This window comes from Glycine max, chromosome 15, assembly GCF_000004515.6.
Source record: "Glycine max cultivar Williams 82 chromosome 15, Glycine_max_v4.0, whole genome shotgun sequence".
Classification (NCBI taxonomy): Eukaryota; Viridiplantae; Streptophyta; class Magnoliopsida; order Fabales; family Fabaceae; genus Glycine; species Glycine max.
In genome coordinates this window covers 13,822,041-13,894,129 of record NC_038251.2, presented here as the reverse complement: position 1 = coordinate 13,894,129, position 72,089 = coordinate 13,822,041, and the positions used below count along the sequence as shown (strand labels likewise).

At 34.5% G+C, this 72,089-nt stretch overlaps 5 protein-coding genes and 1 pseudogene across 7 annotated transcripts; all 6 read left to right on the top strand.

Moving 5' to 3' along the window:
• Positions 1-11,588: 11,588 nt before the first annotated feature.
• Positions 11,589-11,966, top strand: LOC102666261 (glycine-rich cell wall structural protein 1.0-like). Its single transcript, XM_006598318.1, has one exon. It carries the CDS (start codon positions 11,589-11,591, stop codon positions 11,964-11,966), a length of 378 nt encoding a protein of 125 aa, XP_006598381.1.
• Positions 11,967-16,552: 4,586 nt separating this feature from the next.
• Positions 16,553-19,336, top strand: LOC100803889 (pentatricopeptide repeat-containing protein At2g18940, chloroplastic). Its single transcript, XM_003546363.5, has one exon. It carries the CDS (start codon positions 16,764-16,766, stop codon positions 19,251-19,253), a length of 2,490 nt encoding a protein of 829 aa, XP_003546411.1. The 5' UTR covers positions 16,553-16,763; the 3' UTR covers positions 19,254-19,336.
• Positions 19,337-41,383: 22,047 nt separating this feature from the next.
• On the top strand, positions 41,384-49,957 carry ZTL (adagio protein 1). Of its 2 annotated transcripts, XR_418381.4 has the most exons (3): positions 41,425-41,985; positions 47,056-48,732; positions 49,644-49,957. XR_418381.4 is itself a non-coding variant. In XM_003546361.5 (2 exons), exons 1-2 carry the CDS (start codon positions 41,756-41,758, stop codon positions 48,659-48,661), a joined length of 1,836 nt encoding a protein of 611 aa, XP_003546409.1. In that variant the 5' UTR covers positions 41,384-41,755; the 3' UTR covers positions 48,662-49,270. The 2 variants fall into 2 exon arrangements, 1 of the variants encoding a protein (XP_003546409.1); XM_003546361.5 differs by lacking the exon at positions 49,644-49,957 and having other exon boundaries at positions 41,384-41,985; positions 47,056-49,270.
• A 1,097-nt stretch (positions 49,958-51,054) lies between these two features.
• On the top strand, positions 51,055-53,153 carry LOC100777504 (rust resistance kinase Lr10-like; annotated as a pseudogene).
• Positions 53,154-62,710: 9,557 nt separating this feature from the next.
• Positions 62,711-64,410, top strand: LOC100803355 (G-type lectin S-receptor-like serine/threonine-protein kinase At1g34300). 2 transcript variants are annotated; one of them, XM_041010062.1, is made up of 2 exons: positions 62,711-63,045; positions 63,171-64,410. In XM_041010062.1, exons 1-2 carry the CDS (start codon positions 63,003-63,005, stop codon positions 64,358-64,360), a joined length of 1,233 nt encoding a protein of 410 aa, XP_040865996.1. In that variant the 5' UTR covers positions 62,711-63,002; the 3' UTR covers positions 64,361-64,410. The 2 variants fall into 2 exon arrangements, with proteins under 2 accessions (XP_040865996.1, XP_014623338.1); XM_014767852.2 differs by having other exon boundaries at positions 62,712-63,045; positions 63,159-64,410.
• Positions 64,146-67,592, top strand: LOC100776445 (LEAF RUST 10 DISEASE-RESISTANCE LOCUS RECEPTOR-LIKE PROTEIN KINASE-like 2.2). The gene is made up of 2 exons (XM_014767642.3): positions 64,146-64,282; positions 66,161-67,592. The coding sequence occupies exon 2, from the start codon at positions 66,178-66,180 to the stop codon at positions 67,363-67,365; it is 1,188 nt and encodes a 395-aa protein (XP_014623128.2). The 5' UTR covers positions 64,146-64,282; positions 66,161-66,177; the 3' UTR covers positions 67,366-67,592.
• Positions 67,593-72,089: the final 4,497 nt, after the last annotated feature.

The window sequence follows — 72,089 nt, the reverse complement described above, 5'->3', positions numbered from 1 at the left end:
TTGTTATTTGTTTTACTTTTTTTCATATTTTTTATTATGTTTATAATATTAATATATCATATTTTATTCATTTGTTTCAGTAAATCTAGTTGCAACAAATTTCGTTGTAGCGTATCTGATTGCAACAAAACTTATTACAAGAAATCAAGTTGTAGAAAATAGTTGTGATTCAAACTATTATAGTAAATCTCATTGAAAAATATTTTGTTTTAATTTGTATTAGTTTATTTTAGAATATTGCGTTGATGGTATTGAATGAATCAATTTTTTTACTTTCATAAATTTGATAATATTGTGTTAATTATATTGAATATTTGGATGAATCATGATATAAAAGAGTAATGCTAAGAAAAAAGATCAAATTTAAATGAGTAATCTGTTGACCCAAATCGAACCAAACCGTTCATAAATGAGTTGGATTTCCAAAAAAATTATGAAAATCGAACCGAAACAAACTGATTAAATTTGATTGGAATGAATCCTAAATTTGACCAAAACTGACTCGAACCAACTTACAAACATCCATACCCTAAATATACATGTTAGTTACAAATTATAAAAATAAAAGATAAAGTAAACAAAAATAATAATGATTCATTTTACTAATTAAAGTAATACACATATAGTCAAGTCAATGGAATACAACAATAAAATTGAACAAGAATTATAATTAATAAGAATTACTCCAATAAAATAATAACGATTCCACGTTTAGTAAGAATTAAGGTAACATGAATTGAACAATAACATAAAATAATAATTTTAATGTAATAATTCTTGGATTAAGGTAACATGTACACTCTAATTATACTAATTAATGCAATAATATAATTTTAACGTAAAAATAAGAATTAAGGTAACATGAATTGAACAATAAAATAATAATGATTCATTTTACTAATTAAGGTAATACACATATACCAATTCAATAATTACTGTACACTTTAATTATAATTTTAATGTTATAATTCATGTAATTCGCTAGTATTGAACAAGAATTATTCCAACATTTTTTTTAATAAAAGTAATAGAATAGGGAGACATCCTAGTACCATTTGGCAGAACATCGATAACATGTTGGGTGGGACTCAGCAAAAACACACCAAGAAGATTATTGTACAGACTCAATCGGTAAATAATTTTTTTTCCTGTGGCAATTATTCAACTAGTCTTTGGACGTGAGGATATCTCCATAAGGCTAAGTATCTCTGCCACTCTGGCATTGCAAACATAACATAAGGCTAGCTAAGATCCAAAGAACCAATAAGAATGGCATAAAAATGAAAGCTGTTTGGAATTATTGGCTTTAAAAAGAAAAGCACTTCAAATATGAAATTTTAGTGATTGTGTGTACCCACTTATTTCTGGATACTTTGGATGAAATAGGACTTCGAATTTCTGGGGAATGTTAAAAGAACATGTGCACTTTACCATGTCATTGTCATTTGGATATTCCACTACTAATTCTTAAGATACATAAAATCAATTGAAATAAATAAATATACTGACAAATAAAACCAAAATAGCTTTGCATAAAATACGATCAAATTTGATTGTGATACTTAGGTAAGTAGTGGATCAAAGAAATTCTCAATTTTTCTTGGTATATCGGATAGATATTCGGTATCTTATTTTGGCGCCCTTTTATAAGGCTAAAATGATCCTAATCAAAGGCAACCATGGAACTAGGTTGCATAATCTAGTTTAAGAGAGAGATTACCTAGATGGTAATATGTTCATGAAGACTCAAGGTTAGAAAAGGTTTGTATAAATCAAATAACACAATGGTACAGTTTTGTTATATTATCTCCCCTGCATAATGAAATCATGTTTTTATTGTTCAATTGGGGTTGAAATCAATTAACACAACACAGAAACATGAATTCATTGTATTACCTCCGTTACACAACATAATCATGTTTCTGTCGTGAAATTAGGTGGTGAAAAAAAAAATAGAAGTACAATTTCGTTGCACACTGAAAATGTACTTGTGTTGTGTATTTCTTTTTCACTCCTCAATTGCACAATGAAACATATCCTCAATTGCACAATGAAACATGATTCTATTGTGCAGTTTTTTAGGGATAGTTTAGGATATGATTAAAGTGCACCCACATGAGTAGTGCCATTAGAAAAATGGGTAGTGCTAATATCAACTCCCGCACAATTAATTTGTTAAGAAACCCTCCACTGTTCTGGGCTTTAAGGGAGAAAACCAATAGAAGCCTATGTCTGACTTTGCAAATCCAATCACACATAATTCCCTCTAAAAGGGAACAAATTCCAATGAAAAATCTAGTGCAATTTTCTCCTCACCACCCCATGGTCTATAATATTATACTTAAAATGTTTTTTTATTAATACATTAATAACTTAATTTTAGAACGTACATAATATAATGAATATATCTTCTGTGAAAATATATATAACTGTATGTGATTTATTTTGTTAATTTAATTTAATTAATAATGTAATTTTCATTTTGTAATTACTATAATAAAAAAATATAATATCATGTAAAGAAATTTTCATAACTTAAATTTCAATATTTGAAGTTATTAATTCAATACTTCAAATATCCATTTGAGATTATTTTTCTAGTTTAATTAGTTTTTATCGTTAATTTGTAGTTTAAGTTTTTGTAATATCAAATAAGTAATTCAAATATTAAAAGACAAAATTAAATTTTTTATTATTTAAAATACTTATTTGATGTTACAAATTTTTGAAAGATGGAACTAGTATCAAGTAAATCTCTAAGAAATATATATTAAAATTATAGAGTAAAATATGTTTTTGATTTTTCTAAACTTATCCAAGTAGAAATGCGTCGTCACTCTATGCTACCCGTTCTAAAACATTGACTCAAATTAATTATGCAAACTTATGACAACTTTAAATTTAAATATTTATTTAACCTCTTAAAATAAAGAAAGAGAGAGTAAAAAATTATATTAAAGACTAAAACTAAATCATGAAAAAAATTGGCCGGATAGGAATTTTGGTTTGTTGTTTGATTTAATTTTGTGTGTGAAAAAAATGGGAGTTGAGGTCCAAGAGACCAAACATACCAAAAATACATAAGACAGGAAATTGCTTCGTGCATCTCTGGATTTGTTTCTTGCACCATAATCTGGAATGTAATTTGCATTTCGGATTAGTCATTTCGAAATGTAAAAATTTTCATTCCAAATTACATTCCAGAAAGATTAACCCATAATGTAAAATTACATTTTAAATTAGACTTTTTGAAGGGTTAAAAAGGTGTAGGAAGCAAATCTCGAGTTGAGGGAAGCAATTGCCTAGAAGATACGAATGATAAAGTCAGCCCAAAAAGGCATAAACAGGAAAAGGGAGACTACATTCAATATCCGATGGGCTTTGCTATTCCAACATGCATCTTGCTCTTCTCATCCCATGTTGTGTTTGGTTTTCTTGAATTTTCAAAATATCCTTGACAGAATCACAATTATGTTGATCAAATAATACAACAAAGTTACATTTTCGTTGTACAAGAGGGATGCAAACAAATTACACAACAAAATTGTATTTCTATTATGTATTTTACTCAATAGAATCACAATTTCACTAAGTATTGAATTTACACATTTTAATACAATGGAAATGTGATTTTGTTAAGCAAAATATATAGTGGAATCATGTTATGTTCTGTATTATTTAAAAAGAAACACACAACAAAAATATGATTTTATTTTGTAATTTTAATTACTTTTTTTTAATTCAATTATATTCTTTTATCTAGGGAGCTTGTAATGAATAATTGACACTTCAACAGAGGACATAATGATTCACTAACAGGTGAATAGTGCACGTATATGAATCAATATAGTTTGGATCGTTGATTTAGTTGATGCAATTTTTTTTTATATAAAGATTTTAATGATGAAGAGACTCATGAATAGTTCTCACGTTTGAGTTGGTTGATAAATGTTTTGTATGCTTATATGTTTTGACATTTATCTTACATTTTATGACTTAAAACTTTGTTTTAATCACTTTTATGCTAATATAACTATTAATTAAGAGTAAGTTTATTGTTTTGGCTTTTAAGTAATTTTATTAATATTTTATGTTTTATTGTAGGAAAATAAGAGGAATTGAAGATTATGGAGTTCAAATGACTTGCTCAGCATGTCAATACTCACTTAGGCAAATTATTTTCACAATGAGGATTTGGGCTTAGCACGTTATCATTTGCAACAGTTTTATTTTGCATGTAGGCTTAGTGCGAGATGTTAATGCTAAGCGCGCATGTCATTATGCAAAAAAAAAAAAAAATAGGGCAACACGTTTGACCCTATTTAAGCTCCAAGAATGTGAATTGAAGGCATATTTGGTTGGGGTGAGTCATCTAGGGTTTACGATGAAGGTTAGGAAGCTTTCTTTTGCTCTTCATGGCTTCCCTACCATTTCTCATCATCTCTTGCATCAATTTTCTTCTTTTCTTCTTGTAGATATGTAGTAAGTTTAGTCTTTTTGGGGTTGATGTAAGTGAACTCATCTTTGTGTATACATTTTGGTTATTAATCTATGTTTATTGTTCATTATTAAGTGCTCTCTTCTATGCATAAATGTTTTTTTTTTTTGGCTTGATCACCCTTTACTTGATGTTGTGGTGTAAATTGTCATTGGGAAATACTTTTGAACCTAGAAATGGAGAGGAACACTTAATTGGTTTTGGGTGTAGGGATGAAGTAAAGCTTGCTATAGTCATCCTTTAAACTCTTTTTCTTAAAGCAAGTCATTTGGTTAGACTAGTCAAGGGATTGATAGTTTGATCAAAAGGCTTAGATTCTTTCCATCCAAGGGATTAGAATTTGAATCATTTTTAAAAAATATCAAAAACAAATTTTGTTTATTTACGTTATTGTTATTTACATTTCCGCAATTCTATTAAAACATTGTTTCGATAGTCGTAGTTAGTGAATAGTGCTATTTTGTTCAGTATTACGCGAGTCCATGTAGATACAATACTTGGACTTTCATTTCATATTATTTTCACGACTTGGTATGCTTGCCAAGAAGCTAACATTGGTACAATCTAGATCATTCATTTAGTTAGTGCAATTTAGCTTGTTTCTTTTTTTTGTGCACAAGATGAAACTTATAATAATTGAATGAAGCGTGAATAATATATGCATTGGTATAACAAATATGTGTTATGAGACACCACCTTGTCTTCATATTCACAAATTTTCTAAGAATATGGAAGGATTTCTTGTTATTATGTATTACGATGGCGATATAATATTAACTTATGAAGGGTTTTTGTGACAATATAATGTCCTCATGGTCCAAATTTTCTTAAAGAGAAGACATGACAATTGTTGCTTTAATGAAAAAAAAAAGAGTTCTTGATGTTGATTTGAATTACATTTTATCAAAATGTTGTTTAGAGTTTTAGGAGTCACATAGTGATAAAACAATGGTTGGATGTTTATCAAACTCAAGGGAAGATTGAGGGTTTGTCAGAAATGATATCGAGAATACTTGTATAATTCAAAAGTTGCAAGGTAGAATACTTATTTTGTAATCAGATTTTGACTAGTGGAATCCTTCAAGGATTTGAAAAATAATTAGAGGTAGTTAAAGAGTTTAACTGAACCAACAAAAATTAAGTATTTACACTCTTTTCTTAAGCTTTAACTTGTTTTATCTAGAATTCCCTTCAAACACACCTTGGACGCCAGGGTTGGACATTTAACAAGGCAACTAAGGTCATGGCCTAGAGCCCCCAAATTTATAAGGCCCCCAACTTTTTTTACTAGTAGTATTATTAATATAAGTTATTTTTTAAAAGCCCACAATCCATTTTTTAGTTTTTGCAAATGAAAAGTCACTCAAGAGTGACTCAGTAAATTTCTCAGCAGAGCATATAATCCCTATTGGCTATTTATACGGTTCCAACATTAATGCAATTTAATTTTTTTTTTACAAAAAAACGTCATTTTTGGATCAACCTCTATGTTTCCTCTCTAGTCTCTCTCATTCTCATTCTCTCTATTCTCAATTTTCTATTACTACATTCAAGCAATTATTTGACTTTTCAACTTTCATATAATCATATTCTAATTTGTGAATTGGTATACCCCACACCAAGTGACCAACTCCAATACTCCATCTCCAAGTGACAGGAAGAGGATACTCACAAACGTTGCTAGCATCTCAAATTCTCAACAAGTTTGATCGTTTCACTCATTTGCTTTGCATTTTAATTTATAAAGCAATTGATTAAATTGAATGAATGTTTACAAACTACAATTGTTACATCTTATTTATTTTTATTGTTTATCGTTGTAGGTGCAAGCAAAGTGATTGTCATTATGGTTTGGATTTTAGATATTAGTAGATGTGACGGTGCATAGTCATAGCTTAAAGAAAATTTCGTTCACAGATTTAATTTTTCACTTTGCAGGTTTTATTGTTTCATTATTATCTTCTTTTAATTTTAAAATAATTTTACTTGTTATTTTTATTTTATTCTATTAGTAAAATATGTCAAATAGAAAGTATGCATCTAGTTTTGAAAAATTGAAAAAAAAGAAGAAAAGAATTGAAAAATTGATTCAATCTCAACAAGGTGCTCTTCATAAATTTGTTACTATTCATAAAAAGGATGTTACAACTAGTTTAACACATACAAATATGCAAAAAAAAATATCCTCTAGAAATTCCAAATAATATTGATATGGTAGAGCAAAATACTGATAATGAAAACATTCAAGAGGTAGAAAATCTTAATAATATGAATAATCCCAATCCTAGTCAAGAACAAGAGGATAATGAAAATTTACAAGAAGATAGTTTAGAAACAAATAAGGAGATCAATAGTACATCAAATGAAGTTTCTAAAAATATTTATGATCCAAGACAATGGAAAAATATTGATAAAAACTTTAGAGATTTAATTGTTGACAATGGTCCAATTAGATATAATGATATGTAGTATCCAAAAGATGAAAATAATAGACATTTTCCTTCATTTTACTACCAAAAAGTTATGACAAATGGAGAAAAATATGATCAAAGATGACTAGTGTATTCAAAGGATTTAGATAAAGTGTATTGTTTTTGCTATAAGTTGTTTTGCTCAAAAAGTAATGCTTGTATTGCTAATCAATTAGTTAGTTAAGGTACTAAAGATTGGAAAAATATTGGTTCCAAGCATAAGAGTCACGAAACTATTTATGAACATGTAACTAATATGGATAAATGGATCGAATTAAAAACAAGATTGAGAAAGAAAAATACAATTGATAAGGAGATCCAAGAACAAATTAACAAGGGGAAGGAACATTGAGAGAAGGTTTTGGTAAGGATTATAACTATAATTAAATATCTTTCTATAAACAATTTAGCTTTTCATAGGATAAATGAAAAAATATACCAAAAAGGCAATAAAAACTTTTTGAGTTTGATTGAGTTGTTAGCAAAATTTGATCTAGCTATGCAAGAGCATGTTAAACGTATAAAAAATGGTGACCTTCATAATCATTACTTGAGTAAGACTATATAGAATGAACTTATACAATTGTTAGCTTCTCAAATAAAAAATATTATACTAAAAAAGTTAAAGATGCAAAATATTTTTCTATCATTCTTGATTGTACTCCAGATGTAAGCCATCAGGAGCAAATGACTCTTATTTTGAGGTGTGTTGATACTTTCAGTTCTCCCATCAAAATAGAAGAATACTTTTTTAGATTTTTTACAAGTCAATGTCACAACAAGAAAATATCTTTTTGAGGAACTTACTCTGGTATTAAAAAAAATATGACCTTGATATTAATGATATAAATGGGCAAGGGTATGATAACGGGTCTAATATGAAAGGTAAAAACCAAGGAGTACAAAAGAGATTGCTGGACATAAACCCTAGAGCATATTATGTTCCTTGCGGTTGTCATAATTTGAATTTAGTTCTAGGTGATATGACCAATTCATGTACAAGAGCTATTTCTTTTTTTGGAGTTTTGCAATGCATTTATTCTTTGTTTGCTTCTTCTACCAAACGGTGGAAAATCTTACAAGAAAATGTATCTAAGTTTTAGTTAAATCACTATCTCAAACTAGATGGGAATGTAGAATTGAAAGTGTCAAAGTCTCACGCACCAAAAATAAGAGACACACTTGTTCAATTATCGAAAACTAGTGAAGATCCTAACATAAAGAGTGAAGCCATATATGTTTCGCAACTTATAAGATGGAGAATTTTGAATTTTTATTGGGAATGAATATTTGGTATGATATACTTTTTGTAGTAAGATCATGCAATCTAAATATATGCATATAGATATTGCTATAGATTACTTAAGAGGCCTTATAACTTATTTGAAAAATTATAGGGAAAATGGTTTTACATTTGCATTAGAATCCACCAAAGAAATTACTATTGAAATGGATATAGAGTCAAGTTCAATGAAAAACGTAAGATTCATAGGAAAAACATTTTGATGGCATTGTTAGTGATGAGATAACTCATTTTGCTGAAGATTCTTTTCGCGTTGATTATTTTTTGTATATATTACATAAGTCTATTTCTTCTACTGAGAGTCGATTTGAACAATTTTTAGAATATGAAAACATGTTTGGATTTTTATTTGATTCAAATAAATTTAAAACTTTGAGTGAAGATGAATTGAAAAAATATTCCATCAATCTTGAAAAGATTTTGAGTTTTGAGGACCATTCTGATATTTATGGTCTTAATTTATTTTCAGAATTAAAATTGTTCAAAGAAATTCTAACAAATGAAATTAACACACCATTAAAAATATTGAACTATATAAAAAAGTTAGGTTCTTTTCCAAATACATAATTCTAATTTACATAATTTTAAATATTATTATCTTTGTTTTCGCAAATATGATTCTAATTTATATATCATATATGTTTATGCTAATTTGAATTGATTAATAGTACACACTAAATAGAAATTATACTTTTTTTTATTTTTTATGGGTAATATTATTTATTCAATACATTGCTAATAGGATATTATTAACATTACTTGTAATTGTTGCAACAACTGAAAGAAACTTTTAAAAATTAAAATTGATTAAATCATATTTGAGATCAATCATGTTATAAGATAGATTGAATGAATTAACTATGTTATCTATTGAAAGTCAGATGTTAGAGTTACTTGATTATAAAACTTTAATAAATAATCTTACAACTCAAAAAGCTAGAAAATAACAAAAATTATTAATTTATATTAACATTATAGCATAGACCTCTGTCTTTCTTCAACAAAAAAAAAAGCCCCTATCTTAATTTTTGCCTAAGGCATTGAAATTCTTAAATACGACCCTGTTGGAGGCACAAGTTTTTAGTAAAACTATTAAGAAAACTATTTTTAATTGTGTTGGATGATCTTTTAGCATACTTGTTTTTCAAGTGATTTGTTACATTTACTTTCAAAAATATTTTCATATTTGAGAAAAAAAGATTTAAGTTTATTTGAGAAAAAAAGATTTAAGTTTCCACTAACGCATTATTTAATTCCCTTTAGTGTGTTTCATTTATTTCAAAACGTAAATAATCATTAACTTTAACTTTAAAATAACATAATAAAAGAAATATTTTTTTATCATTATTATAAAAGAAATATAACCTAACATAAAAATGACTAGAGGCTTTTTCTTTTATTAATGATCATTTATTAAAGGAATAAAATAGAAAACTTAAATAGATATTGGACATTTTTAATGCTCATCAATAAATATGCAAGATGAAATCATTAATTTCACCTATTTAAGTATATTTAAAATTAAAAATTAAATTGATATATTTAATCCTTTAAGTTCATTTTTATTTCCATTTTTCCTTTATTTAATTAATTTTTATTTGTTTCTTTTTTTTCAATTATGATTTTTTTGCTACACAAACTAGCTAATAACTTGAAGAGAGAGAAAAGTCAAATTAAAAAAAAAACAAATGGATAAAATATGGCACGTAAAATATTAAAAGAATAATCATTGGTTTGAATATTTAAAATTATTAAAAGAAGTGAAAATGAAACAATTTCATATTTTTAATATTTTTTTACTTTTATATTTTTTATTATAAACATTCATTAATTATGACTACGTAGAATTACCACAAGTATTACTACATTAAATTAATACAGTGTAAATCACCCTTAACTTTGTTTTAATAGCAGTGAAGTAACTAAAAACCCCCCAATGCCAATATCAATAGAACTCACAAGAGCCATATAGTAAGGCAAAAAAAGGCAATCATTACTTGAAAAGCATTAAACGTATCCAAAGAACCAAAATTAATTCTCAAATAAAATGTAGAAAATGGTCCTGCCAGAAAAACATAAGAGTGTGTTTGGATAGGGTAATTTAATTAGGTAATGTATTTTTTTATAAAAAATTAAATTCTTTTTTATTAAAAGTAACTGTTTGAATATTTTAATAAAAGTAATTCAAAATTTTAAGATTTTAAAATGAATTTTAGTTAGTTGAAATAATAGAATTTCAAATTTTATTTTCAAGAGAGTGAATTTCAAATTCTATCTCTCAACACTATCAACACAAACACCATAGTTTCATCATCATCACTCCCTAACCCTCTCAGAATGCCGAAATACATCTCTCTCTGCTGCAAAACCCACCGCAACAGCCACGGCTTCCTGACCTCCAAAAATGACATCGCAAATCCGACAAACGGCTTCCTCAACAACCCAACCCTCACCTCCGGCTTCCTTCTCCGGTTCGCCGACGCAATCCTCCCCAATCCTCCCGAACTCAGTGAGCTTGAAATCGAAGCTTTTCGCCACCTCCGACATCGCAAGGGAAAGACACATGGCCGAGAACCACGACGACGATGCGTACAAGGCTTGCTCGCACGATGGATTTGACTGGAACTTCTCCGATCTGGTCCTGAAGATCTTCGCGAATATGTGGAACTTGTTGAAGCTTTTCTTGAACGACTTCGCGTCGGCGTGATAGGTGGTATTGTCGGCGCAGAAGGTGGGACCGAGCTGCAGAGTGCTGTAGAAGAGCCTGTCGCGGCGGTCGGATCCAAACACAGAATTTTAAAAATAAAGGAATTTAAATTGGAGCATTTGAAATTCTTAGAATTTAAAATTCCTTAGAATTTTTAATTGCCTTATCCAAACACACTCCGAGAGAAATGAAACAAAAATTACCACTTGACACTGCATTGGCTACTTTCGTTCTTAAAAAAAAATCACTCACGTAAAGAAGCTTTCTTTCATTTTGATTGGTTCCTATTGTTTACCTTTGTCAGATGTATTTTATTGAGCATGAAGCAGTTTGGGCATTCCCTACGAACAATAGATTTTTAGGTTATGTTTTGGGTGATTTTTAGGTTTAAGTATCAAAAATTTTAAAAATAACAAATAGTTTTTAGTTTGTTTTAAATAATTTTAAAACTAGTTTTTAAAATATGATTAGTTTCAAAATAAACTCATTATAAAAGTTTCTTAATGTATTAAAATTAGTTTAAAAGTGATTTTATATGAGGTGATGACAACGGTGATGGTGGTTTCAATAGCAAGGACAATAAAAATACTAGTGATGGTTGCAATGACAATGGCGATAGAGGTGGTGGTGGTGGTAGTAGTAGTGGTAATGTTAGTGGTGTTGATGATGATGGTGGTGGTTTTAGTAGCAATGTTGGTGGTGGCAGTAACAGGTAGTGGTAGTGGTAAGGTGGTAATATTAGTGGTGGCAACTAGTGGTGGTGGTCGCGGCAACGTTGGTGGTGGCAATGACAAAGATGGTATTGGTGGTGTTGATGGTAGTAGTAATGTCGGTGGTGATGGTGGTGGCGATGACGGAGGTGGTATTGGTGGTGGTGGCAGTGATAGTGGCATTGACGATAGTGATGGTGGTGATGGTGATAGTGATAGTGACGTTGGTGGTAGTGGTGGTGGTAGCGGCCATGGCAACAAAAAATGTCATTATTAAATGTGGGAAATGTGTATTTGTTTTAAAAACTAAACCAAATTCATAATTTTTTTTGAAAATGGGTGTAAAAGTATTTCAAAAATGATGTAAAACACATTTCAACTTTATTTTTGCCAAACACGTCTTGTTTTGAAAATTGTATTTGTAAACCAAAAACCAAAAACTTACAACCATGCAACCACCCTGGTAACTGCGAAAATTGAGTTTAATTGATAGTCAGTTTTGGCTAAGAATGATTATAATTTCTTTATTTTACTGTTATTTTTAATGAAATAATAAGGAATTTAATATCATGTGAATTTTTTACTAACAGGACTCAAAAGAAGTAAATTACAAGATTTATAAAGGAAAATTGATGCAAAAACTTGAAAAAAAAGTTGAAAAAGGAATAGCTCGCTTAGGGCACAAGTCAAACTCAGCACACCTCCTCGCTTAGCGATCAAGCTCAAGCTTAGCGCAAAGAAGGCCCACGAAAAGGCCCAAAGGCATGCTTAGCGTGAAATCCCGTGCTAAGCGCGTGACCGCCTCGCTAAGCCCAAACATTGTGGCGCTTAGTTCGTGATCACCCCGCTAAGACCAGAAGGGGCGCGCTTAGTGCGAGGTCGCATGGATTATAAATTACCTTGGGCCTATGAAAAGAGTAGGGAGCAAAGGAGAAAGACACATCGAGACTCAGAGCTCTCCAATGAATGCATCCTAAGCTTGATTATCTCTAATAAGGGAAACTCTCTCTCTTTAGTCATTCTCCCCTCTTCCTTTATCCATCCCTTTTCTTCTTCCATCAATATTAGTCCCTAAAGTGTAAAGCCTCTCATGGCAATGAGAGACTCAACCTCCATTGTAGGGAGCCTAGCAGTCAAATGTCCTTATAATGTAATCTTTCCTTACTACCTATTTAATGCAATGTCAATTTTTATTATTTTTTTCCGTGTTTTATTGTTATTGTATGGTCTGATCATATATGCATTTGTTTAGGGATTAGGCATTGAGAAGTGTTTAATTTCTATAAAATTGGGAAAGAGAACCTAAACAAATAATTGCTAGGTATAGGGTGATATTGTTTAGCCTATGCATACATCTCTAAAATTTATGCAATTTATTGTTTTATCTCTGCAAAAGGATTTGGGAGAGAAAATAGATAAATTAGGCTCTTTATTGTGAGGGATCAGGGTTGAGTATCATAGTAGATGTTGATGGAAATTGAAATAGTATTAAATAGAGAAACACATTAACATTGCATCAAGTGTAGTTAAGCATGTTAGGCCCAACATATTTTAAATTTTGAATTTACCTTTAAGCATTCAAATGCATTATCATCATCTTTATCTTCTATCTTTATCATCTTTTACTTTGAATATTTATCTTATCTTTTGTCTCTCTTTATCTTCTATTTTAAATTCTTTATCTCTTGCTTATAAATTGAGTTTGCATTCATCTAAGTACAAACAAAGTTCATATAGACTCAACACTCGGACTTCTGAGTAATTTACTACTTGAGACAAATTAGTGTACTTGCCAATGAGTTAACACACCCTAAACGGACCCTAATGTTCTTGATGTTGTCAATTTTAGTAGGGTTTTCTTTGCTACTTTTTTATGCGGAGGGTTATATTTTTTGTTCATTTTAGGTTTGTAAGTTGTTAAGACAAATTTATAATAAGGTAAAATGACCACATTGACTACTTTCTTTCTTTAAATTTTTATTTCACTTACATAAAAGAAGTTTTCTTTCACTTCTATTGTTTCCTATTTTTAAGAAAATCTTTTTGCAAGTGAAAGAAAATTTAAAAGAAACAAGGTAGTCAATGTAGTATGAAGTGATCATTTTATCATATCATTGACTTGTCTCAACAACTTACATACCCAAAATGAAAAAAAAAATTATATATAACCCTTTGTATAAAAAATGGCAAAGAAACCCACCAAAAAATCAAGAACATTAGTTTTTAGGACTTTGGTTTTTAGGTAGTGTCCAAAATGCTTAATGCCTAATAAAATACACCTGACATTAACAACATAATTATAATACATAAAGTGATCAATGTAAATCCAATATAGGCATAGAAATTGAATACAATTATACAATAATCCTAATCCTAATCTCTTGAAAACTCAATTGCCTTGATTTGTTTCTATTAGTTTTGTATTTGGATAAAAAAAAAAAGTAAACACCTTTTATGCCATTGATATATAAAGTAAATCTAAAATTATAAGCAATAATAGAAAACACCAACTTTAAAGACTGAGTCATAGAGAAAGAAACTAAGAAAAGGAAACAATTGATAACCATTTACACCAATGAATATCTTAAATTGCAAGAGAAAAATGTTGACAAGTACAAAAATATAAAATGAAAGTATTGGAATCTCTTTGCTTATTTTGCGAGGATCACCAAATTGTAACTATTTCCAACATAAAGAATAAAATTTGTTCCAAACAATGAAGAAGTGTAGAATACTCGTAAATTTATTATGTATTTCCCTAACATGGATTTTCACATCTCAATTTTATTTAGTGTTATTAAACTTGAATCGACTTATATGGATCTGGTTCTCATCAGGACTTACTTGTCTGTCAACAAGAATTTTTTCCCATCAAAATGTTGCACAACAAAGATTCTCATGGTGAAGTAGCAATGAAAAGAGAAAAGAGGGAGAAAAAGAAAGAAATCAACAAATCACATGAAAAAAAGGGAAGACATGAAGGAAGGGGGAAGAAAGAAAGAACAAATTCTAAGTCCTTTAGACTTGTTCAACTAATGTTTTGCCTTGAGTGTCTTTGAAAGACAAGAATTAATCAAGAAGCATGGAGAAGAGTGCCCAAACTTCAAAAGCAAGAAACCAGAATCAGAAGGACAATCTTGCATTCTATATCAAAGTGTAGATATCAAATGTTACATATAACTAGAAGCATGATTTTTTAGGTAACTTGAGTTAAGGGATAGATATTAAAAGCTATATGTGACTTAAGGATCATCAGAAGATGCAATGTAAAAGAGAGCAACATAGGCATATGTGTCTACACAATTCAAAAGCACGAACAAGAATCTATAATAAAGACATCATGCAATAGTGTATTAAGACACTATCATCCGAAGTGACAAATTCTTCTGAAGACATGAAACATCTTGAAGAAGAAAGAGGTAGTCACATACTACAAGTCCTATACAAGCAAGACAATCAAGAATAAGAAAAGAAAGTCCCAAGAAATCTGAATTGTTCAAAGAAGAAAGAAGACTTACCTAAAAAAACTCATTTTTTTTGAAGTAGCAAATCTCCTTATGTTGGAGAAATGAGAAGTCATCCGTCACTAACAACAAGTACCAACATTCAAAATTTTGAATTTAAATTGTGTGCAAGTTGTCTCAACTAAAGAAGAAAGAGGAACCAATTGTATTGATAGAGACAACTCAGCATGTCTCCTTGACCTCTAAGCCTATTAAAAAATAAAATAAACACATACAATATATGTATTAGAGTAAAATATGTGCTAATCAAACAAGATATATCATAACAAGCAAAATGTCATAAGAGCAAAAGATATTTTATGAAAGCAAATGGTTTCTAAAATGTTTATCTTAGCAAAAACATATCAATTATATATCGATCAAGAGGTTTAACTGAGATAGAAATATGCATGAAAATTAAAATGTATTAAGAAAACTAATATGTAATGAAACATTTTAATCCCATAATGCTCTCCGTCTTGTCATGAGACAAAAAAAGATAGAGTGCCATCATTGTTAGTAAAAACAAGAGACATTAGACTGAGAAGAAAAATTGGAAGAAAAAAAAGCTAAGGACGACTTGTTTGGGTGATCATTAGTTATAAGTTTCAAAATTACAACTGTTTTTTGTTTTAGTTATTTTTTTAAATTTTGGTATCAAAATAAAATTTATTTAAATTTTTTTTATTCTATTAAAATTAGTTGAAAACTAATTCAAGAAAATAGGTGGTGACACAAACAATGTCAACAATAATGATAACAATGATAATGGGGTGGGAGGAGGTGGAGGAGAATTTAGACAAGGTGACTAAAGTTATAAGTACATCAAATAAAAATGTAAACTATAAAAATAAATAAATAATCTAAATAAAGTCTCAAATTATTACACAAATATCTTAAAGATAATTTTTTATTTAAAGAGTAATATTTATTGAATAAAAACAAATGCATAATAAAAATGAAAGTTAGTCTAAATTAAAAACCACAAGTAGTAAAAAATAATTTCAATTTTTTAAGAATAAAACATTAGAACAGCTAGGATTCCTTTGAAGATAATATATATATATATATATATATATATATATATATATATATATATATATATATATAGAGGTTGATTCACGCGTTCAACAGTAGTATATTTATTATTCAATTGGATTTTGAAATGTGAAAGAAAATCAAATTCAATAAAATAATAAAATTCTTCCTTTTTATTTTTTCAAATATTTCTTTTGATTTTTGTTCAGATTATTTTATCAATTTAACTATCAAATACATTTTCTGATCAATCCTCAAGATTCAAGAATAGTGTTCCTCATACGAGTGTTTTAAGACGAGGTTACAAGTTACAATATTTTCAATAGGAGTCACTCACTACTTTCACTGCGGGTCAATGGGTCATCCTCTCTATCTGTTTTGTCTCCACACATTCCATTCCCTTTCCCTTTTTGGTTCACTCAATCAACCAACCCACCCTTCAATCCAATTGCTTTCAATCTCATCCTTATGTTCAAACCCTGAACCCATCATAAAACTCTCTTCTTCTGTTGCCATTGTACTTGCTTGTTGCAATGGAGGGTACCCTTTTCCCCAATAGGCCAGTTTTGCCTGCTCCTTCACACAAACCAACACAACAACCTTTGAAATTCAAGCCAACTTTTTTGCCTCCACAGTCTCCACCACCACCACCTCCTTCTTTTCAGTTAGATTCCCTTCTCCAACACCTTCAGCATCTCTCTTCAGTTCCCATCACCACTCACACTCTCACACTTGTGCCTCCTTCTCATGATAACACCAAAGATTTTAATAATTCAGTTCATTCAAAGCACCCCACTTTAGGTTCTGGCTCCATAATTGATGAGGACAAGTTTGATGATGCAAAGTTTGGATTTTTATCAGACAAGGGTAAGTTGCTGTTCAGTTCAATTGTTGGGTCACCTTTGCATGAATTGAATGACTTTTTCAACTCTGTTAAGTTTGAGTTGCTTGAGGCTGATTTTCCCAGCTTGTTGAAGGCTTTGGACCTTTCTGGGAACTGGGAAAGGGCACTCTTGCTGTTTGAATGGGGTTGGTTGCATTTTGGGAGTGATCAGAATTTGAGGTTGGACAACCAGGTTGTTGAATTGATGGTTAGGATATTGGGGAGGGAGTCACAGCATTCAATTGCATCCAAGTTGTTTGATTTAATTCCTGTGGAAAAATACTCGCTTGATGTCCGGGCTTACACCACCATTCTTCATTCCTATGCTCGCACTGGCAAGTACAAACGGGCTATTGACTTGTTTGGGAAGATGAAGGAGATTGGTCTTGATCCAACTTTGGTCACTTACAATGTTATGCTTGATGTTTACGGCAAGATGGGTCGTTCTTGGGATAGAATCTTGGAGTTGTTGGATGAGATGAGGAGTAAAGGGCTTGAGTTAGATGAGTTTACCTGCAGCACTGTGATTTCTGCTTGTGGGAGAGAGGGTATGCTGGATGAAGCGAGGAAGTTTTTGGCTGAATTGAAATTTAATGGCTATAAACCGGGAACTGTTACGTATAATTCTATGTTGCAGGTTTTTGGAAAGGCAGGAATTTACACTGAGGCCTTGAGCATATTGAAAGAAATGGAGGATAATAATTGCCCTCCTGATTCTGTTACTTACAATGAGCTTGCGGCAACATATGTAAGAGCTGGTTTTCTGGACGAAGGGATGGCTGTCATAGATACAATGACAAGCAAAGGGGTAATGCCAAATGCTATTACCTATACCACTGTAATAGATGCCTATGGTAAGGCGGGAAGGGAGGATGATGCATTAAGGTTGTTCAGCCTGATGAAGGACTTGGGTTGTGCTCCCAATGTGTACACATATAACTCTGTTCTTGCCATGCTAGGCAAGAAATCAAGAACAGAAGATGTTATTAAGGTTCTCTGTGAGATGAAATTGAATGGATGTGCTCCTAATCGTGCTACATGGAACACCATGCTTGCTGTATGTAGCGAGGAGGGTAAGCACAATTATGTTAACAAGGTCTTGAGGGAAATGAAAAACTGTGGATTTGAGCCTGATAAAGACACATTCAATACATTGATTAGTGCATATGCTCGTTGCGGATCTGAAGTTGATTCTGCAAAAATGTATGGGGAAATGGTTAAATCAGGCTTTACTCCATGTGTAACAACTTATAATGCTCTTCTAAATGCCCTGGCTCGGCGAGGTGATTGGAAAGCGGCAGAATCTGTCATTCAGGACATGCGAACCAAGGGCTTTAAGCCTAATGAAAATTCATACTCACTGTTGCTCCATTGTTATTCCAAGGCTGGGAATGTCAAGGGGATAGAGAAGGTCGAGAAAGAAATTTATGATGGTCATGTCTTTCCTAGCTGGATACTTTTGAGAACCCTTGTCCTTACAAACCACAAGTGCAGACACCTTAGGGGAATGGAAAGGGCATTTGATCAACTGCAAAAGTATGGATACAAACCTGATTTGGTTGTCATCAACTCCATGCTTTCGATGTTTGCCCGAAACAAGATGTTTTCGAAGGCCCGTGAAATGCTGCATTTCATTCATGAATGTGGATTGCAGCCAAATCTTTTCACCTACAATTGCTTGATGGATTTGTATGTCCGAGAGGGCGAGTGTTGGAAAGCAGAAGAAGTGCTCAAGGGAATTCAAAACTCTGGTCCAGAGCCAGATGTTGTGTCTTACAATACTGTTATCAAGGGATTTTGCAGAAAAGGGCTCATGCAGGAGGCTATTGGAGTTCTCTCAGAAATGACCACTAAGGGGATTCAACCAACTATAGTTACATACAATACTTTCTTGTCAGGCTATGCAGGGATGGAGTTGTTTGATGAAGCAAATGAAGTCATTAGATTTATGATTGAGCACAATTGCAGGCCAAGTGAACTAACTTACAAGATTCTAGTTGATGGTTACTGTAAAGCTGGGAAGTATGAAGAAGCCATGGACTTTGTGTCTAAGATTAAGGAGCTTGATATCTCCTTTGATGATCAATCTGTGAAAAGACTTGGTTCTTGTATTAGGGAGAGAGTGGGGTCTACTTTGTGAACTATCAACTATCCTTTTTGGTTTCCTTTTTTTCCAATTTTTTTATATAATATCTATAAATGCAATTCCATCAGTTATTTCAATTCTTTAGCATGGATCAAATCTAGTCCTTTGGAAACTCCATTTGTACTATAGTTCTGTAAGTTAATAGCTGCACCAATCCATAAAAAGTTAGAAATATATTGAATCAACCTACTGGTGAATATGTTCTCTTGCTTGATTAAATACCTGAAAGTTATAAATTTTGGCGCAAGTTTTCTGAATCTGTTATATGCGTGCTGTTTTGAATTTTTTTTCCCTAAGACAATCTCTACGATGATAAGGGCCGCTTAGAGTCCCTTTTCACTTTTTGGTTTCAAAAGCTGTTTTTTTATTATAATTTTCTGTTATTGAGCAATTAATTAATTTCTCATAAAATGTATTAAGTTTTGAAAATTGTTATTGAAGTAAGTGTTTTAAAAATCAAGAAACAAAAACAACTGGAAGATATTTTTCGTCTTCTTTTTTGTCATCTTGTTTGACTTCTTCAATTCCTGAATGTGCTTTTCTATATCTTCATTTAATCCTTAAATAAATGTGCTTTATTCTTTTTTCATCTCATTAATTACTGATATTAAATGTTTTTTTTGACAGCATACTGATATGAACAACCCTATAAAATAAATGTTATATTAATAATAAAAGTAAACAGCTTTTGTAAAATTAGGGATTAAAATGATTAACTTTTACATTATCAAGGGCCATGTGGGTGAAGAAAATAAAATTAAAGTGGAAGTCCGAAATTCTGGAAGTCGGATTTTTTTATTGGATTAAATGGAATTTTGATTCTTTTTTTTTTTGTTGTTAAATTGCACATTCTGAGAAAAATATGAGACTAATTATTTAAAATAAAAGAACTAAAATTATAGATTTTAAAAAATAAAAGACTAAAATTGCATTTATGTTTTTTTTTCCTTTTAAGTACAAATTGAATCATGTAGTTCAATTAATGACCCACCTATTCAACCATTGATTCATTGATACGGTCTCCTGATGGAATCGTCCATTTGGCTTTAAAACCATGCCTTACATGTTAATTTCTCAAATTAAAATTATCCACGATACTATTGGTGAAGAATGGGTGTGAATGACCTTATCAAATTAAGTATACTCTATGATACAATACAATATTAATGAAAAAAATGAAAGAAACATATAAAATAGTATTTCAAAGAATAATGAAGATACAATATCAATACCTAAATTATTCGGACTTTATTTATCTTTCAGATAAACTTCAAATTAATCAGAATTAAGACAAAATAAATAAATAAATATCTCAATTTTCAAAAATTGTCCAATACATTGGAATTTTTCAGTATCTTTAGTATGTGTATTTTAATTATAGTTTTAAATTCATGTATGCCATTCTTAGAATAATGGAGTTTTTTTTTTTTTGCAAAATAAACTTTTACATGTAGAGTTTTTTTTTTACTTCTATAGTATTTAATAGCTTTGTAAGTCTCTTGAGACAAATTTAAATTTAGAAGTTTTCATTTCCTTAGATTGTAATATCATATCATTTTCTCTAAATTGTTATAATAAAAAAATAGAATCATTACTAACAAAGTTTTGATACATGTAAATGTACTTCTGTAAGTACAATTTAAATTTAAAAGTTTTCATTGCCTTGGATTGTAATATAATCTCTTTTCCTTTACATTGTTATAATAAAAGAATTGAACCGAAACCCTGCTAGCAAAGGAATGCATCCAACAGTGTTCTGTTTCATTGGTCCTCTCTCATGCCAGAATTTGCTCATAAAAATCCACTTTGTTCTCCCGGAAATCAAATCATCACTGAAAAAGCTTGATCTACTTATAGATACTTGGATTATTTGAATATCTTAAGAGAAGTTTGATTCTTTGTCGTGAATATGAAAGAAAAAAAATCATATTAAAAGAATTTATACTCGCATGACCGAACACCCTAGGCCATATGATAAATTGACTAAACATTCATCGGTCATGCCTAAACATAACATATTTAATGATCAAAGCAACGTATCTTGAAGGTGAGGAGTAACTCCTAACAGAAGGTGCAAGATTCAAAGCAATTGATGAGATTATTTCAAAATTCAAAAGATAAAGATGAATATCTAATCATCAAACCCAATACCCATCAATCATAAAACATTGCATTAAAACATTGGCTTCTTGATCCAAAGATAACTCTCTTCATACTCTATAGGACTCAAGGCTTCGGGAGCATGTGTAGCCATATAGATAGATATCCCTTGATTATATTGTAAATTAACACCCGAGACTTAATATCTTATCATGCTCAAATACCCCTCGAACATGGCCAAACACCCCTTAGGTCATAGTCTCACCTTTTGACTATGGTCAACACCTTGTGTCCCTAGTCGGATACCCCCTCAAACATGGTTGAGCACCCCCTAAGTCATAGTTACACCTCTTAACTATGGATGACACCCCTCAACCATGGTCGCACATCCCCTGATCGTAGTCGGACACCCCTTGGCCTCGACCAGACACTTCTTAAGCATAATTGATATCCTCAAGTCATAAGCCAGACATTCCTTGGCCATGGCCAAGTACCCCTTTCACTATGATCAAACATTCCTTGCTCTTAGTTGATCCCCTTTATCCATAGCCAAATACCCCCTGTGACCATAGCCAAATACCACTTAGATATATGATGAGATACAAATCAACTATGCAAAAAATTAAGGGAGGAAGTTTAGGTAAAAGTAATAATCATCAAGACCTTATTAACATGTAACTATGAATTAGCATTCCCACTAACATGAGATGTAAGACTAATGATCCTAGGTCCATAAACGTATCCTCTCTCTGGAAAAGAAAGCATAACCTAGGTTCCTTCCGTCCTTGGGTGTTGCCCAGTGGCTTGGCCACCAACGGAGTGGGTTTTTGCTCTCTACAAACGTTGGGGTTCCTTCTTTGATCTTAGGGAGTTTTAACTGCCTCGGTCTCTAAAGTTTTCCTTGTTTTTTCCAATCGCGTGCTCTATCACTTTTTCTCATCTTGGGCTATGAAATAGTTGCCAGTTTGAACTGCTCTTGATGGGGAAGAACAAGGGTCGTCAATCGCACTCAGCTGCAAAGCAAATTATGGTGAAGGGTACTACCTCAAGTTCAGGTAAATCCCAAACATCTGCTACTTCTGGTCTGGCTGGTTGCTTGGATGTTGTCCAAGCAAATCAGAATGCTTATACTGCTTCACAGGATAACCTTGTAGGCAAGGTGCTCGTAAAAAAGACAGGGACAAGTTCTGCAAAAACTGATGATGTCGCACACCAAGTGTTTGATAATTTGTCGGAATGCAGTGTTGAATCTGAATCTTCCCCAGAGGTTTCTTGCACCTTAGGGGACAATGATTCAACCACTGATGATGATTCATCTCACTCCTGTGGCTCTAAGTCATCACCACAGTTAGACGACAATAAGGCTCCCACTCCTTGGGTTAATCTATTCAAAGATAACAGAAGTCCTTCCAAAGGTTTTGGAATGAAGTTCTCCCCTCCACCCTCTGATGATGAAGTGTTGTTGGAAGAAACATATTTGCAACCCCTGGAAGAGGCTTGGGGACATAGCCTTATTGGCTATGTGGCTGGTCGATTCCCAGGAAAGAAAGCTCTGCTGGATTGTTGCCAAAAATGGGGAGTCAAGTTTTCATACTCAGCTCATGAAAGTGGTTGGCTGGTGTTTAAATTTGAGTCTGAGGATGATCTGAACCAAGTCCTCTCTGCAGGCCCTTATTTCATATTTCAAAGACCCCTTCTGCTGAAGGTTATGCCAACATTCTTTGACTTTGGCAATGAGGAGCTCAGCAAGATCCCTGTCTGGGTTAAACTCAAAAATCTACCTCTGGAGCTTTGGAATCCTCAAGCCTTAGGGAAAATCCTGTCCAAGATTGGTTCGCCCATTCGATCTGACCATCTTACTGCTTCTAAGGGGTCTATTTCTTTTGCTAGAGCTTTAGTTGAGGTTGATGCTTCTTTGGAGCTCATCGATGAAGTGCGATTTAGACTTCCTACAAGGAAGACTTTTGTGCAAAAGATTGAGTATGAAAATAGACCTTCTTTTTGCACTCACTGCAAGATGATTGGGCACCGCCTCACTAATTGTAAAGCTGTCACTGCAAACAAGCATGTTCTCATCACAGCCTGCCCCACCTTGGATCAGTCACAAGTGGGTGATTCAGCAATGCCCCCACATACCAATACAGCAGGCCCCTCTGATAATCCAAAGAATATCCAGACTAATATGTCTGTCCCTCATCACAGAAAACATGTTCTGGTTGCAAATCATGTTCCTGTCCTTCAGAATTCTTCTGACCTCAAAGAAATAGGGAACACTGAGTTGGATGATCCTATAGAAGAGGGGTTTGTTCAGGTGAAAACAAAACACCAAAAAAAAGGTAAAAAAGTGTCACTCATAAAGACAACCCGTATTGAGGATATGCAAGTTGATGTCCAAAGAGGAAGAAATCATAAAGCTATAACTAGGGTCGAGGAGGCTTCCTCCCATCCGAATCCATGATCATTGCCTCTTGGAACATCAGAGGCTTTAATTTGCCTCTGAAGCATCATGCGATGCAAAACTTCCTTCGCTGCAAGGAAATTAACGTCATGGTTGTGTTGGAAACAAAGTTGAATGAGGCTTCAGTTGAGGAAATCATAAGAAGAAAGTTTAGTGACTGGCACTTCACCCATAACTTCGCTTCTCATAATGCTGGCAGAATTCTTATCCTCTGGAAGCAGGATAAGATTCATCTTTCTGTTTTGGAGTCAAATGCCCAATTGATTCATTGTGCTATTGATTGTAAAACCACTGCCAAGCGCCTTCAGGTTTCATTCATTTATGGTCTTCACTCCATTATGGCAAGAAGATCTCTTTGGATAAATCTGAATAGTATCAATGCTAATATGAATTGCCCCTGGCTCCTCATTGGTGACTTCAACTCCATTCTGTCTCCCACCGACCGTTTCAATGGAGCTGAGCCCAATGCTTATGAGTTGCAAGATTTTGTTGATTGCTATTCTGACCTGGGGTTGGGGAGCATCAACACTCATGGCCCCTTGTACACGTGGACCAATGGCAGGGTGTGGAGCAAACTGGACAGAGCTTTATGTAACCAGACCTGGTTCAATTCCTTTGAAAATTCTTGAAATTCTGATACTGTGGACAGATGTCGTACCGGATGTCACGACATCACGCTTCAGAACATGCAGATTATATTTGGGAGTATGAACAGATTAAACAAGTAAATAACACAAGAGAATTGTTAACCCAGTTCGGTGCAACCTCACCTACATCTGGGGGCTACCAAGCCAGGGAGGAAATCCACTAAAATAGTGTTAGTTCAAGGTCTAACAGTCACTGTTTACAACCTTCTCACCTAACCACTACCCGTGCGACCTCTACCTAAGAGCCACTCTTAGATATGAGAACCCCTCTCACTCCCTCTCAATCACACTCCCGTGTTTACAATCAAATCAAAAACACACCAGAGATTGCTCTCTGAACAAAAGAGATCAACTCTACACACTAGAGATCAACTCTACACACAAGAGATCAACTCTACACACTTAGGTCCAACACTTGATGTTAGGGTACCATCAAGGTGGCTCACAAAACACTTAAGTCCCAAAACTCACAAAATAACTCTTCAATCCCGGACTTGGTACAAAACCCGTGCAGCCTTCATGTTTATATAGCAGTGTGCGTATCTGGGCTGCAACTACTTGTGCTGGATGAGATCTATCATTTTCCTGAAAATCTGCACTTAAAGATCTAAAAGATCAAGTTTGATCTTTTAGTTTTTATCTTTAATCTTTAATCCCTGAACGAACTATTCAAGTTTGTAATTCGAACTTTAATTATCTTTTAATTCGTTCCTAAAGATAGATCGCCAAATCTGTTGCTAACTGCACATTAATCTGTTAAAGATATAACAGATTTATGTGTCCAGTATTTTCGGGCCGGATGTCAGGACATCGTGTCCGACATCATGGATCCTGCAGCTTCAATTCTTCATTTGACATTTTATCTTGCCTTGTGCATTGTGCAGCAACTCCAGTATTTTCGGGCAGGATGTCCTGGACATTGTATCCGACATCGTGGATCCTGCAGCTTCAATTCTTCATTTGACATTTTATCTTGCCTTGTGCATTGTGCAGCCCGATCTTATTCCTTGACATAACGTTGGACATCATGTGCAGCAACTCCAGCTTTCCTTCATTGTCTAAGTGCTTATGTTTTAACAAAATCTTAGCCAATCTTTTAAACACTCAGTAGAGCTAAGCACTAACAATCTCCCCCTTTGGCAAATTTTGTCTAAAACATACTTAGACACTTCCTGAGCAGGTACGAGCAGTTATGCAAGTGGGATCAGCAACTTTCATTATCAAAGTAATCAAGCACAGCGGTATCTGTAGTGGTAACAGCAAAATTCTGCAAGTTGCAAGTCGTTTCCAGGATGTCAAGACATCTCATGTGACATCAGCTTTCTGCTCCCCCTGTCTCCATGCTCTTACTGCAGTATCTTCTATCAGCTACTAGTCTTTTCCAGGATGTCAAGACATCTCATGTGACATCAGCTTTCTGCTCCCCCTGTCTCCATGCTCTTACTGCAGTATCTTCTATCAGCTACTAGTAGCTTACATCAGTCATCATCAGCAGCAGCAGTCTCCCCCTCAAAATCATGAATCATGCATACATCGTATCATACAACTCCCCCTCAAAATCATGAATCATGCATACACCACCGTATCCTACTACTCAAAATCATACATCATGACTACTATTGCATACATAGAGTCCTATTACTCAGAATCATAAATCATGCATAATACTATTAATACTATTACTCCCCCTTTTTAGACAGAATTTGACAAAAGTAGAATGCATGCAAATATTACAGACCAATAGCAATCAATTGTTCAAAGGGACATGCCCCTATAGCTAGTAATAGTAAAAAGCAAAAATAAAGGTCTGATGGTCATGGGGTGGCTTCAGAATCATCATCATCTGATTCAGTATCCTCTGCTGCATCTTCCTCTTCCTCAGCTGCTTCTTCTTTTTCCTCAGCTGCTTCTTCTTCTTCCTCAGCAGCTTCACCATCATCAATGCCACTGTCTGAGAGTCTTTTGATCAGGCGTTCCAACTCCATTTTCTTCTCTGTGGTGGCTTTGATGGTTGCTTCCAGCACCTTGCATGTGTCCTTGAGTTCAGCAATCAAAGCATCCTTGGACACAGCACCTGAAGCAGCAGCTTTCCCTGATGTCGAGACAATGTCTGGGACATGTGTCCCCTCAAACAGTTTGTAATGCAGGGACAGAGCCGATTCTCTCTTCATCACAGAGTCAATGTTGTTTAAAATATTGGGATGTTGACTCAACATAATGCCACACAATACAGTTGGGAAGGCAATGGGTAATTTGACAGCAAAAGATTCTGAATGCTTAACAGTTTGATCAAAAATATAGTTTCCAAAATTAAATTTGGACTTGGTTCTAACAGCATACAGAAATTTACCCAAACCTGTGGCAACAGTGGAAGTATGATTGGTGGGTACCCAGTTTGCAGCGCCAATCCTGTGCAGGATTGCATACTTCACACTTAGCTTCCCTGCAGAAAGCTTCCCTTTCTTCGGCCAGTGCTGGACTTGTTTGGCAGTGATTTCCTTGGCAATTTGATGCTCAGAAACATCAATATCCACCACTCCTTCAGTTGGTCTGCCCAGGTATTTGTTTATTACAGCAGGGGAGAATCTAACACACTTTCCTCTGACAAACACTTTCTGATACTCATCACTCTTTCTGTTTGTTATGTCAGAGGGAATGTTGACAATGAATTCCCTGACTAAACTTTCATAGCAATCTCCCAACTTGGTGACAGTTTTCAGCAGTCCAGCAGCCTTGATGAGGTCCATGATCTCCTTGCAATCCAAGGCATCTCTTCCCAGTTCTCTTTCCAAGGCAAGTCTGCGTTGATACACAAATTTCCACCTTTCAACATTGCCAATGGAGTGGAATGAGATGTTGTCCAATGGTGCATCAGGGACATTTCCAGGCACCTTTTTCCCTGATGTCTTGGCCCTCTTGATGTCGGGAACATCTAGTTCGACATCATCATCAGAATCAGATGAGGAAATTTCTTTCCTCTTCTTGGAAGGGATTGCAACTTTGCTCCGTCTGGATGTGGTAGGAGTGATTGGAGTGCTCTTCTTCTGTGCCATAGTTTTGATTCGTCCAGACCTCTTGATGGGGGTTTTTCCCTTTCGGCTTTGTAGTCTTTCTGCAATGCCAGGTGCCAACTTGTTGGCAATGGGTTCCTCATCAGATTCTACTTCTTCTAGGTCAATGAGGTCACCTGGAGCAGGTTCTGGTGCCCGTGGTGCAGGGGTCTCCTCTGTGGCTTGATCATCTTCCTCTGTTGATCTCTCTTTGCTGGAGGAAGAGAGGACTTAAACATTTGGGGTGGAAGATGTTGGAACATCTTCATCAGCATCAGGGACAGAAGCATTTTTCAAAATGCTACTCACAATACTGCGGATCTTCTTATCCATCTCCGGGTCTACTTCCCTAGGACTTGTTGCAGGGCTAGGGTTTTCAGAAATCTTCACTCCCTGTTGTCTTTTGGGGACCAGTTTTTCAGGAACAGGGGCTGAACCAGGAATCATTTGTATGGGCTGGATATTGAATTCAGGTCGTTCCTGGTTTGATGGTGCTTTGGTGGATGATGGAGATGATGGTACAGAGGGTGAACCAGGAGCTGAAGTTTCTTTTGGTGAGGTAGCCATGGAAATGCAGAGCCTTTGGAATGATTTCGTAAATTTCTGAGAGCTGTTGGGGAATGCTGAAAACGAGATTACCACGAAAATATAAGTTTGAATGAGGAATGTAGAGGGACGTGTGAAGCAACGGTCGAATTTGTTTTGGCTCAGTAGTGAACGTGCTATTAATGTTAAGTGAGACGTTTGAGCACGTTCAGATAGCAGTAGCTGCTATAATTCCTCTAGCAGACAAATGCCCAGCTTGCCCCTCAGTTTTTCAAACTGTTTTGCATCCAATGCCTTTGTGAAAATATCTGCTATTTGTTCCTCAGTGTCAACATGCTCCAGTGTGATAACTTTATCATCAACAAGCTCTCTAATATAGTGATGTCTAATGTCAATGTGCTTGGTTCTGCTGTGTTGAACAGGATTTTTAGAAATATTAATAGCACTCAAGTTGTCACAGTACAATGTCATGACATCTTGTTCGACATTGTACTCCTTGAGCATCTGCTTCATCCAAACTAGTTGTGAACAGCTGCTTCCTGCTGCAATATACTCTGCTTCTGCAGTAGATAGGGACACACAGTTCTGCTTCTTGCTGAACCATGAAATAAGATTGTTGCCCAGATAGAAGCATCCACCAGAAGTGCTTTTTCTGTCATCTGCACTTCCAGCCCAATCAGCATTACAGTACCCAACCAGCATTGAATCTGAACAATGACAGTACATAATCCCATAGTCACTGGTGCCATTTACATATTTCAGAATTCTCTTTACTTGATTCAAGTGACTTATCTTGGGATTGGCTTGATATCTTGCACAAACACCTACTGCATAGGTGATGTCAGGTCTGCTAGCTGTTAAATATAGTAAGCTCCCAATCATGCTTCTGTACAGACTTTGATCAACACTGGTGCCAGCTTCATCTTTTGACAGCTTCAAGTGAGTAGGTGCAGGTGTTCTTTTATGGCTGGCATTCTCCATCCCAAACTTCTTGACAATGTTCTTTGCATACTTGCTTTGTGAGAGGAATATGGAGTCTTCCATCTGCTTCACTTGGAGTCCCAGAAAATAAGTCAGCTCTCCAACAAGACTCATCTCAAATTCAGATTGCATCTGTTGGAAAAAATGTCGAAGCATCTCATTCGACATCCCTCCAAACACAATGTCATCAACATATATCTGTGCTATCATCAAGTTATCAGCATCTTGTTTGACAAAGAGAGTCTTGTCAATTCCTCCCTTCCTATACCCTTGATCTTGTAGTGACCCCTCTGTTTGGATCTCCTATAATCAGCTCCTTGGGGTGCATCTTCTGGATTCTAATGGAAGGTCTCTTGTCAGGTTGGTTGATGTTTGATTCATCTGTAGCAGAATCAGAGTTTTCTGCATTTTCTGCACTTTTAGCTGTATCTGCTACATTGTCTCCCGATGTTCTGACATCTTCTTCGACATCCTTCTTTCTTGCTGGAGTTAGATCATCAACAACCACATTGATGGATTCCATCACAGTTCTGGTTCTGGAATTGAATACTCTATATGCTCTGCTGTTTGTAGAGTATCCCAGGAATATTCCTGCATCACTCTTGGGATCCATCTTTCTCCTTTGCTCTCTATCTGCCAAAATGTAACATGGACTTCCAAAGATGTGGAAGTGCTTGACAGTTGGCTTCCTCCCTTTCCAGATTTCATACAGTGTGGTTGGAGTCCCTCTTCTCAGTGTGACTCTGTTGTGGATGTAGCATGCTGTGTTCATGGCTTTAGCCCAGAGATTATAGGGAAGTTCTTTGGCATGAAGCATGACCCTAGCAGCCTCTTGCAAAGTCCTGTTTTTCCTCTCAACTATGCCATTCTGTTGTGGTGTAATGGCTGCAGAGAACTCATGAGTGATGCCTTCAGATGTGCAGAATTCAGTAAACCTGCTGTTTTCAAACTCTCTGCCATGGTCACTCCTGATTCTCTTGATGACACAGTCTTTTTCTCTTTGAAGCCTTAGACTCAACTCCTTGAATACTTCAAAGGTGTCTGATTTTTCTCTGATAAAGTTGACCCAGGTAAATCTGGAGAAATCATCCACAACAACATAGGCATACCTCTTTCCTCCAAGGCTTTCAACTTGCATAGGCCCCATCAAGTCCATGTGAAGTAGTTCCAGCACCCTGGAAGTGGTCTGATGTTGAAGCTTCTGGTGGGACATCTTGACTTGCTTTCCAATCTGACATTCACCACAGATTCTGCCTTCTTCTATTTTCAGATTGGGAATGCCTCTAACAGCACCTTTGTCAATGATTTTCTTCAAGCCTCTTAAGTGCAGATGTCCAAATCTTTGATGCCATATTCTGACTTCATCTTCTTTGGAGGATAGACATGTGGAGGAGTAACTGGTTTCTTGAGGTGTCCATAGGTAACAGTTGTCCTTTGATCTGCTGCCCTTCATTAGAACTTCACTCTTCTCATTTGTCACCAAGCATTCTGACTTTGTGAAGTTTACATTGAATCCTTCATCACACAGCTGACTGATGCTGATCAGGTTTGCAGTCAGTCCCTTCACCAGTAGTACTTTGTTCAGACTAGGAAGTCCATCATGAACTAGCTTTCCCATTCCAATGATCTTTCCTTTAGAGCCATCTCCAAATGTCACATAGCTAGTGGAGCAGGGCTCAATGTTCACCAGGAATTCTTTAACTCCTGTCATGTGTCTGGAACAGCCGCTATCTAGGTACCAATCTTCCTTAGCTGATGCTCTAAGTGAAGTATGAACAACAAGACTGACAATCTTGTGTTTTGGAACCCACATCATCTTCTTTCTGCTGTTGCTACTTTGAGTTCCATGATGTGGATGGCCATGTAGATGATAGCAAAAGGGCTTTATGTGACCATACTTGCCACAGTAGTGACACCTCCACTTCTTTCTTTTCCTTCTTTTACTCTTTTTCTGCTGCGTTCCATGATGTCGAGACCGATGTTGTGACATCGTGGCTCCAGTGCTGTTTTTGGCAGGAACAAATTCTGTCATGGTTATTCTGCCAGCAGATTTAAACCCAAGTCCTCTCTGGTTTCCAACATTCTTTCCAAGCTGTAGCACCTCATCAAGCGTATCTGAGCCTTTATTCAGCATCTTTATTGATTTTGTCATGTTTTCCAGTTTAGAGTTCAGAAAACCAACTTCTCCTTTAAGCTCAGAGATCTCCTCTTCATGTGCCTCCTTCTCAGCCTCCAGATCTGCAATGACCTTCTTCAGTTGTGCTTCTTGCTGAAGGATCTTCTCACTTTTGATGCATAGTTTTCTATAGGATATAGCAAGCTCATCAAAAGTGATTTCACTATCTGTATCACTTGAATCTTCAGCAGACTCAAATCTCCCAGTGAGTGCATTTACATCTCTGTCAGAATCACTTTCTTGTTCACTCTCTGTATCATCAGACCGACATACAGAAAGTCCTTTCCTCTGCTTCTTGAGATGAGTGGGACATTCAGCTATGATGTGTCCATAGCCTTCACACCCATGGCATTGAATTCCTTTGCTGTGACTGGGCTTTTCATCTGACCTTTTCTGGTATTTACTACCTTTCCTGATGTCGAAAGGGATGTTCTGGACATGTGGTTTCTGCCTCCTGTCCATTCTGTTCAGCACTTTGTTGAACTGCTTTCCAAGGAGCACAACTGCCTTAGTCAGACCTTCATCAGTATCCAGGTCATACTCATCTTCTTCTCCTTCATCATTGGACACGAAAGCCAGATTCTTGCTCTTCTTTTCAGCCCTATCCGAGAGTCCTAGCTCAAAGGTTTGAAGGGAACCAATGAGTTCATCTACTCTCATGTTGCAAATGTCTTGGGCCTCCTCTATTGCAGTGACTTTCATGTCAAATTTCTTAGGCAAGGATCTGAGGATCTTTCTCACCAGCTTTTCATCTGTCATTCTCTCTCCCAAGGCAGTGCAAGCATTGGCAATTTCAAGAATGTTCATGTGGAAGTCATGAATACATTCTTCCTCCTTCATCTTCAGATTTTCGAATTTTGTAGCCAAGAGTTGCAATCTGGACATCTTCACTTTGGAGGTTCCTTCATGAGTGGTTTTCAGGATCTCCCATGCATCTTTGGCCACTGTGCATGTGTTGATCAGTCTGAAGATATTCTTGTCAACTCCATTGAATAGAGCATTCAAGGCTTTGGAGTTTCCAAGTGCCAATTCGTCTTCTTCTTTTGTCCAGTCTTCTTCTGGCTTCAATTCATCAGTGGGCTTTCCTTCTGTGTCCAGCATCTTGGGATGTTCCCAGCCTTTGATGACAGCTTTCCAGGTTCTGCTATCCAGTGATTTGAGGAAGGCCACCATCCTTGCTTTCCAGTATTCATAGTTGGTTCCATCCAGAATTGGTGGTCTGTTCACTGGTCCTCCTTCTTTCTCCATGTTCATCAGAATTTATCTCCCTAGATCTCACTCAGTGAATTCGAGTGCCTGCTCTGATACCAATTGAAATTCTGATACTGTGGACAGATGTCGTACCGGATGTCACGACATCACGCTTCAGAACATGCAGATTATATTTGGGAGTATGAACAGATTAAACAAGTAAATAACACAAGAGAATTGTTAACCCAGTTCGGTGCAACCTCACCTACATCTGGGGGCTACCAAGCCAGGGAGGAAATCCACTAAAATAGTGTTAGTTCAAGGTCTAACAGCCACTGTTTACAACCTTCTCACCTAACCACTACCCGTGCGACCTTTACCTAAGAGCCACTCTTAGATATGAGAACCCCTCTCACTCCCTCTCAATCACACTCCTGTGTTTACAAATAAATCAAAGACACACCAGAGATTGCTCTCTGAACAAAAGAGATCAACTCTACACACTAGAGATCAACTCTACACACAAGAGATCAACTCTACACACTTAGGTCCAACACTTGATGTTAGGGTACCATCAAGGTGGCTCACAAAACACTTAAGTCCCAAAACTCACAAAATAACTCTTCAATCCCGGACTTGGTACAAAACCCGTGCAGCCTTCATGTTTATATAGCAGTGTGCGTATCTGGGCTGCAACTACTTGTGCTGGATGAGATCTATCATTTTCCTGAAAATCTGCACTTAAAGATCTAAAAGATCAAGTTTGATCTTTTAGTTTTTATCTTTAATCTTTAATCCCTGAACGAACTATTCAAGTTTGTAATTCGAACTTTAATTATCTTTTAATTCGTTCCTAAAGATAGATCGCCAAATCTGTTGCTAACTGCACATTAATCTGTTAAAGATATAACAGATTTATGTGTCCAGTATTTTCGGGCCGGATGTCAGGACATCGTGTCCGACATCGTGGATCCTGCAGCTTCAATTCTTCATTTGACATTTTATCTTGCCTTGTGCATTGTGCAGCAACTCCAGTATTTTCGGGCAGGATGTCCTGGACATTGTATCCGACATCGTGGATCCTGCAGCTTCAATTCTTCATTTGACATTTTATCTTGCCTTGTGCATTGTGCAGCCCGATCTTATTCCTTGACATAACGTTGGACATCATGTGCAGCAACTCCAGCTTTCCTTCATTGTCTAAGTGCTTATGTTTTAACAAAATCTTAGCCAATCTTTTAAACACTCAGTAGAGCTAAGCACTAACAATTCTGTTTGTGAATTTATGGAGTTTATTTCTATCTCAGACCATACTCCTCTAGTTGTCACCACTGAGTTGGTAGTGCCTAGAGGTAATTCTCCATTTAAATTCAACAATGCTATTGTGGATCATCCAAATTTCTTAAGAATTGTTGCAGATGTCTGGAAGCAAAATATTCATGGCTGTAGCATGTTCAAGGTCTGTAAGAAATTGAAAGCTCTTAAAGCTCCCTTGAAGAATCTTTTTAAGCAGGAGTTCAGCAACATCTCCAACCGAGTAGAGCTAGCTGAGGCTGAATATAACAGTGTGCTTAATTCTCTAAAGCAAAATCCTCAGGATCCTTCCCTTCTTGCTCTGGCAAACTGCACTAGAGGGCAGACCATTATGCTTAGAAAAGCGGAGTCTATGAAATTTGCTCAGCTCATCAAAAACAAATATCTCCTGCAGGCTGATAAATGCTCCAAATTCTTTCATGCTTTAATTAAGCGCAACAGACACAGTCGATTTATTGCTGCCATAAGGCTAGAGGATGGACATAACACTTCCTCCCAAGATGAAATTGCCCTTGCTTTTGTGAATCACTTTAGGAATTTGTTTAGTGCTCATGAGCTGACCCAAACTCCATCCATTTTGATCTGCAATAGGGGTCCTAAGGTTCCCACCGATTGCTTTGCGGCCTTACTTTGTCCTACTTCTAAGCAAGAGGTTTGGAACGTTATTTCTGTGATGGATAATAACAAAGCTCCTGGGCCAGATGGTTTCAATGTTTTATTCTTCAAGAAGGCTTGGAATATCATTGGTGATGATATCTTTGCAGCGGTTAATGAATTCTTTACAACTGGAAAAATTCTAAAGCAACTCAACCATGCTATTATTGCGCTTATTCCTAAGCATGATCAGGCCTCCCAGGTTAACCATTTTAGACCCATATCTTGTTGTAATTTGTTATACAAGATTGTATCTAAAATTCTGGCCAACCGCATAGCCCCAGTGCTTGAGACTATTATTGGGGAAACTCAAACTGCTTTCATTAAGAACAGAAAGAGGATGGACAACATCTTCCTAGTTCAAGAGATTTTGCGCAAATATGCCCGGAAAAGATCCTCTCCGAGATGCCTCCTGAAAATTGACTTGCATAAAGCTTATGATTCCATTTCCTGGGAATTCTTGGATTGGATGCTTAAGTCCATTGGCTTCCCAACCCAGTTCTGTACTTGGATCATGGAATGTGTTTCTTCCACTTCCTTTAGTGTGGCAGTCAATGGATCCATTTATGGTCACTTCAAAGGGCAGCGGGGTCTTAGACAAGGGGATCCTCTCTCCCCTTATCTGTTTGTGCTCTGTTTGGAGTACTTTTCCAGAGATATGAGCAGCCTCAAGGATGATGCCAATTTTAAATTTCATCCCAACTGTGCAAGTATTCAACTATCTCATTTGGCTTTTGTAGATGATATTATGCTTATATCTAGAGGAGATATCCCTTCTGTGTCAACTATGTTTGCCAAGCTTCAGCACTTCTGTAGGGTTTCAGGACTTTCCATCAGCTCTGATAAATCTTCCATATACTCAGCCGGTATTAGGCCTCATGAGCTTTCTCATATTCAGCAGCTTACTGGATTTAGCTTGGGTGACTTCCCTTTCAGATACTTGGATGTTCCCCTTTTATCATCTAGATTAAATGTATGTCATTATGCTCCCTTGCTTTCCAAGATTACTGGTCTGATTCAGGGATGGAATAAAGTCTTTATCTTATGCAGGTAAGTTAGAGTTGATCAGAGCGGTTATTCAAGGAATTGTGAATTTCTGGATGGGGATTTTTCCTTTGCCGTAATCTGTTCTGGACCGGATCAACGCTTCGTGTCGTAATTTTCTGTGGGGCAAAGCGGATATTGGCAAAAACAAGCCCTTGGTTGCTTGGTCAGTAGTTTGTTCTCCGAAAAAAGAAGGGGGTTTAGGCCTTTTTAATCTCAAGGACTGGAACCTTGCGCTTCTTTCCTGTATCCTGTGGGACTTTCATTGTAAGAAAGATTCTCTATGGGTTTGGTGGGTTCACTATTACTATTTCAAAGGGAGCGATGTGTGGAATTACAATACTTCTTCATCAGATTCAGTTTTGATAAAGAAAATCATTCAAATAAGGGACTTTATTATCTCTAAAGAGCTAAGTACAGAAGAGGCCAAAAAGAGGATTCAATCTTGGAGCACCAATGAACAATTGCTTGTTGGCAAAGTCTATGAATACATTAGAGGTGTCAAGCCTACTGTTAGTTGGTGTTCTGTTATATGGAACCCAACAATCCCCCCTAAAATGTCTTTCATTTTGTGGCTTGCTAAAAGGAATCGGCTGCTTACTCTTGACAAAGTTGCTTTTTTGAACAAGGGTTCCCTCTGCCCTTTATGTTCAAATGAGCCTGAGTCAAATGCTCATTTGTTCTTTTCTTGCAAGAAATCTCTCCAAGTTTGGGCTCACATTCGTGATTTGGCTCCTTTCCGCAGACGTTTCACTTCTTTACAACGCATTACTGACTCTTTAATTAGGGGCAGATCCACATCAGGTGTTCAAGGAAAATTACGTTGTCTGACTATAACAATTACAGTCTACTGCATTTGGCTGTCTAGGAACAAGCTGATTTTTGAAGATTATCAATTTTCTGTAATAGAGGTTATTAGCAAGATTAAGTTTCTTATGTATAGACAAGCGCACCTGTTGCATTTGTTTTAGCATCTTGATATAGGTCTTCTTGTATTAAGGAGACTTTTGATTTTCTTTAATTGCGGGGTATGCCCCATTTATTATTGTATCATTTTGGATTTAATATAATTTACATTTTTTTTCCCAATGATCCTAAGTCCATAAATATGTGTGCATAAATGGTGAGATTCTTGAAGTAACATACTCTTTATTCTCATTTATTACTCTTATTGACTATATTTGGGAAGATCATTGATTTTACCATCAAAGTGTCTTTATAAGTATAGAAATTGTTTCCATTTTAGTTATATTTTTATCTCAAAAGAAATTATATTTTGGCTGCTAATTGAAAAATATCTTTATCACACATGAAAATATAACACCCACAACAAAAGCACATGAAAATATAATTACTCACACCAAATTATTAATTTTTTTTATTTTTCTATTCAAAATTTATATTCCCATCATTCAATAATTAAATTAAATATGAAAAATGTTAACCAATGCTCTTAAGATAATAGTTCAAAAACCTGGTTCGATCAGACTCGGTGGCATCACCAGTCCGGTTTGATTATTGGACTAGCCATGCATTTGGCTCGGGATGACCCGATCAGACCAAACTAGACCCGATTAGTTTGGGATAAATCTGATAACTTGGGACGGTTTTTAAAATCTGTTTTGTGTAAAAAAAAATAAAAAATACTCCAAAAGGCTCCAAAAAAACCCGAGACCTGTGTAATTGTGTTATTGAATTATTATTTGTGAACTTGCGTTATCAACTTTAATACTTCAATTCTTATTTTGGATTTTGGAGTATGAATAATTTTTTCCGAATCAAATAATATTAGTTATATACTTTATATAATATATACATATATAATTTTGATTTTTTTAATATATACCGGGTCAAACCGAACCAACCCATTGGTTGGACCATTGACCCACTACTTCAACTGGATTACTGACCGGACCAAACTTCATAATTTTGCTTAAGACACTAATTAAGGAACTTAAAGTAGAAATATTTTTATTGGAAGACGAAAATTGAGTTGTCCATGATTTTTTTTACGTTCTCTTATAATTTTCTCACTAAATATTTTCTATTTTTAATTCCTTAAGGCTAAAATATGTTTTTTCCCCAAAATTATCAAAATGTTCAGAATTCGTCCCTACAAAATTTTTGATATATTTTTCGTCATTGAAAAATTGAAATGTATCAATTTTTGACCCAAAGTTAGGTTCGGTTATATCCAAACCTATGTTGTTGGTGACTATGCAAATAAGCTTGTCCATTAGCCAATTGGACATTAACACATGTCAATGCTCCAACCCTTTCTCTCTCTTGACCATGGATGAGTCTGGTAGAGAAGGGCACAGGTTCAATGGTGGATTTTGACCTCCTCGACAAGATTCTATTGATGATACCAATAAACCCATACTAGTGTCTTCTCGAAAGATAACCTCCATGATCATCACCTTTTATGTCTCTTCTCTCGCCTCCACAAGAAGCTTTTCGAAAAGGACAACCTCTCCAAAGATCTAGATCTGAATCGATTACCTAAGCAAGACCTTCTTCGTAGATTAGTGAATATCTGAGAGCATTCCTCCACCTCCTTCCATGGTTGTGAAGAAGACCTCGAAGATCACCTCTCCTCCCTTGTTGGCTTTGTTTTTGTGGTTCATATTTTATGGATTCTTTAAGTTTTTGAACCTATTAATTGGAAGAGAATTTTGAGTTTTTGTATGTTTCGGTGTTGAATCTTATTGTTTAGCTCACAAATTTGATGGTTTTGTGTCATAATCATGTGACTTTGTTTGATTTTGGTTGTTTAGCCGTACTCGTGGGACATCGTCATCAAAAGGAGGAGAAAGAACATTTGTTGATTGTCTTAATAAAATTTTTTTATATTAGTTATAAATATAATCTACGTGAAAAATATTATTCTACATTAATTATATTTATCACTGATGTAAAAAGTTAAAAGATTTGAGATATAGCTTTAAATTATCTGAACCTATATTCAAGCAATAAAAAAACATCATATTTCAATTTTATGAGAATAAAAAATATACTAAATTTTTTATAAAAATAAAATTTAAATATTTTAATATTTATAGAGATAAAAAATATATTTTAGTTATTACTGGTCAACATGACCCATTAGATATGCTTTCATTTAATTATTAAATTAAATACGCATGAGATATTTCCTGCCTAGACTAAAAATATCTACTAACATGTGACACGTGACGATTCTCACATGCTGGGGAGCTGGGTACTGAATTTTGAGATTCCTAAAAATAGCACAAACAATAAATTCCTTATTCTCAGCGACTTTTTGTTGTGGGGATTACACTGGCCAAACAACAAAAGTAATGTCATGGTACGAGCCATGGATCTAATTTGGTCTAGTTTTTTTTGAAAAATAGTACTTGGGTTTAAATTTTTAAAATTTACAATCTGTCAATTGGATCAATTAACCAGACTCTTTTAAATTCGATTGTTTAATCTAAAAAAAAATTTATTATATGCAAATAATCTCATCAAACTTAAATATAATTATCAGCTGACCGAGTAATATTCAAATAAGGATAAAAGAGAGAAAATTGTTGTTTTAATATCAGTTCGACATATTCCTATTCGTTTAAAGAAAAAACTCAGATTTTTTTTTTCTAAATAAAGAAAAATATTTAGATATTTATCAAAAGAGAAAAAGGAAGATTCAGATTCGTAAAATACAAACAGCGAAGGCAACCATTACATTCCAAAAACCAATTATTATTATTTGATGGAACCAATTGCTTTTTAGTTGAATGCATAATAATTTTTAGTTGAACCGATAAAAAAAATTGCGCTATATGTGTAGAGATTAAATTAAAAAGGCACAACAGTATAAAAATTAAGTTAATTTTATTTTTAGTTGAACCGATTAAAAGTGATCAAATATATTTTAAATTCACTTAAACATATCTAGTTTTTAGTTTTAGTTCCTCTAATATTTGTAAGTACAATTTTTATGTATTTCAGTAGTATATAATTTTTCACACTATCAATTAATGAAAATTAACATTATTATAATTTGAGTATTTATTTTAAAGTTAATAACTTTATTGTATACTAGTTCGAAAGAAGCACTCCACTTTTAGACTGAAAGTTATCTATATATATAATTGAGTGTAACATGTTTTAAAAGATGTGTAAGTGTAATTAGAAGTTAAAATAAAATGTTGTAGTGATTTATAATAGTTGAGGATAAATACATCTAAAAGAAAGATGACACCAAATAAGATTATTTCCTTTATAATAATTAGTTGAAAAAGAGACACTTCATGCCTCTATGTTTATTTTTAAAAAATAAAAATAAAAAATAATTAAAAAATGCAGTGATAATAATATTTTTTAGGGAAAATGACACCAGTTATATTTTAAAGATTTATGAAGAAAATAAAAACTATTATATATATTAAAAGGTAAGTTAAGAATAAGAAATGTGTAAAAAAAATAATTATTTTTATTAATAGTAATATATATATATATATATATATATATATATATATATATATATATATATATATAATAACTAATGATTTTTTATCATTTTTTCAAAATAAAAAAAAGATAATAGAAGTTAATGGATGATTTGTAAAGATAATCATAGGGATAAAATAATAAGTTATAAATATAATTATAATGATAAAATAAACATAAAAATATATACACCATAACAATATAAAATATCACTACACAACTTATTTACTCAATTTTCATTCCACAAATGTTCAAACTTTTATTTTTTTTTCCTTTCTTGCTAATAATATTTTTGTAGCTCTATTGAAAGTTGTCACATGTTCATGTTATGTTTTTAGTTTTATGTCACATGTTAAAATACTTACTAAGTTTTTTTAAGAGTTGTCACCTGTTACAAAAATATTACATCACAACACCAAAATAAACTAAGTATAACGTAAGCATTTTTGTAAAACAGATTCCTACACCAAAAATATTGTCACATCACGTGCAACACCTAGTTACTCACACTAGCTAGATGGCAAAAATAGAAAAAAGATAAATGAGAAATATCTCCTAATTTTTTTTAATTTAAAAGATCTTTGATGACAAATTAATTGCAGAAGATGAAATTATTTTAAAAAAACAGTTTTTAAAACAAAACAGAAAAGAAGAAAATCAAATATACCCTTATATATGTCATAACACAAATGAAAAATATCTCTTAAAAACCACAAATAAAAAATATTTTACAACAATCAAAATCACTATATTTACATATATATTTTTTGAGAAATTTAGGAATACACCCTCTAATAGATCCGAATTTCCTAGGTCCCAAAAAACATGCATTCATATAATCAAACAATGGGAATTATATTATGAAGATCAAACGATTCATATATCATTTAAGTAAATTCAACTTAAGAAAAAGTCTTTAAAATTCTATTTGCTTGATCTTTGTTATACATCCAGATTCATGAATGCGTGATTGTGTGACAACAACTTAACCAAAGTGTTAATTTTTTGTATGCTAATTCTCATATATTTTTTTTTTATCATAATTCATATTGTATTTTTAACTTTGTTATATGAATCAAACAAATAAGTTTCTTTCTCTAAAAGAAATACACCTTTACTTCTATAATGTATAAAATTACAATCATATTATAACTAAAATAATTTTATTGGAGTAAAATAAAACCAATAGAAATTATAATTTTTTTTATCTAAATATTTAATGTAATTACATGCTTGTAGTTAAACTTGAGAATACATATTCAACATCATTATACTAATTGATTTGTTGGTCCATGCACTCTATAAGTACATGTAGAGATTACAAATATATTTATAATTTTAAAATTTAAATTAAGAAAGAAAAGTTTTGAAGTTTTTTCTTTTTCAAAAGTAGTTTTGAACTCTCTTAACCAAATACAAAAATATCTATAAATTTTTGTTTGCTCTGACTTTCTCATTTTACCATAAGTGGCATGATAAGAAACTGAAAATTTGGCACCAAAAAAAGGGTGGTTTGGTTGGGGCAGTGAGTACCCACAGTGCCCACACATGTAAAAGAAAACACACACCGTCATCTACTTTCTTTTTCTGGAACAACCTCAACTTACCCCTTTCTTAGCTAAATTCCTCTCCACTCGTTTTATGCCCTCTTCTCAATCTCATCATCATCATCATATTCATTTTCCTTCAATAACTCTCCCAACAAAAAAGCTAACTAATCCTCACACCACTTTCTTCTTCTTCTTCTTCACTTCTCACACTCATTCATTCTTATTATTACTATCCACACCCTTTCGTTCGTTTTGTTTGGTTCTCATGGGTTGAACTTGACCCCCTTGCCACTGCGACGCCGTTTCCGTTAAATGGAGTGGGACAGCAATTCCGATCTCAGCGATGACGACGCCGTTTCGTATGTCCTAAACGACGACGATGATGACGCCGTTGGACCCCTCCCCTTCCCCGTCCTCCAAACGGCACCGTGCGGCTTCGTCGTCACCGACGCGCTCGACCCCGACCACCCCATCATATACGTCAACGCCGTCTTCGAGATGGTCACCGGATACCGCGCCGAGGAAGTGCTCGGTCGCAACTGGTTAGTGCCCTCTATCGAGAAATTTCGTTTTTTTTAGGTTTAGGTTTTTGTGAGCATTTTTGTTTTGCTTTGAAATACTAGGAAAAATTGGAATTTGTAATGCTTGTGGTACCGAATTCCAGTGGTGGCTCGAATTTGGAATGGAACTGTTGCGTTGTGCGTGTTTGGGGTTTATGAAGGGATTTGGATTTTTGACTTTTGCGTGATTCGTGTAATCGTGATAGCTTTTTGGGAATTTTGTTGTCTGTGTTGAGAGGTGCATTTCTCGGTTCTATGGCGGAGAACTCGTTCGGGTGTGAAGGGATTGGGGAAATTAACTTAATACTGCACGTGATGTCGTGATGAGATGCTAAACGTGCTTTTTTTTTTGAGTAATGCTATATCTTCTTACAAATATCTCTGATATGTTATGAAGAAATTATTAAATGAAAAAGAGATATATTTAGTGTATTGGCAACTTTAAAGTCATTCGATATTTTCTTTATTTAGTAAGTAGGAGAATTAGTAAGATGATTTTGAATTATTATTTTTTTCTCTGTTTTTATGACTTGCACTAAATCCTGAAACTCCACTGTTTTGTGAATGATTTTGGGTGCTTTAAGAAAAGATTGTGAAAATGGTCATTTCCAGATAGGTGTCCTGAGTTAGGGCTTTAACTTTGTTTTAAGTGCTGAACTTCTTATTATTATTTTGGTCCTTTGATTGAAGGGGTTTGGGAATCCAATTCTGTAGGCTATGCATGGTGTAATGAACTTGTCTGCTTGGTTGGTGTGTGTGGAAATGAAATGGGATTTTTATTAGGGCCAAGACTATTTAATGTCTTCCGATGAGATATTCCTTTTGCGCACCTTTATTTTCTTATGGATTTTGTGAAACAGTTTGATACGGTTCTTTGGTAGGGTTTGTTATATTGCTCTAGTAGGTGGTGATATGACAAAAGGTAAGTAGTTTGAATTGTACAAAACCTAAATAGCAGGGGGCAGATGATATAGGATTTAGGAGGGTAAGAGAAATAATCAGAAAGAAAGAAGAGCGAATAAGAGCAGAACAGAGAGAGAAGAGAGAAACAGATAGATCAAAGAATTGGGTAGTGCACTTCTATTATTATCATTCCAATCTGTGTTGAATATACAACAATCATCTTTTATTTATAGGCAGCTGCCCAACAGCTATAAAAAATCATAATTAACTAACTAACTAACCAACTTACATTCTTTTCCTATTTATATTTACATTTACATAACAATACCCCTCCCCTAAAAGAGGATCCTTGCCCTTGAGGTTCTTGAACTTCAAACTGAATGGTACGAGGAAGATAATTTCTGTTCAATCCCCAAAGTTTTCAAGAACTTCTAAATATTACTCACAAAATCAGGATCCCCATTACTAATTATCTCCACTGGTGCTCGATATAGTTTGTAAATTTGATACTTGAAGTGCTGAGCCAAGTGTTACTGCTGTATATGGATGTGAAAGGACCACAAAATAGGACTTTGATAGAACAACAATTTATAAAAGTAATAAAAATATAATATAGAACACTGAAATCACACACAATACAGCAGATTATCTTCTGTCCAAGAGACAAAGTCTCCTTCAGAGATTATCTTCTGTCCACAAACTACAAATAACTTCACACTGCCTAATTACACATCATACTATCAAATATATACCTCCTAATTCATAACTATCAGCTGTTATTTTCTACACATAACTACCTTTCTGCAATTTCTAATACATAACTGTTTTTTAAAGCAGTTACGAGTTTCTAATACAGAACTGATTTCTAGAACAGTTATTTTCTACACATAATTGTCATAACTGCCCCTAACTTCAGTTTCCATCATTTCTGCCTGCTGAAACATCAGCCTTGTCCCCAAGGTTGAAAGTTGGAAACTGGTTTCTTCCACATTATCCTTACCCACTTCAATACGAATTACTACTTCATCTTTGTTTAGGACTTTATTATCTCCCAAAATTACCAATCTTAATTGTTTCACTGCTCATTGATGTAAGGGATGGAACTTTTCTCCACACCAAAAGCATGAACCATTGCTTTTCCTTTCTATCAATTCTTGGTATGTTAAATGGCACAGACCTCTTCTTTTCACCCCCAAAATTATGCCCATCTCCATCCTTATTTTGCCCAGAAGATGCTGATCTTGAAAGAAGATTTCTGTTATGTGAACTTCATAGACCAAAATCTCGATTGTTTCCTCCATCCCTATTGTTTCTTCCTTTAGATGAGGCAGTTACGGAACTTGAACAGAGACAGATCCCAATCCTATTCCTCCTATTCAATGGCCTCTATGTAGTCCTGAAACTGCTTCCACCATTATTCCACCCACAAGTGCAGGCAGATCTGAAATTTCTGCCTCCTTATGGTTTGCATACTGCTTGCTTGAATTCTTGTTTTTGGTTGAAATGTTTGCACCTGATGCTTAATTTCAGGTTGCATCCCACTCAAAAAATAACCCCAAATAATATTCTTCTGGTGAACAATTAACTTGTGATGAGAGAAATTCAAACGCTTCTATAAATTCTTCAACCAACCCCTCTTGTCTCAACTCAGCCAGTTTTGTAGAGTTGAGTTAGGCTCCAAACCCACATTCTAAGGGACAATAGTCTCCTACAGAGATTATCCTCTGTCCACAAACTACACATATGACATAACTATAGAAAGGGACTCAGACTAAGACACCTAATTTCCCCTACCAACTACTGACTTAGATCTTTGCTACAATTGGAACTAAGGGACTCAGATTGGAGGATCTTGAACGTTTTTGTGAACAATTCTGGGCATTGCCATGGGCATTACAGAATGCTCGTGTTTATTGAACTTAGAAATGAGTGTAGTTTACTGAGAGGAACAAAGTTCAGTGTTCTGTGATTCAGTTTGGTTTTCATTTTTATAGAAATTCTTGTGTGATTAGATGACGAAATTAGAAAAAGGAATTGAGATTGAGATTGAGATGAGAGTGAATTTGAATGGGGAGATTAGATTTTTGTGATCTTTTTAGATTGGTTGTTTTCTGGGTTGAGAAATGAGTTTTGAGGGTTTGGAGTAGAAGACTTTTTATGTCCCCAGTTGCTGATTTATAGTATGCTGTGTCCTCAGTTGGTGATTTATAAGGTTGGGGGTTGAAGGCATTTTATGTCCCCAGTTGGTGATTTATAGTATTTTTGTTCTCCCATTGCGTCAAGTTCGATCCGTGTCAACGAGAAGCTGATATATATAGCTTCTAAGTTTATTTTGCTATTTGATGTGCTTTTACCCACTGATTTGAGTATTCGATGCAGTAGCAAGCATGCATTTAGTTAAAAAGTTGGGAGAAGGGTTTAAGAAAAGGTTATTTTTGAGCATAGTATGTAGTTGGGATAGTGACTTCTAAATCACATGGCATTTTTTTCCTAAACGAACTGTAATTAAATGGAGTTTTGTGGATTTTATGCAATGGCAAAACAATATAATTGATGTGCTAGTGGTGTTGATGATTTCATACAAATCTTACCATGTAAAGGGAATACTAGAAAAGGTTTTAGCATTCACTCCCCTGCTTGAACATCAATGATTGTTGATGATGTCACTTCTCCTGCAGGAGGTTTTTTGTAAAGAAATACTGTACTGTTACTAGTGACCAAGACTTAAGTGCATGCATAGTACATGTGTATTTGTGCAAAAAGATTTGATAAATTAAAGGAGTTTAATATATTGCTCCCGGCTGCAAGAGGTGTTTCTGAGAATTTTGTCGCATAGCATTTATTGATGATGGTAGAATTAGATAGTGTTGTTGATTGTTGTTATTAGAACTTGTTGATTTAAATTATTCAGGTATCCATCCCATGTACAATTGCTAATCTCAGTCATGATGAATAACTGAATAAGTAAGCCTGTTTCTTCTTGAATGGTCTGTAATTGGTGGTTCCTAATTTTGGAATGTATATAAAGTGTTTTTCATTTGATACTCTCAGAAACTGGACAACCATGTTGCAATTTAAAGTTTAAACCTCTTAGGTTTATCTTTAATTTTTCAATTTCGCCTGTCTTCTGTATAGGAGGATTCTTACCCCCTCTCCAGTCTCTGGTTTTCACTCATTTTTCTCTTATAAAATTAATGCTTTTTTTTTTTTTTTTATATAAAAAAGTTGTCAAAACTGGATGCCTTCATGGCTTTGGTTTCCCAGCTTTCAATGTCTAGTGCTTATATTGTTAATATGTAAAATATGTTATTAATGATTAGATCAAATGCATTTGGAAGTTAAATTCTTTGAAACAATATTCCTCATTATTAATTTAAATAAGATATTTTATAGTTTTGCTAAAATTTTTGATAGTTGTATGCAGTTTATATCTTTATAAATTGCTTCTTTTCCTATCTAGTACACTGTTTATCTACATTAGAAGAAGTTGTTTCGGCTTGACAGATTATAGAATCTTAGGACACTGGGTTTGGGCCTAAGCCTAACCACTCAGCTGAACAGGGTAGTTTGATAAGAGCTGCTGATGTGGCAGTTAGTTAGGATATGCGAGTGGTTATTGGGAAAGGGGGAATAGGTGTAATCATCATTCAGTATCTTTTCTGTTAGAAATCTAATGGGTTGGTCAGAGAGAGAATTATCTCTTCTCTGAGGAGCTTTGCTCTGGGATTACAGGGGGTCTTGTAATATTTTTTACCTTTTTCTATCAATAATATGTTTTGATTTCTCTTGAACTCAAGTTCTAATAGAATAAGGTTTTTTGAGATAAATGGAAGATTTGTCTTGTATGCTGAGTGTTGTAAATGTCCTATTGCTGTTCAAATTTTTTTTAGTAACATTTGTGAGAATAAATTGTATAATCATATTATTGTCACTTCAAGCGAGAATTCTTCTTGTCTTTAATATTTTGGACATTTGATGATGTAACCTGTACACTAACTAGGGAGAAAAAGAAGGAAATAAGGCACAAGAGCATTCTATATAAGCGAACAAGCAATTCATGCGAGCCCTTTATGACATGTCTTACTTGCTTAAGTCTCAACCTTTTCGAATTCAATGTGGTATGTTCTAATCATTTAAAATATTTTGCAGCCGTTTCTTGCAGTGTCGAGGTCCATTTGCTAAGAGAAGGCATCCATTGGTGGACTCGACTGTTGTTTCAGAGATTAGAAGGTGCCTTGACGAAGGGGTTGAATTCCAAGGTGAGTTGCTGAACTTTAGGAAAGATGGATCTCCACTTATGAACAGATTGCGGCTGACGCCTATATATGGAGATGGTGAGATAACTCATGTCATTGGAATCCAGTTCTTCACAGAGGCAAACATTGATCTTGGTCCCCTTCCGGGTTCTACAATTAAGGAATCTACTAAATCATCGGATCGGTTTCATTCTGTGCTTTCCTCGTTGAATCCTCTTCCAGTGGGCGATCGTAATGTTACTCGTGGAGTTTGTGGGATATTGCAATTAAGTGATGAGGTATTGTCTCTCAAGATACTTGCTCGCTTAACTCCAAGAGATATTGCATCAGTTGCTTCTGTTTGTAGGCGATTGTATGAGCTAACAGAAAATGAAGACCTTTGGAGAATGGTGTGCCAAAATGCATGGGGCAGTGAGACTACACGTGTTTTAGAGACTGTGCCTGGTGCAAGGAGACTTGGATGGGGACGGCTGGCAAGAGAACTGACCACTCTTGAAGCAGCAGCATGGAGGAAACTGACTGTTGGAGGTGCTGTTGAACCTTCACGCTGTAATTTTAGTGCTTGTGCAGTTGGTAATAGAGTTGTCCTATTTGGTGGTGAAGGGGTTAACATGCAACCTATGAACGATACCTTCGTATTGGATCTCAATTCTAGTAATCCTGAGTGGCAACATGTCCAGGTGAGTTCTCCTCCCCCTGGTCGGTGGGGCCACACACTTTCTTGTGTTAATGGTTCTCGTTTGGTTGTATTTGGAGGCTGTGGAACGCAGGGCTTGCTCAATGATGTGTTTGTTCTGGACCTGGATGCAAAGCCTCCAACTTGGCGTGAAATTTCTGGATTGGCTCCTCCACTTCCGAGATCTTGGCATAGCTCCTGTACTCTTGATGGTACCAAGTTGATAGTTTCTGGTGGCTGTGCTGATTCTGGGGTACTTTTGAGTGATACTTTCCTCCTTGATCTGTCAATGGAGAAACCTGTCTGGAGAGAGATACCAGTGGCATGGACTCCACCTTCGCGTCTGGGTCACACACTATCCGTTTATGGTGGTAGGAAAATACTGATGTTTGGGGGTTTGGCCAAGAGTGGGCCCCTGCGTTTTCGCTCCAGTGATGTATTCACGATGGATTTAAGTGAGGAGGAGCCATGCTGGAGATGTGTAACGGGGAGTGGAATGCCTGGTGCTGGAAATCCTGGAGGCATAGCTCCTCCTCCTAGACTTGATCATGTGGCTGTCAGCCTTCCAGGTGGGAGAATTCTGATATTTGGTGGGTCTGTTGCGGGCCTTCATTCTGCTTCCCAGCTTTACATACTAGATCCAACTGATGAGAAGCCTACATGGAGAATCCTAAATGTACCAGGGTGCCCTCCAAGATTTGCTTGGGGACATAGTACATGTGTTGTTGGAGGGACAAGAGCTATTGTGCTGGGTGGTCAAACTGGGGAGGAATGGATGCTAAGTGAGCTCCATGAACTTTCCTTGGCAAGTTCTGTCATCTAGACCCAGTTAATAAACGGGCATGCTGTTGCAAAGGAATGCTAAAATCAGGAAATCATTTTAAGGAGGAAAAGGTTTGTGTTGGTCACTGATAACTCTTGATGAGTATTGCTCTGGTCAGAACATTTGTGTATTAAGTCATTTCTACAATGCATTTTATTTTATGGTTGATTCTGGCTCGAGAACTTTTCAATGAGTGACACAATACCATGTTTGGCTTTTTTGAGGTTTTGTGAGACTTTGCCCTTCAGTATGCACAATGAATTATTCTTCCTGAGTAGACTATTAGTGTCTGATAACAAGTAGGTAATATATTAGGATAGTAGCTCACTTGATTTCCCTGTCTGTTGCTTTGTTCAAATTATGTATTTTGAACCATGACGAAGGATAGAAAAAAAATGCTGTTTATAGTAACGTAATTAGGTCTGTTGTATGTAATGGAGGTATCTACTTCTGTTTTATGCTTTTGAACGAGTCCGCTGACGTGGTCATAATTGGTTGTACTGGTTTGTGCCACTGCAAACAGGTGTATAAGCTAGGGAACCTTGCAGTTTGTACATATTTTTGTTAATGTCGTGATAATATGGAGTATGGGAACATTTGTATGGTTTATTATTATTTTTCTTGACATATGTTCAGATGTTCTAGCATTTGTGTTCGATGGTATTGCTGTGACTATACTTGTTTGGCCATGATAAATCATTATCTGAGACTGTAACATGGAAGATATTAGAGTTAAAATAAGTACTGATTTGTTTGGTTCAGATTTTGGCATAATTAAATTAAAAAAATGGTTAAATAGTAAGTTCAGAAAATAATGATTTTGTTTCAATGATAAAATGTAGAATGATTTTTGAAATATAATTATTATGTTATGCATTTAAATTCTATGGATCTTGTGTTTAGAATTAATTTTGCCCTAGAAATTTAATTATTTTTACTTATAATTAATGTTTTTCACTCTAATATGCTGGGTTTTTAACAGTATACGTGAATGCTTGAAGGACCGGGTGGTGATACTAGAGCATGTTTAGAGAGGGTGATTCTCTGATTGGTTAGTTAAGCATGATTCAAGAGATAATGTTGCATAAAGCATATGGAAATGTTAACATACTGTCAGATATGATGGACAATGTAATATAGGCGCGAGTAAAAAGATGTCTTCTGGCTAGTTGGTCTTTTCCTATTTAGGATGTCTAGAAACGCACACCAAAGTGCTTAATGTAATTATAGGCTTGATCAAACAGTTTCCAACTGAAGTATTGTTTCACTAAACATCAATAAATGGTTATTTTGAAATTTAAATCCAGTCAGACCACGCCATCTATGGAAACAAAGTGAATAATTAGGACTGAGTTACGAGTTATAAGGTTGATTCAGTGTTGAGAAATGGTGAAGGAAGAAAGGAGGGGAAAGGAGTTGTGGGTTCAAATGTTTTCAATTGATATTTTTAACAAAATTAACAAATTGACGTTTGTCGATTAAAAAACTGAATTAGGTTTGAGTTACACCTCGCCAATAGTAATTGAATTTGGATTGAGTATCACCCTCTTTTCTTTTTGTTTTAATATTGTATTTTAAAAATTGTTTAACTGTCCCTTTTTGTTTCATACCATACTAGTTGCATCTGGTAAAAAAAAGTTGGATCCCCCAGAGCCCCTAAACTCATTGATGCCATCCTCTTTTTGTTCCCCCTCTACTTTGAGGTCAGGAGATGCGACCACCAATGCTATCATAAGATATTCAAATGATAAAACAGTAACTTGAGAAGAGCCAGCAATACACTCCATAGGAATTTTCTTTTATGGGTTAAAATATATTGAAAATTACAAAATTAGGAGAGAGCGTGATTAAATACTATGTAGGATACATTGAATTTTATAATTTTTACTAAATTTCAACCAATGACAAATGATGTGTTCAAAAGAATGTGATCCTAATATTTTTTACATTAATTTTGTTCTATTTCATTCACTTCACCCTTCATTAGAAATAACAAAGTCATTTATTGATGGAGAAAGTGACTGTTTTTTTTTTTTTTTTTTTTTATCTATAGGAAACGGAAATAGGTAAGGAGTTTATGTTAAGAGTAATACTCTCCCGTCCCATTATAATTGTGGTGTAAGAGAAAAAAATTCATCCTAAAATAATTATCATTTTGTTTTTTAATACAACATTAATTACCTTTTTTCATTATTATCCCTTATAATATTAATGGTTGACAATAAAATTTATAAATAAATTAATGATGATATAAGATTAATTTTATAAAATTATTATTCTTTGATCTATTAATTATTTTGTCTTGGTCTGTATAAAATATTGTAGAGAGTAATAGTTAGTTAAAAATAAGCTCTATATGTAGAACACTTTGGTACGGTTGATTGTATCTTTTATCATATTAATGAAATACAATGAGATACTTTATTGGTACTGTTCTCCTTTTCTTTGAGATCAATTACTGGTTACTCGTATCTCTTCTCCTGAATTTTCTGCTAGTTTATAACTCACACATTACTTAATTAATTGAGCTAAACCTTGGTAAAAAAATGACTTTGTACTCAAAGATATTAGTCCTTTCATATCTCTGTTTTACGGTCACGTAGTTCCATTTCCGCTAAAAAGAATGTTAACTACAGTTTACTCTTGAATATGTCGTTATTAATTACGCAGGAAGATTCCATGAACTACAAAATGCGTTTCACCAATATGACAAACCAAGAAAGTAGAAATCCAAAACGTAGTGTTTGTCGTTAGTGGTTTTGTTCATATGTTAATTGCGGGCACTCTTGGAATATAGCTATCTAACTCAGTCAATCAAGTATATCCATGGCATATGGTATCAAAGGAATTCATAAGACCTGGCATCATGCATGTCACATCTGAATGTTGGAACGGCCACGCGGTTCATTGTTTTAAAAATTAGGATACATATATGATTGTTTTCTTTAATAAAGGAAAGAGATTTTGCATATCAATTACATTACTTTCCCCTCTTCTTCCAATTTGCTCCTCACTATCACTCTTAGTCTTTTGAATTCTCATCTTTTGTTCGATGTCGACCACACTTATCATTGTCATGGGTAGGATTTTAACTTTAGTTACATTGTTTTGTTTTCAATTTTTATGTAGTTCTGTTTCTTGTTAGTCACAAGATTTTTGTTCTGATTGAATACTAACACATATTGCAGTTGTTGCGCTAGTGGTATTTGGTTAATGCCTGAGAATGCTTCAGATTGCTCGTAGGTTTCTTACTCCAGACACACAATTTATGACACTCACTATGGATAAATTTCTGAACGAGATGGAAAAGGAGCGGCCGATCAGATTCACCGATCAACATCTGAGGATTGCAACTGATAACTACTCTTACTTGTTAGGGTCAGGAGATTTTGGAAAAGTCTATAAGGGAATTTTTAGCGACGGAACCATTGTAGCTGTGAAGGTTCTACACGGGCTTTACGACAAGAAAATGGAGGAGCAGTTTATGGCTGAAGTGGTGACAATTGGCAAAACTCATCATTTCAATCTGGTTCGGCTCTACGGATTTTGCCTCGAAAGAAACTTGATAGCACTGGTTTATGAATACATGGGGAATGGCTCTCTTGACAAATATTTGTTTCATGAAAACAAGACCATAGGATTTGAAAGGCTTCATGAGATTGCAATTGAGACAGCAAAAGGCATTGCTTACTTGCATGAAGAATGCCAGCTAAAAATAATCCACTATGACATCAAACCATGAAATATTCTCTTGGACAACAACTTCAATCCTAAAGTTGCTGATTTTGGTTTAGCCATGCTTTGCAACAGGGAAAATACTCATCTAACCACGACAAGAGGTAGGGGGACTCCAGGTTACTCTGCACCTGAACTTAGGATGCCTAATTTTTCTGTGATTCACAAGTGTGATGTTTATTGTTTTGGAATGTTGTGATTTGAAATTATAGGCAGGAGAAGAAACCTTGCGTTGAACTTGTCGAAAGCCGGGAGTGGTTTCCAATGTGGGTTTGGAAAAGGTTTGATGCTGGAGAATTTGAGAAGTTAATAATAGCATGTGGTGTAGAGGAGAAAAATAGGGAGATAACATAGAGAATGGCTAATGTAGCTCTATTGTGTGTTCAGTATAAACCAGATTCAAGGCCTATAATGAGTGATGTGGTGAAAATGTTGGAAGGTTCAGTGGAAAATCCGAAACCTTTGAACCCATTTCAGCCATTTATGGATGGGAATTTCACTTCTCATCTGGTCCAAATGCCACTGACCTACATTACAGATACTAGCGGTTCTTCTGTTGTGGTAACTGACTCTAGCATTGTACATGCTACTCCTACTATGAGGAATATGCCATTGGATTAGCCTCAAGTTAGGGTTGATTGTGGACCTATGCTACTTGATGGAATATTCTATACTTGATCTGTAAAATATTTTCCTTTCTGCTAGTTTGATTCTATTGAATCCAATTATCCATGTTTACTTATTTATGTTTTTACCATAATATTCTTTTCTATTTGCCTCTAAACTATTTGGAGTTAACTGCTTTATATAAGTGAAGCAAACAGGTAAATATTGGCTCCAGAAAGATATAGGGAGGTCAATCAGCAACTTCACCTCAGCCAAGGTTTTAAAAAACGGTATATGATTGGTGCTGCAACATCAAGGTTTTTGAGGTCTCTATAACCACCATTACAATTGTGATTACCTAACGGTGATACTTTGTCGGCAAGAAAAAAAATGTTAATGGAGAAAAAGTATAAAGACTAAAAGTTTAGGAGATAAAGATAAAATTCAAAAAAAGTTTAACGACCAAAAACTTATTAAATCCAGAAAAAAGCATAGCTATGAAGCAAGAAGAAAAGATGACAGGGCAAACAAATGGCGTTTTCGTGATGGAAGTTTTGTTCGCTGAAGCTGCTCATATTTGTTGTTAAAGATTAGATAAAGGATAGAGGAGAGAAGATATATTTTCGAAGTTATTCATTTGCTCTTTCAATAGAGATAGACTTAAATATATAAAATAAAAAATCTCTTATTTTTAAGCATGATTAAAACAGTTTTTAATATGATAAAAATAAAATCATAACTCCTAAAGAATATATCTTAAGCAACATACAATTTTAAATTTTAAAAATTTGCTAAAACATCCACTTATGCAGTTATTGTAGACACAGTTTCAACAAATCTCCTCCTTGCCTCAATGGTTGCAGACACTAGTTTATTTCTTAAAGCTTAAAATCTAGCTTTTGGAAGAACTTTTGTTAAGACGTCTGCACTTTGATCTTCAGTTCTGTAGTAAATTAGTTTGACTTCACCTTCTCTGTGTGCTTCCCTTAAAAAAAACAACTTGATCTTGAAATGTTTAGTCCTGCCATGAAAAACATGATTATTTGAAATGGAAATAGCTGCTTGATTATCAACAAGAATCTGTGTAGGCTCCTTTTGTTCCATATGTAAATCAGGAAGTATACGCCTTAGCCAAATAGCTTGATTCACAGCTGCAGTGCTTGCAACCTCTGCCCACAACTTCTTTGGCAACTCCTTTTCATACAACATCCACCTTGTCATCTCCATGATACTTCTATTTTTCTCTCACTTACACCATTTTGTTGTGGGGTTGTACGGTACAGTGAGTTGGTGCTCTATGCCAGCTTCTTCACAAAATTTGTGAAAGGTGTCATTTGCATATTCCTTCCCATTATCTGATCTTATTATGCTTAACCTGCAACCACTTTGATTCTCCACCAATGATTTATGTTTCCAGAATATGTTAGCTACCTCATTCTTGGATTTAAAGAAATAAATCCAATAAAATCTGGAATAATCATCAATAAATGTAATATAATATCTATTACCATTAAAAGATGTTGTTCTTTGAGGTCCTCCGACATCTGTATGTACTAACGACAATTTTTGTGTTGCTCTCCACGTTGTTTGGGAAAATGGTAATCTAATTTGCTTGCCATATGGACAAGCTACACAATCAGACAATTTGTCTTCAAGCAACGACACACCTTTCACCAAGGCATGTTTCTGCATGTATAGAAGTCCCGCAAGGTGGAAATGTCCGAGCCTTTTGTGCCATAATTCAATGTTGTTGTAGGTGCTTGAAAAAACTATTTGCTCCTCCTCCATTAGATTTAGAGCATAGCTTTTGGCCCTCATTTTCACCTTAAACACATTTATGCCTTCTGCATCCTTAATCAAGCACCATTTGCCTTCAAATATAACTTTGAAGCCCTTTTCAACTAGCTGCGCCACACTAAGCAAATTCTGGTCAATGTTAGGCACATATAAGACATCAGAGATATTTTTCAAACCTGTTAAACTTTCTATAGTAACAGTTCCTTTTCCTTTGATTGAGATGAAATCAACATTTCCAATTTTTACTTTGGAAAAAATGGTTTTGTCAAGCTCTTTAAAAAGAGTTTGGTCGTTCGTCATATGATTTGTACAACCATTGTCTATTAACCATGAATCACTAGAACTATTGCTTGTAGAAAAACATGTTGCAACAAAGAGTTGCTCTTCTTCTTGTTGCTCCATGGACACCCTTGCCTCCTCTGGTGACTTGCAAATTCGTTCTACATGCTCCAGCTTACCACATTTTCTGCACTTGATGTTAGGCCTCCACCAACATTTTTTTGGAGAGTGGTTTGTTTTTTTGCAGTGTGGACAAGGCGGAAAAGTATCATTTTGTTGCTTGTTGGAGCTTTCAATTGATTTCTTGTTCTTCCATTTGTTGTTCTTCTTATCTTTGCCTCTTCCTGAGTTTTGTGCTTTTATATGAAAAGCACCTTGTACTGCCTCCTCATGTCTCATAAGTCTCCCCTGTTCCTGTGCCTGTAAAGCATTTACCAATTCTCCAAGGGTGATATTTGACAAGTCTTTTGACTCCTTTAATGTTGATATTTTAGATTCATACTTTTCAGGTACAGTAACAAGTATTTTTTGCACTATCCTTTCGTCAGTAAAATCCTTACTGAGGAGGCATACCTTGTTGAAAATGCTCAACAGTTTGTCAGCATAACTTTTGATAGTTTCTGTCTCCTTCATGCTCTGCATCTCAAATTCTCGAGCCAAGTTAAGTGCCTTCATGCCTTTGGTTCGCTCACTACCCTGATACTCTGATTTAAGGTAGTCCCAAATGTCCTTTGCAGAATTCATATTCATAATTCTCATAAATATGATTTTTGAAACTGAAGAGAAAAGACAAGCTTTGGCCTTGGCCATTCTTGTCTTCCTCTCTTTGTGATTCTTCAGCTGAGCCACTGTAGGATTTTCAAGCAGTGGCCAAACTGCATAGTCTTCTTCTATTGATTTCCAAAGATCTAGTGCCTCAATATGAGTAGTCTTACTTGTAGCCCATAGGTCGTACTCCTCACCATCAAAAACTGGCGGTGGTATTATGTGTGTTGTGTTTGCTTCCATTATGGTTTCTCTCAACTCACATATTCCTCAAGACAATGACTCCTGATATCAATTTGTTGTTGAAAATTAGATAAAAAATAGAGGAGAGCAAATAACTATTATTCATCTACTCTTTAAATAGAGATAGAGTCAAATATACAAAATAGAAAATTCCTTATTTTTAGACATGACTAAAACAGTTTTTAATATGATAAAAATAGAATCATAACTCTTAAAGAATATATCCTAACCAACAAACAATTTTAAATTTTAAAAATTAGCTAAAACATCTACGTATTCAAACTACTGTAAGCACCGTTTGAGCAATATTTATGATCATCCCTGAGTAATTTGGTACTTCACCCGTTATGAACAAAAACATTTGCCAAAAGTGCCATCTAAAAGATTTTCAAATAAATAATGGAAACATTCTTGTATGTTCCTCAGGAAAAATATTTCTTTCTCTAGAAGCATATCAAGCTTCATAAAAAAGAATTCTACGTCTTTTTAACACATTTGACAATATTTATGCTCCTAGAGATAGAAAAATGAGCATGCAAGAATTTCTACTCACTTGCTTTGTTTGTTTCTCTCATCTCTCTATTTACAATCATATAGTTATTGTCAGTTGAATATACAAAGTCAAATCATGTTACTGTTAACATGTCGTTATTATGCGGGGGAGGAAGATTCCACGAATTTCAAAATGCATATAATATTATTATGTATAAAAAGCGAAGCCAGCTTAGGAGATTTGTATTGGGAAAGTGGAATTGCAGAACTTAGTGTTTGACTTCAGAGATTTTGTTTGCAAATGTAACTTTGTTTCAATCCGTCTCTGGAATCAGCTAGCTTACTTATTCGATCAAGTATATCCATTTGTTGTCAAAGGAATCCCTTAGGACCGTACGTGATAATGACATGTAAATGAACGAAATTGGAAATCTCATATCACATTTTCGCTCAATTAATGACTGAATCGCACGTTACATTTTTATTTAGTATTTTGAAACTTTTCTTAAGGTCTAGGGACAAAAATAAAATAATATTGAACAATTATATTGATATGATTTATGTGAAGTTCATATGATATCTTTCCTATACTTTCTTACAAAGGCAAATACGTTTTTTGATAATAGAGATGGCCACTGTCAGAGTGTAAGGGAGATACTATTTAATGAGTATTTTTTTTATATAATTTAAATCCTCTTCTAACTTTTTTTAAAAGTTTTTTTACTCGCCAAAAAAAGCATTGAATATTTTTTTTTTGTTTTTTAACCTAAATATTTGTTTTATATATTTAAGATATTAATATTTTTTATTTAGCATTTTCTTTATAAAATAATAGGAGATTTTTTAAGAAAATGATATAGTATAGTCATTAAATATGTATTTAAAGTTAGTCAAATTGAATGAAAATGTGATATGACAAGTACTACAATGATACTTTCTATTATAGGACAAATAAAACACTAGGTGTGATGAGATTTCTTATATTCCTATATGACAAAAATCACTTATTTTGATAAATATTTTCTTGACCAATCCATTTATGTAATTGATTTTTTTAACCCATTTGATAAAAAAACCCAATAAATGAAGTAAAACAAAAGGAAGAAATTCTCTATTAGTCGTTGTCATTTCTTTTTTTTCTCTGTCATGGAGTTCGTTGTCGATCACTCAGTTGAATAGCTTGGAAAATTTTGTTTACTCTTTATTTGTCATTAGTATGTACAGAAAATGTTCATGAACTTCCTTTGTCTTTGGCATTCCATAATTAATTAGCAATAGCCTTGGTGGATGGTGCTAGGAAAGTGGAAATCTAAAACTTAGGGGTTAATGTGGATAGAAGAAGGGAAGGAATTGATAAAGGAAGAGAAATGAATAATAGACATAGAAAGATGGTTTCTCCTATTTGAGATACTCAGGCTTATAATGTATTCATCACAGAGCTCTAAGTCTAGGTGTGTATTTCTCCTTTGCTTCCTACTCCTTTTATAGGCCTAAGGTAGTTTAAAATTCACGTGACCTCGTCCTAATCGGGCCTTTTGGGCTTAGCGAGTATAATGGTGATCACGCGCTTAGCGCGGGATTCACGGTAAGCGCGCCTTTGAGCTTCTTCGTGGGCCTTCTTCGCACTAAGGGTGAGCTGGCCGTTAAGCGATGAGATGTGTTGGGCCTGTCTTGTGCACTAAACGAACTGTCCCAATCTTACACTTTTTTTCTTCCAGTTTTTGCATCAATTTTCCTTCAAAGCACTTGAAAATTTCTTTGTTTGACTTTTGCTGGTAAGAAATTACAATGATATTAATTTCTTCATTATTTCATTAAAAACAACAATAAAGTGAAGAAATTGTAATCATTCTTATTCAAAATTGACTATCAATTTAACTCAAATTTCTTAGTTATCAACAACCACGCTTCTTGTTCCTCATAACATGTTTCACTCAAGCACACAATGTATTCATGTGAGTGTGACATCCTCTATCCCATACATATATGTACTAATAATAAAAGAAAAATAAATTATAATTAATTAAAAATTCTTAAAACACATTTAAATAAAATCCTTTCAAAAGGGTAAAAGGCGCACATTCACTTTTCTTGCATCATAATAAAACTTGTTCAAATAAATAATAAAATCATCTCGGCTCAAATAAGGCCGTCCAAGACTTCATGCAATTAATATAGAAATCTATATCCTAATGTCACATCCTATTAGAGCATTGTTTTCTCGTGTCCTCTAGCATGAGATTCTCCATAGCCATTCACCTAACCATCTGCTCCCACGAACACAAAGTTCGAGATCATCACAGGATCCAAAAACAAATAGCACACGGGAAGTGAGTTATCATATTCCTAACTAATAGAGAGAAATGAGACAACTAGATATACATATCATGTAAATGAGATATAACTTACTTAAACATAGCTCACGTAATTTCACCACTTTGTCGTGTAACATCACATCACAACACAACACGTCTCATTCATTTTCACATCATTCACGTACTCAAAGATCAAAACACAATATCATTAAATCAATCAATATCAATAAATATACAAGCGTTATGCAACAAATACACTAAGACTCAAGCCTATATGCAACGTGGTACCATGTCAGTGAAAAATCACCTTGGAGCACTTTGGAGTACATAACAATTCACACCACACAATGAGTATGTCAGGTCACTCTCACTAAGTAAAATCATTAGGTGACCAGTCAAGGTCACTCCGTTTTGCGAGAATATTCCAACCATATGGGATCAACATAGGCTTAAAGGAGTACTCAAACCGAGTGTCTTTACCTCCAAGGCCTAGACTTCAAAGAATCTGTTAGGGTTTCACCTTTCTAATTCAGGTCCAACCTCTAAAACAATTTTTTTTACATACAAACATTGCTCATGAATTATACAATACCCATGACCTCACACTCGTATTTCAAACACGTTTAACACACTGCGCTATAATTTAACACTGGTTCCTAACAAAGAAACCTACATTTTCCCTTTAACACTGCGGATAAATACTTTTCTCAAGGTAAACATTGGTCGAGTTATTGTATAATTCACAGCTCACAACACAAGTATTTTCACATCAAGTGTTAAACACACACTTATTCACAACCAAATCTCATGTCCATTATTTAATATCTCATAATGTCACAATCCACCATCACATGTTTACGTGTATCTCACAAATTAACACATGTTCAACTTTGTACTTATACTCGATTTCAACAACAATATTATAAGTAGACATTACTCATGAATTATACAATATCCACGACCCCACACTTGTGTTTCAAACACGTTTAACACATTGTGCTACAATTTAATACTTTAGGTTCCTAACTAGGAATCCTACACTTTTCCTTTAACACTGCGCATTAACATTTTTCTTAAGGTAAACACTGGTCGGGTTATTGTATAATTCATAGCTCACAACACAAGTATTTTCACATCACACACTTATTCATAAATAAATCTCATGTTCACAATTCCACATCTCATAAAGTCACAATCCACCATCATATGTTTACGTGTATCTCACAAATTAACACATGTTCAACTTTACACTTATACTCAATCTCAATAACAATATTATAATTTGAAAGCAACATGTTATCCCACAATTCATCACATATTTAATTTATCACTTATACACAATGTCAATCATAATTTCATGATCCTGATATAACTATTTATCACGTTAATCCTATAAAAAATACAAACAAATCATACAAAAATGTTTCTCAATTCACGGGGAGTAAAACCCCTCAAACATTTTCACATAATCATATAGGAAGAATTTCAATACAATAAACATTCCAAAATAAACCCCAATTTGATCCCCTAAGGATTCCTACAAATGTTTATTCTAACCTCAATTGCGATAAACTCATCCCTTACCTCTAAGCGGGCTCACGTGTGTTCCGACAGCGAAAGTGGCATCTCTAACGATTCCCTGACATTTCTCAAGTTTTTCCTCTGATGATTGCTCTGATAAGGTTTCCAAACGTTAGAAAAGGAGAAGAGATTGAAGCCTTCATTTTGTATTGTCTTCGTGAGATTCACTTTTCTCTCTCCATGAATAATATTTCACAAATCTCAAGGGTGAAGGTGTGCAAAATTGAATTGCAAACCAGGTGTCTAAATTTCACGACGATACAATGGTTAACGAGTCCGGGATCATAGTTTTACTGGACAAGTTTTGAGTCTCTGCGGGAAAAAAGAAAACTATGATGCGAATGATATTTCTCTTAGCTCCGACATTTTTTTGCAATTTCCAACGGTGAGAATACTCGAAAATGAGTTGCAAACCTGGTGCTAGATCACGATGATCCACGGTTAACGAGTCCAAGATTGTTGTTTTATTAAGACAGATTTGAGTGTATGCGAGAAAAAGAGAAAATTTTGGGAGGGGAAAAGAGAAAACAAGATTGAGAGGAAGATGAGGCTTAAAACTGACTTAACATGTCTCTATTTCTAGCTAAGATACTCACAACCTATTATTTACTCTATTTATTTATTTTTATTATTTTCTAAAAAATAATTCTATTTTATTTTCTATCAAATGAATAATCAAATATCTTTTTTTATTTTTCTTCAAACCATTATTTTAATTAATAAAGTTCTTTCTCCTTATTTATTTAATTACTAAAATCTCATCATTTTTCTAAAATTATTTATTTTTAAATAAAAAACATTTTTAATTTATTTACCAAAAAAATATGATTTTAGAATGAGTGTATCTCTCTAACATCACATTGAAATCACTCGCATTAACTTTGTTTTTCATCTTTCAACATTTCAAAGTTATCAAACATTCAATGAATGATCACTTAAAGAACTTTATTGGCTTCTAACGTGGTCAGGCAAAAAAAAATAATGATTTTTTATGGAATACAAAACATCTATAGAGAATAGGAGATCAATTTGAAAAACAGTCCTCAGCTCACTCTCAACCAATCAACAACAAGAATGATATACCCCAAGTTCCTGCATTAGCCCCCAAACCCTTTACTTTTAGTCACCTGACTCCCACTTTAAACATCTTTTCTCCCCTCTCTCTCTTGAAGTAACAACAACTGTGGCACAAAGGTGCAATATCATTTTTTTGAATTCATTTTTTTTACTTCATCATACTAATTGTGACACTAGAGATTCCATTGGGGTACTCACTTTTATAACTTTTGGCCCTACTCTGCTTACAGCACACTCAAGAAAACACTAGTCTCCTGAATGCATTTATGGTTTCCCCCTTATAGGTTATATATGTTTGAATATAACCAATGAACTTCTTTTGAATACACTCTTAAATGAGATTACACATAAATAAGAGGCTTACACACACTCAAGGACAACATATGACTTTTTTGAGTGATGAAGAAAAAAAAATTGATTGAGGTTTCGTGAATATTTATAGTTAAGTGATACTTTTTGTATGATTTTTAGTTTACTTTTTAATTACTTAGTAAGTACCTAAACTATTTGACTATTTTAAATTAGGATCCTAAATTATTTTTTTTTAATTGGATCTTTGAATTTGTATTTGTTTTTTAATTAGCTCCATGTGGTTAATTTTCAATAATAACAATTAGAGACAAAGGAATGCAATTAAAAAAAAAAGTTCATGGACCCAAATAAAAGTTAAGAACCTAATAAAAGTTATCAAATAATAATTCAAGAACTTACAAAGAAATTTAAACATTTTTTTTATTATGATCTACAACTTTGTGACACATTTTCTTCTTATGTGTGTTCCTCAGGACAAATATTTATTTACCTAGAAGCATATAGACTTTTATATAAAAAACTTGTATGTGTTTTTACACATCTGACAGTATTTATGCTCCAAGAGGAAGAAAGATGAGCATGCAATTTTTTTTCCAGATAATGACATTCAATAAAAAATTCCCATGCCACTTTCTTTATTAATCGCCGTATTCTCTCTGGCTAATTATAATTAATCATATACATAGTTCCTTGTCCGTTGAATAGATCGAATGTCAAATTATATACTACTTTTAATATGTCGTTATTACCTGGGGATTAGAACTTAGAATATTCCACGAACTTCAAAATGGATATTACATATTATGATATACATAAGAAACGAAATGCCAGCCTAGGAGAAGGGTATAGGAAAGTGGAATTATAAAATGTAGTACTTGTCTTTAGAGATTTTTTTGTAAGTTTGTTCCAATGCCATATGGTGTCATTAATTATTTAGGACCGTGTTGATGACATCTAAATGATGGAAGGATTAAGCGGTATATTACTTGGTTTGAAATTTAGGATGTTGAGATGATTATTTTATTCGATAAATGCATGGGATGTTGCATATAAATTTAGCTACTATGTCTCTTTACTTCACACGGTTCCTCACCATCACTATAGCATTTTCACTGTTTTAAATTCTTATCTCTTTTGTAATGTCAGATGGTCTCCGTGTAATCGAGGCTGTAATCGTCTTTGGTAAGATTTTAACCTCTGATATCTTTTTGTATTCATCTAATTCTATTCGGTTCTATGGTGGTTTTTCATTGGTATAGTCACAAGATTCCTAATTGAACATTAATATTTTGCAGTGGTGATTGCAGTCAAGGTTGGCATTTTGATTTGTGTGTGCCGAAGAAGAAATCAGACTGATAGTAGACCAGTAATCCCAGGTTCAAAATTTCTGACACTCGCTATTGATAAATTTCTGAATGACATGGAAAGGGAGAAGCCAATCAGGTTCACTGATCAACAGCTAAGGATTGCAACTGATAACTACTCTAACTTGTTGGGATCAGGAGGTTTTGGAACAGTTTATAAGGGAATTTTTACTAATGGGACCATGGTTGCTGTAAAAGTTCTACGTGGGTCCTCAGACAAGAAAATCGAGGAGCAGTTTATGGCAGAAGTGGGCACAATTGGCAGAATTCATCATTTCAATCTGGTTCGGCTATATGGATTTTGCTTTGAAAAAAACTTGATAGCACTGGTTTATGAGTACATGGGAAATGGCTCTCTTGATAAGTATTTGTTCCATGAAAAGAAGACCTTAGGATATGAAAAGCTTCATGAGATTGCAGTAGGGACAGCCAGAGGCATTGCTTATTTGCATGAAGAGTGCCGACAAAGAATAATCCATTATGACATAAAGCCAGGAAATATTCTCTTGGACAGGAATTTCAATCCTAAAGTTGCTGATTTCGGTTTAGCCAAGCTTTGCAACAAAGACAATACTCACATAACCATGACTGGAGGTAGGGGAACTCCAGGTTATGCTGCACCTGAACTTTGGATGCCATTTCCTATAACTCACAAGTGTGATGTTTATAGTTTTGGTATGCTGTTATTTGAAATCATAGGCAGGAGAAGAAACCTTGATATTAAACGTGCTGAAAGCCAAGAGTGGTTTCCAATATGGGTTTGGAAAAGATTTGATACCGCACAACTGGGGGAGCTAATAATAGTCTGTGGGATAGAGGAAAAAAGTAAGGAGATTGCAGAAAGAATGATTAAGATAGCTTTGTGGTGTGTTCAATATAGGCCAGAATTAAGGCCCATAATGAGTGTTGTGGTGAAAATGCTGGAAGGTTCACTGGAAGTTCCAGAACCTGGGAATCCATTTCAGCACTTGATGGGTGCAGTTACCTTTGCTCATCCAGTCCAAGACTCACAGACATATAATACAACAACCACTTCATCTGGTTCTTTTGTTATGGTAACAAATTCCAGCATTATATGTGCTACTCCTATTATGAGGAAGTATGAGATTGAATTAGCCTCTAGAAATGTATGATGGAGAAAATATGCTACTTGATGAATTAAATTGAAAAATATTTTCCTTTGTATTCAAATTTATCCATTTCATGCACATATCAATTTTTTGGTGATAAAAATTCCTTTTTTTCTTCCTCTAAACCATTTGATGTTGAAAACTTTGTATAATGAGTGAAGAAAAGAATTAAATATAGTACATGAATCTGCAACATAATAAGTTGTCTGAATTTTGAAAAGGCTGAAATATGTTTATAATTCTTAATAAATACTTGAATTTTTATATTTGTTCTCTAATAATTTTTTTTTTATTTTGCTCCCTAATAAAACAAATTTGGTGTTTGGTCCTAATTGGCACTTTTATCAAAAGACTAATAACAAATGAAGTTTCTTTAGGAAACAAACACAAAATTTATTAATTATTAGGGACTAAAAAAAGTGTGTCAAGGATTAAAAATAAAAATTTTATATTAAGAATTCAATGCAATTTTTTTTTTATTAGGGAAGAAACATAAAATTCTGATATTTATTAGAGATCAAAAATATATTTTAATCTTTTGAAAATTACCAAACACAATCTTTAGATGGGTATCCATATGAAAGTCGAGGTTTTGAGTGAAACTAGCTTCAAGAGTGTTATGCTTTGAAAGACAAGATTTCTATATCAAGCTTTTGAAATACACTTAACACACTTTCTCTCCTTCACAAGTTTGGAATAGCTCTTGGCCTGCAGCATTTATATCGTTGCCATATGCCTTGCTTAGATTTCAGGATTTATGCCATGTGCATATTGAGCTTGCAAGATGACTGAAAATTCTAGTCAATTCAACAAAGTTTTAGGACTTGTTATGATAGCTGCTTTATTGCCTCTAAACACGTCTTCCAGACAAGAAACTGAAAATTATACAGCTTCCTCTTGACTCATGCTTTTTATAATAATAAACAAGAAATGGTAGCTAGGAAATCATTTTAAAAGTGTGATTAACCGTACAGGAGAAAACTAAATTTCTTCCCATATTCTTTCCCTCTCTTTTCCTCCCATACCATGTGAATCCTCCACCGTATGAGACACTTGAATCGAGGAAAGTGGGGGTAGCTAGGAAACACAATACATGAAATAAAATTTTCCTAGAGATAATGATAATAGAAGACAAAAAAAGAAGAAGAAGAAATTCTCTTTATTAGTCATTGTCATCTCTTTGTTTTCTCAGTCATGGTCATGGAGTTCCTTGTCAGTCACTCAGTTGAATAACTTGGAAAATGTGGTTTACTCTTGATATGTCGTTAGTTTGTACTAAGTACGAAAAGAATTCATGAACTTCCTTTGCCTTTGACATTCCATATTTAATTATCAACAGCCTTGGTGGATGGTGCTAGGAAACTGGAAATCTAAAACTTAGTATTTGTCGTTATTTTGTTCAAATAATTGTTTTTGGCCGTCCTGTGAGTTTGCTAGCCAGCTCATTCAATCAAGAATAGCCATGCTCATACTAATATTTTAATTTAGAACGGGGGCCCTGTAATATAGAATGATCACAATACTCTAATGTTTGAAACTTGAAACTTCTGATCACACAGATATTATATTCTTTTTCACATTCAATTTTGCTTACATATCCTACATCATATCCCCTATATCCAGTACTAAATTTTGAATTCTTATCAACGAATTATTGTCAAGCATGGATTTTGGAAGTAGCATAGCCATTGTAGCTGGTAGGATTTGAGCCCGTTGTATTATTCTCGTTTTCTTCTTGTTCTATATGTTGGTTTTTAATTGGTTTTGTCACAAAATTTCTGACGGAATATTAACGTGTTGCAGCTGTGTTACTGTGGTTCATGATTCTTTGCCTTTTTGGTTTCTGTACAAGATCCAAGACAGAGACTGATAGCAGTTCAAACATGCATTTTCTGACTCTTGCTATGGACAAATTTCTGAGTAATATGGAAAGAGAAAAGCCAATCAGGTTTACTAGTGAGCAGCTCAGGATTGCAACTGATAACTACTCATCATTATTGGGATCAGGAGGTTTTGGAGAAGTTTATAAAGGAAATTTGAGTGATGGAATCACTGTGGCTGTGAAGGTTCTACGTGGTAACTCAGATAAGAGAATTGAGGAACAATTTATGGCAGAAGTGGGTACAATTGGAAAAGTTCATCATTTCAATCTAGTTCAGTTGATTGGATTTTGCTTCGAAAGAGATCTAAGAGCACTGGTTTATGAGTACATGGAGAATGGCTCTCTTGACAGGTATTTGTTCCATGAAAAGAAGACCTTAGGATATGAAAAGCTTTATGAGATTGCAGTTGGGATAGCCAGAGGCATCGCATACTTGCACGAAGATTGCAAACAAAGAATAATCCATTATGACATCAAACCAGGAAATATTCTATTGGACCACAATTTCAATCCTAAAGTTGCTGATTTTGGATTAGCCAAGCTTTGCAACAGAGACAATACTCATATTACTATGACAGGAGGTAGGGGCACTCCTGGTTATGCTGCACCTGAGCTTTGGATGCCATTTCCTGTGACTCACAAGTGTGATGTTTACAGCTACGGAATGCTGTTATTTGAAATCGTAGGTAGGAGAAGAAACGTTGACACTAACCTTCCAGAAAGCCAAGAGTGGTTTCCAGTATGGGTTTGGAAAAGATTTGATACTGGAGAATTGGTAGAGTTAAGAATGGCTTGTGGAATAGAGGAGAGACATCATAAAATGGCTGAAAGAATGGTTAAGGTAGCTTTGCTATGTGTTCAGTATAGACCAGATTCAAGACCAATAATGAGTGATGTAGTGAAAATGTTGGAAGGTTCGGTGGAAATTTCTAAACCCATGAACCCATTTCAGCATATGATGGATGGGACTATCCCTGGTCATTCAGCCCAAGCATCACAAACTGATGCTAATACAAGTGTTAATTCTGGCTCTTCTGCTACGGTAACCCAACCAGGCATTGTATATGATAATCCTATGATGAGGAATGATGACATTGAATGGACCTCTACCATTGCTGATGAATGAGACAGGCAATGTGATGAAAATTTTCCATTTCTTTTACAAAAAGTTTGTAATGTTTCTTTTCTACTATTATATTTATTTAATTGTCCTTTTACTTTTTTTGTGATAATATTTGATAGAAATCTGGTCTCTTTACTAGAAAAATTAGGGAAGAAACCCCCAGTTTATAGAATAGGACACACATTCTGCAGAACTTCGAGGCTGCATATCTCCCGAGCCATAAGTCCCAATTCTAGAAACATGTTTAACCCAGATTCTAGAAACATGTTCTAGAGAAGTCTTTCTGGAGTTGCATACAGAATTGTCTAAAATGTGTGAGTAATTTTGTTATATAAAGAAAATTCTAGAGAATTATTTATAGTCCTTAGATTAAATATGTGCTAGCAAAATCTAACTTATTGGTTTAAGAATGATATTTTAGAGTTTGTATCAAGCCAAAAACAAGAAATGATCAACGTATAAGTAGTCTTTTCCTCAAAAAATTTCTAGTCTCACCCATTCTCAAATATTTTCTTCACTAGTAAAATTTGATTCCAACAAAAATGACTAATTAATCCCAATTGTTGAATCTATTTATAACATAATTTCTGTGAAGCAAAGGCATGTGCTGGCACATAAGTTTAATAACTTTTGACATATCAGCAAAATTGGCAACGTGTCATGTCACTCCTAATTCTTACTCCACTCTTCAATTTCTTAATCTTTCCCTCATCACTGTTACAGTGTTTACATCTCGCAAATCACAAACAAAGAATTCCGCATTCCAAAATTTGGTTATGGACAACAAGTTCAACATGTCGAATGCAGAGCCCATGACCAATTTCAACAAAGAGTTCCCTGACGCATGCAAGAGCCAGACCACAGCAAAATTGTAAACCTCGAATTGCAAATTTAGACATAACTTAGATGTCATTTTATCCTCTCCTCATTGTTCTAAATCACAATTCTCATCAGAAACCACAGGTAGTATTCCTTCTTTCTCTTATTTCACTCACACGTCTCTTATTTTTCCAATTCTCCTATAATTTGGAGACCAGTTAGTAGAAAGAGGTCCTTTAGCCACAATTATCTTCATTCTCCGCACATGTTTGTTGGGTTATGAGAGGTTGTCTTGTAAATTTCGTTATCCCCTCCCCTAAATGCTTTAAACAGTAATTCTGATCACATGCAGAGATTATCATCCAAAGATGCAGGAGGTATTTAATTGCTACACAAAAACATGGTCAAGTCTGAAAAGGATTACGAAGATTATATGGAATGGGCGAAACAAAACAAGTGCAAGGAGTGTGTAGTGGGTTTGTCTTGTATGCGTGGGGATATATATTCACAGAAAGGAGAGATAAAGATTTTTTTTTCTGATCAAGATCTATATGCTTATGTATTGAACTTTATTGCTATAAACTATATTTACGCATGTACCTCTTTGCAAGGGCGTTCATGTCATCGCAAAATCAGAGTGTTCAACGACAGAATTTTTCCCAACGCAGACAATAGCCATAACAAGCAACAGCACAATGATCACATTAGAACTGGTGATGGAATTCTAGAATCCAGTTCTGAGATTCGACAGAACCCATGGATTTGTGGCATGGAAAAATTCCACCGCGTACTTGTGTTTGTTATCAAGCTTCCCTCTTGCTGCATCTTTACCCATTCATTGAGTTCAATACCATGGCGCAAATGATCAAGGCAGCACGAATGATTCCTGACCTAGAATCCTTTGGTCCTGCACCAAGGAGCCATTAAATGACTACTTGGATAATGAAATTCAGGATGATGAACCAAAACAAAAACCATCTTTGGAAGAGATTTTTGCCTTAGAAGTACACTGCCTTTACATTTATTTAATTAAGTATCTGATTTCTCTTCTTGAAGTTCCATTTTCGGCTGTGGAATTAAAATACATGTTGTGCAGTGTGTACTACCAGTCTAGCAATTGATTTCTAAGCTTACCTATTCCTCCCTTCTGAAAGATGGTGCAATTGGAAATTGATTTAGTGTCAGGCTTTTTTCCTTTTAGGCCATTTCCCAAATACATTGCATTCATTAAAATAAGAGAAAACCTACAGTATTTTATCTACTATCTAAAATAAAAAATATATACACTGTAAGAAGTTTTTACATTATCATTTTGTACGGAACAAAATGTTGGGCGGTCAAGAGCCAACATGAGAATAAAGTAGGTGTAGCGGAGATGAGGATGTTGCGGTGGATGTGTGGTAAGACTCGACAGGATAAAATTAGAAACGAAGCTATTAGAGAGAGGGTTGGAGTAGCGTCTATTGTAGAGAAGATGGTGGAAAATAGACTTAGGTGGTTTGGGCATGTAGAGAGAAGACCGGTAGACTCTGTAGTGAGGAGAGTAGACCAGATGGAGAGAAGACAAACAATTCGAGGCAGAGGAAGACCCAAAAAAACTATAAGAGAGGTTATAAAAAAGGATCTCGAAATTAATGGTTTGGATAGAAGTATGGTACTTGATAGAACATTATGGCGGAAGTTGATCCATGTAGCCGACCCCACCTAGTGGGATAAGGCGTTGTTGTTGTTGTTGTATTTAGTCATAAACTACTATCTAGACAGAAGAGCATCTTTTTTTGGCTTGTGTGTCACAGGGTGAATTCCCATTTTAGTTAAGCTTTTCTTAAGACATGTGTTCAGTTTTTGATGTCATTGTTCGTTCTCTTAGGCAAGTGTGTGGCACTGTGGCTATTTCCAACCACCTGAGTGCAAAGACAACACAAGGATAATATGACACACCACCAAAGCTAATGTTAAATTAAACCCTACAGTAATCATCAACTACTGAAACATATAATCTTTTTTGTTTTTAATTAATAATTTAATGTTAATATGTTATAAAAAAATGTGACTTAATTTTGTTGGGAAACGCCAACATTATTTCTCTCTCAGTAGACTCAAAATAGGCACTTAGCGAAAACAGAAAAACAAGAATAGAGAATAGAAAAATGACAGAATTTTTAACGTGGAAAACCCTTCAATGTGAAAGGTAAAAATCATGGGACCAAGCCAGTAAATGTTTTCATTATTTAAAAGTAGGATTACAATGACTCTCTCAATACAAGAGAATACCTTTAAACCTCATCCAACAAGGATGGTTTACAATTCCTCTCAACTCTCACCAAGTGGGGTAGAAACTAGAACTCTCTTACTTTCAAAGAAGAATACAAGAACTCTTTTTCTCACTCTCACTCTTGCTTTACTTCTCTTTGGATGAGATGAGATGGGATGCTCCAACTCTTCAAAAGTCTCCCTATTTATAGGAGAAGGATGTGACTTCCTTCAAGAGTGAGTGATGGATGTCAATAAATGAGTTACATTCACAATAAATGAGTGAATGGAACATGGGATTCTTGGCTAAGTGTATGACACTTTGATTATCACAGTTTACCACATAATTATCTTGATCATGTCCCAACTCATTTAATAATTTCATTATCCATAACATTTCTTTGAATGCTTCAACTACTGCAATATATTATGCTTTAGTGGTTGATAATGCAACACACTTTTAAAGTTTTGATTGCGAAGACACAGCTCCCCCTGCAAAAGTAATAAGATATCTGGATGTAGACTTTCTAGAATCCACATCTCCTGCCATATTTGCGTTTGTATATCCAAGAAGCATTAAATCTCCATTGCCAAAGCACAATCACCTTTTGGCAGTTCCTCTAAGGTACCTTAGTATCCACTTCACAGTGTTCCAATGCTCTTTTCTTGGATTTGATAGGAATCTGCTCACAACTCATACAACATAGACAATGGCTGGTCTTGTGCAAATCATTGCATACATAAGGCTACCTACAACAGACGAATAGGGCACCTTGCTCATCTCTTCTTTTTCTTCTTCATTCTTTGGACATTGCATCTTGCTTAATTTGAAATGTCCAGGAAGAGGAACATGCACTGGTTTGGCATTATGCATGTTGAACCTTTCAAGAACCTTTTCAATGTAGTTCTCTTGAGATATCTAGAGCATTCTTTTGGATCGATCTCTAGTGATCTTCATTCCAAGAATCTTTTTTACTGGACTCAGATCTTTCATGGTAAAATATTTTCTTAGTGCCTTCTTAAGGGCATCAATCTTCATTTTATTTTTGCCAATAATCAACATATCATCAACATACAATAAGAGTATGATGGACTCACCATTGTTGTAGTTCTTCACAAACACACAGTGGTTTGCGGAGGTCTTTCTGAAATCATGTTGGGCCATAAAGAGATCAAACTTCTTCTACCATAGTCTTGGAGCTTGTTTTAAACCATAAAGACTTTTTTTCAAGCGACACACTAAGTGTTCTTTCCCTAGTTCTACAAAACCTTCTGGTTGCTCCATATAAATTTCTTCCTCTAAGTCTCCATGTAAGAATGCCATTTTGACTTTAAGTTGCTCAACCTCCAAGTCTTGTTTTGTAGCTAGACCAATAATTGCTCTAATGGATGTCATCTTCATCACCGGTAAGAAGATTTCTTCAAAATCTATGCCTTTCCTCTGGTTACATCCTTTCACCACAATGCAAGCTTTGTACCTTGGGTTTGAGTTGTTATCCTCATTCTTGAGTTTGAACACCCAATTGTTTCTTAATGCTTTCTTTCCTTCTGGTAACTCTACTAGATCACATGTTTGATTTTCAACTAGGGACTACATTTCTTCTTTCATGACTTGCATCCATTTCTCCATATCATCTATCTCAATGGCTTCTTGG

Coding starts and splice junctions, on each gene's coding strand:
- ZTL (XM_003546361.5), top strand. CDS start 41,756: ATGGAGTGGGACAGCAATTCCGATCTCAGCGATGACGACGCCGTTTCG. Junction 41,986..47,055: donor GAAGTGCTCGGTCGCAACTG/GTTAGTGCCCTC, acceptor AATATTTTGCAG/CCGTTTCTTGCAGTGTCGAG.
- LOC100803889 (XM_003546363.5), top strand. CDS start 16,764: ATGGAGGGTACCCTTTTCCCCAATAGGCCAGTTTTGCCTGCTCCTTCA.
- LOC100803355 (XM_014767852.2), top strand. CDS start 63,003: ATGTCAGATGGTCTCCGTGTAATCGAGGCTGTAATCGTCTTTG. Junction 63,046..63,158: donor CGAGGCTGTAATCGTCTTTG/GTAAGATTTTAA, acceptor AATATTTTGCAG/TGGTGATTGCAGTCAAGGTT.
- LOC100776445 (XM_014767642.3), top strand. CDS start 66,178: ATGATTCTTTGCCTTTTTGGTTTCTGTACAAGATCCAAGACAGAGACT.
- LOC102666261 (XM_006598318.1), top strand. CDS start 11,589: ATGGCGATAGAGGTGGTGGTGGTGGTAGTAGTAGTGGTAATGTTAGTG.